This window comes from Mus caroli, unplaced genomic scaffold, assembly GCF_978045245.1.
Source record: "Mus caroli unplaced genomic scaffold, Mus_caroli_1 scaffold_2, whole genome shotgun sequence".
NCBI lineage: Eukaryota > Metazoa > Chordata > Mammalia > Rodentia > Muridae > Mus > Mus caroli.
In genome coordinates this window covers 15,119,931-15,190,576 of record NW_028227257.1, presented here as the reverse complement: position 1 = coordinate 15,190,576, position 70,646 = coordinate 15,119,931, and the positions used below count along the sequence as shown (strand labels likewise).

General features: G+C 48.3%; 3 protein-coding genes across 4 annotated transcripts in view; 1 reads left to right on the top strand and 2 right to left on the bottom strand.

Moving 5' to 3' along the window:
• Positions 1-24,286: 24,286 nt before the first annotated feature.
• On the bottom strand, positions 24,287-40,629 carry Matn4 (matrilin 4). 2 transcript variants are annotated; one of them, XM_021185306.3, is made up of 11 exons: positions 40,283-40,629; positions 37,537-37,657; positions 36,184-36,753; positions 35,413-35,535; positions 31,975-32,097; positions 31,752-31,874; positions 31,535-31,657; positions 27,846-28,259; positions 27,592-27,744; positions 24,546-24,653; positions 24,287-24,467 (listed from the first exon to the last, which is right to left on the bottom strand). In XM_021185306.3, exons 2-11 carry the CDS (start codon positions 37,613-37,615, stop codon positions 24,409-24,411), a joined length of 1,875 nt encoding a protein of 624 aa, XP_021040965.1. In that variant the 5' UTR covers positions 37,616-37,657; positions 40,283-40,629; the 3' UTR covers positions 24,287-24,408. The 2 variants fall into 2 exon arrangements, with proteins under 2 accessions (XP_021040965.1, XP_085685032.1); XM_085828906.1 differs by lacking the exon at positions 24,287-24,467 and having other exon boundaries at positions 24,468-24,653; positions 37,474-37,657.
• Positions 39,062-50,668, top strand: Rbpjl (recombination signal binding protein for immunoglobulin kappa J region like). The gene is made up of 12 exons (XM_021185373.1): positions 39,062-39,083; positions 40,251-40,353; positions 41,543-41,668; positions 43,696-43,766; positions 43,950-44,065; positions 44,338-44,512; positions 46,237-46,374; positions 46,941-47,050; positions 47,191-47,343; positions 49,902-50,057; positions 50,201-50,304; positions 50,395-50,668. The coding sequence occupies exons 1-12, from the start codon at positions 39,062-39,064 to the stop codon at positions 50,666-50,668; spliced, it is 1,548 nt and encodes a 515-aa protein (XP_021041032.1).
• Positions 50,669-60,826: 10,158 nt separating this feature from the next.
• Positions 60,827-70,646, bottom strand: part of Sdc4 (syndecan 4) — an 18,766-nt gene continuing 8,946 nt past the window's right edge. Inside the window, exons 2-5 of the mRNA XM_021185829.3 lie at positions 67,663-67,789; positions 66,166-66,212; positions 65,458-65,653; positions 60,827-62,784 (exon numbers count right to left, since the gene is read on the bottom strand). Of these exons, the coding sequence (XP_021041488.1) occupies positions 62,633-62,784; positions 65,458-65,653; positions 66,166-66,212; positions 67,663-67,789 (522 nt within the window). The 3' untranslated portion in view covers positions 60,827-62,632. The remainder of the gene's footprint in view (positions 62,785-65,457; positions 65,654-66,165; positions 66,213-67,662; positions 67,790-70,646) is intronic.

The following is a 70,646-nucleotide window of genomic DNA, read 5'->3' as shown; positions in this document are numbered from 1 at the left end:
GGGAGGAAAAATAGATTTATTTTTTTACATTAAACTAGGAGAAGGTAACCATCTCTCGGCCTCTCCAGTGCCAGGAGAGCAGAGCTGTCAGACTGGTGCTGCGAAGCCAAATGTAATTGTCCCAGACATAAAGGCCACTGGAGAGAAACACCTTGGGCTGTAGTAGACCAATAAGGAAAGGGTCCTAGGACCTTTATCCTATCTAGTCATGTGTTCTTGGCCCCAAGAACTTTGTCAAATATTGGTATCAAATTATGAGATGTCTTAGTCACTTTTCTATTGACATGATAAGATAACATGACCAAAGCATTATAAAAGGAAAACATTTACTGGGGCTCATGGTTCCAGAAAGTTAAGAGTCCATAATCATTGTGTCAGGGAGCATGGTGGCAGGCAAGCAGGCAGGCAGGTGTGGCACTGGAGCAGCAGGCAGGCAGGCAGGTGTGGCACCGGAGCAACAGCTGAGAGCTTCCATCTGATCCGAACACAGGAGTCAGAGAGAGACAGAGGGCTCACTGGGGATAGTGTGGGGTTTTGAAACCTCAAACCACCATCCTCAATGACCCAGCTTCTCCAACAAGGCCATACATACCTCCTAATCCTTTGGCTGGGGTAACCTACACATACAATATTGACTGGCTATGGAGGGGTGTCCTTCCATTCTCAATTGTTAATGGCTGTGCCTGTGGTGCCAGGCTAGCAGGATATGTAAATGTTTGTCACTTCCTCACCTTCCCCAAAAGAAAGACACATTACCATGGGGGGGTGGGGGGGAATCTCTCATTATGCTAATAGCTTTTTTTATATGAGAAAGAATATGATGTTTGAGCAATACAGCTGGGAGCTGGAGCTGGGGCAGAACAACGAGCACAAGCCACAAATGGGGACACCTCCACTCCCACCACACCCCCCCCCAAAAGCCCCATAATACCTTCCCAACAGCTCCACCAATTCTGTATCAAATATTTAAGATTATGAGCCTATGAGGGCCACTTTATTTAAACCCCCCCCATATGGAAGATGCTTTAAATCCAATGAAAAAGTCTTGGTACCCCCATGACATCCATGCCACTATTAGTAAACCTGTGGGCATGGCTTGCTAGGCCAGTTGTTGTGTAGCTCCCAGTCTAAACTTGGGCACAGCACCTTCTGGCACTATGGAAGCTAGCCCGTATGAATAAGACCATCAGGGGAGTAAAAATTCGTTTCTCCATGTTGAACTGATTCCTCATTGTTATGAAATATGACGGAGCAAGGGGGTACCTGGCCGGCCCATGCCAAGGTGTACCCCTGAGAAATTACACCAAACAACAGATCTGGTATAAAGGGGAGTTTATTGGGTGAAGGGAGAGGCATGAAGACCTGGGAAAGGATAGAGGTGGTAAGTGAACCAAGAGGGCAGAGAGAGAAGGGGCAGGAGAGAAAGGGTGAGGAAGAGAGAGAGAGAGAGAGAGAGAGAGAGAGAGAGAGAGAGAGAGAGAGAGAGAGAGGGAGGGAGGGAGGGAGGGAGGGAGGGAGGGAGGGAGGGAGGGAGGGAGGGAGGGAGGGAGAGAGAGAGAGAGAGAACTGGGATGGCGAGAAGTCCTTTTATAGGCAGTCTACACCTGGCTTCAGCAGCAGTGGTAGAAGATGGCATAAGCCATTGCTAGGGCCCTGGGGAGGAGCCAAAATCTCCTGTAAGCTAACATTCCTCCCGTTCTGTTTAATTAAAAGTTTAATTAAGAATGAGAAACGTGGAAGGCGTGATGGCAGGCAGGAGTTAGGTCACTGTGTTCTTTAGACTACTTCCTGCTGACTGGGGGTGATGTCTTTGGAGACCCTAAGAAAACTAGGATGCTGGCCAAGTCTCCCGAGAGCTGGCCACTTCAGTGCTTCCAGCTGAAACCGTCTGTGAGGCTGGACCAGAGTATATGTCTGCTTTGCAGCTGTCCTGGATGCAGAATTTGAGTCAGCAACTGGACTGGGCAGGATGCTGGAACAGGTATACATTTTGCAGCAGAGGATAAAGTTAAGTCGGTTAAAGAGAAAAAAAAAAAATGAGGGCACATTTGAAACTTGAGTCCCAGAACCAGGGACAGGGGAAGTAATTCTCCCTCTGGAATGGCATTAAGTGGGAAACGTGGGCTGTTGATTGGCAGGGGTACTTCTCTGGAGTCCATGTGACCCTTGAGAAGTGGGTTCAAGTGGATCCTCTGACTCTTACAAGTAAGCTTTTGAAGTTTACAGAAAGATGCCAGGCGTGGTGGCGCACGCCCTTAATCCCAGCACTTGGGAGGCAGAGGCAGGTGGATTTATGAGTTCGAGGCCAGCCTGGTCTACAGAGTGAGTTCCAGGACAGCCAGGGCTATATAGAGAAACCCTGTCTCGAAAAACCAAAAAAAAAAAAAAAAAAAAAAAAAAAGTTTACAGAAAGATAAATTTTAGACGTGTTAGCAGCACCACTGTTTGTAATCTATACTGAAATCCACATTGTAGAAAAAGGCAGTAGACACACATCTTTGTGTCATAGCAGAGGTCTGGGTAACAGTCTTGAGTGGAAAGCATGAATGCTCTCTGAGGTGAGCTCAGGCACAATAAGAACCTTCGACGGGGCAGGAGGGCAAAAAGCTTGCTTGATCAGGCTTGTCAGTGCGACTACAGACCACGAAAGAGGGGCTTCTTCCCTCTATCCAGAAGAATGGGTATATATAGATTTAGCACAGGAAGAAACACTTTTAAGTCTGTACTTAAAAGACAACCACACTTTGGTCTTCCTTCTACTTGAGTTTCATGTGTTTTGCAAATTGTATCTTGGGTATTCTAAGTTTCTGGGCTAATATTCACTTATCAGTGAGTGAATATCATGTGAGTCTTCATTCCTCTTTAGAATGGGGAACAAAATACCCATGGAAGGAGTTACAGAGACAAAGTTCAGAGCTGAGATGGAAGGAAGGACCATCCAGAGACTGCCCCACCTGGAGATCCATCCCATAATCAGCCATCAAACACAGACACTATTGCATATGCCAGCAAAATTTTGCTGACATGACCCTGATATAGCTGTCCCTTGTGAGGCTATGCCAGTGCCTGGCAAATACAGAAGTGCATGTTCACAGTCATCTATTGGATGGAACACAGGACCCCCAATAGAGGAGCTAGAGAAAGCACCCATGGAGCTGAAAGGGTCTGTAACCCTATAGGAGGAACAACAATATGAACTAACCAGTACCCCCAGAGCTCATGTCTCTAGCTGCATATGTAGCAGAGGATGGCCTAGTCAGCCATCATTGGGAGGAGAGGCCCTTGGTCTTGCAAAAATTATATGCCCCAGTACAGTGGAATGCCAGGGCCAGGAAGTGGGAGTGGGTGGGTTGGGGAGCAGGACGGGGGTTGGGGGTATAGGGGGCTTTCGGGATAGCATTTGAAATGTAAATGATGAAAATATCTAATAAAAAATTGTTTAAAGAAAAAAAAGACAACCAAAGGAAATTTAAAATATTGAACTTGAGACCATGATAGTGGTTCGAATAGTGGAAGGCTTTACCAGAATTAAATCAATAATTTATCAGCGCTCCATCGGTCAGTGTTAGGACTCTGAACTTAGAAGTCTTAATCCAAGAGAACAGTAGCACAGTGAGGGGAAGATACCGGATGCGTTTGTCACTTCTTTTATATAGGTTAATTCGACTTCTGACCACCATTTAAGTTTTTGCTTGCCTTTACCAACCTTAAAATACCTTCCTAGATCCTAAAACTCTCCCCTAAGTCCTCATAACTTAGGCTTCTGTATCCGCAGGCCTTACATAAGTTTTACATCTTTTTCCATTCAATTATTTACCACCAACGAGACACAGGTGTTTGATTACTGGAAACAGTCGCTTGTAAAGTGACTTCCTTTAGATAAAGGGATAGTAAAAATAAATAAATAAATATTTTTTAAAGATAAAGAAATAGTAAAAAGTTACATTGTTTAACATGAAGCCTATGAGTAAGGCAAACCTGTTTGCCTTTTTAAATAAAAGGTCTAGAAGTCCTTGAGTCAACCACTAGTTGAGTTGACTAATGAACTAACACAGTGGTGGACTTTGACTGCCTTGGGGTAAGTAAGGAGCTAGTTAACTGTCATTCTCTAGCTGTACGTACGGACTCAGAGTACATACGACAGCGTGTGTAAGACCTGCACAATATCAAGGCAGATAAATCCCAGAATGGTAACCGGAGATGGGACCAAAGTCTCACTCCCTAGGTAAGGAGCTACCGGCAACTAATAGCCCCTAGAAGAGAGAATCATTCTTCTTAAAGGATACGTCCCTGGTAAGTTGACCATACTCCAATGGAAAATAACACATCCAATCGTTTATGGGCGGCACAAACTGTACTTAAGGTTTCGCCGGGGGGGGGGGGGATGGTTTTTTTTTTAAGAAGAGAATGCAAAATTAGGTGAATGGGTAAGGATGATTCTGGGGAGAACTGGGGCAGGGCGGGGGGGGGGGGGGGAGTGCAAAGGATCAAATCCATTTTGCTTTAAATCCTCAACTAGTAAAAAAAAAATGAGGGGAGAAAAATGTGTCTCGAGAACAAACGTTCACCGTTTGGAGGCCCTAACCTTCAAAGCTCCAAATTGTTGGAAAGGAAAATAGCCTAAGGTGAGTAGCGTCTTGCTCCTCCAAAGCATCTGCCTAGGAAGGCGGTTCCCTAGACACAGCACACAGAAACTGATGCGAGGACGTCAGTCCACAATTCTTTTTTTTTTTTTTTTTTTTGGTTTTTCGAGACAGGGTTTCTCTGTGTAGCCCTGGCTGTCCTGGAACTCACTTTGTAGACCAGGCTGGCCTCGAACTCAGAAATCCACCTGCCTCTGCCTCCAAAGGCGTACGCCACCACACCCGGCCAGTCCACAATTCAAGCTGGGAGCAAAACCTGGCAGAATTGTCCACGAAGCATCGGTATGAAGACACTATGGACGCAAGACTGAGGAGTCTTGGTGGCCCCGCTCCATAGTTCAAGAGAAGGCCGGGCCAGGCAATGTGCTGCGGTGTCAGAGCCCCTGAAAAGAGGCCCTGTTTAGACAGGAAGTAGCAGAACACCGTGCTTGCTTTGTTCCAATTCCTCTTTGCCACGCCCAGATCTCTCCATTTTGGAGTGAGGATGTTTATTCCGTGCCATTAAATGTTGGGAGTCTGTAATTTATCTTTATTTTAGAGGTGCTCCCAGTTAAGAGACTTGGGACTTTTAAATTGTTGATGACTATAATCTCTCTGTATATTTGACTGAATGAATTTTTCACGAGCCTATGAAATCAAGAGATGGTGAATTACGGTTCAAAAGTGGCGTGTTCTGTTGTCAAATAGACAAGGACTCTGGCTGTGCTCGTGGTGACTATTTGACAAGATCTGGACTTGCCCCCTGCACGCCTTCAGGGGATTAGTTGACCTGTGGGCATAAATATCAGGGATTATCTTAATTACGTTAATTGACTTAAAAAAGACCCATCTTAAACGAGGGGGAACAATTCCCCTGGTGACACAGTATACAAGACGGAGAAAAAGAATGAACAATGCCCGTTCTTCCATTTCTTCACTATGGCTGCAATGTGATCAGCTGCTTCCTATTCTACTGCCTCGACTTCCCCAACAGGAAGGACTAACCCTTACCTGTGAGCCACAAGAAACCTTTTGTCTCTTTAGATGTTTTTGTAGGACGTTTTATCACAACAGGAAAAGTGACCAAAGCATCCCTCTACCCTCTCCTTCCAAGTGCTGAGGGAGGAAGGCCACAGAACCTGGTACCTTGCTCACACTTCTTCCCTCATCCCCCTGTCCTCCACATCCCACCCCAGATCATGGGCAACGAAGTTATGTACAACACGAATTTCACTTCATACCAATAAAGTCTTATGAAAGATTGGCCACTAGGAAAGAAAGAAATATAGACATCAGTGGGTATACAGAGCACTTTTTAGACAACCTCTAAAAAGACTTAAGAAGACTCATCTTGACTCTATGTAGAAATCTCACATCCATTGCCAATGTACTTGGTATGCTAGCAAGGCACTGGACCTGAGTTCATTGGCTCGCTATTTGAAAGCCAATGAATGCATCCTTAGGAGATGAGAACTGGTAGGAAAGAAATCACTTTGTTCAAGAACCAGAACCTAGGGAGATGGAGGAAGGATATCATCACCAGGGCAAGACCGTGTCAGAGAACTCCAAAACAAGAAAGAGTTTTCATGGCTAAGAAAAGGAGGCTCAGGACAATGAGAAAGGCTCCACGCTGGCTGGAGCTTTCATCATCTAGGTTTGAGATTTTCCTCTCTCTTCCCCTTAAAATACACTTGAAATGATTCATGCCCACAATTCTTTAGACAAACATATTATTTCCCTGAAAGATAAACATCAATCTAGTTTTATGTAAAGAGCAAGACTTGCAAATCTTTGCCCTGGGCCTTGATTATATCCAAAGATCATTAAATGTACTGGATAAAGAAAAGCTAAAAAGATGACAGGTTGCAGACATTTTAGGAGTAGTGTTTATTTAGATTTTTGCCATAGTCGACTCACAACTTTGGGCAAAGGGGGAATTAAAAGAATGAATTGATAACTTTACATGGGGCAATTTGTAGTGTAAAGCTGAAAATAGGACTGTGAATAATACTGTTTTACAATAAGTAAATGTTTTATGATATTATCATTATGATATTACCATTAATGCTGGCACAAAATCATAACTTCAATGAAAAGCAAAGATTGTGGCAGAATTCATGTATTAATTCACAAAACACCCATTTCAACCACATCTCTGTAGTAGAGATAAGAATGTTAAAAAATCATTATCCAGACCCCTTGAAGCTAGGGAGGGCTGCGAGTCAGGCAGAACTCTAAGTTATCCTCTCACAGTCTTGAGCCAAAACAAAGGTAATTCTAGTTTGCATAGCAATATTTTCTAGACAAGTTTATTGGTGATTTTTTTTTATAGCTTCAATTTTGATGCTTCAAGTTTCTCCTGCATCACTACCATGGGGCATGGGGTGAACCGAACCATGGAGGTGATGAGAGATGGCTCCGCAGTTAGGAGTTATTCATTACTCATGAAGCACGAAGGACTCTGCTTCAGCTCCCTGCACTCATATGGTGATTAACTATAACTTCAATCCCAGGGGATCTGATGCCTTCTTCTGACCTCTGAGGGCAAAACTCCCATACACATTTTTAAGAAGTGATAAATTTTGTTTAAGTTAAAGAGAGAGATGGATGGTGAACGAAACTGTTGAAAATAGAAGTGTCAGGCAGTTGCCTTCCCCTGTGTGACTAGGCAGGTGACTTCCCACTGATTCTCAGGCCACCAGAGGCTGGAGGGGGGTGGGGAACTCTTCACAGTTGAAATGCATGCCTTACCTCCAAGTACTGGAAGTGACCTCGGCAGTGGCCTTTCTTCTCTTCTTCCGGTTATGTAGGGGTTTGGCATCCCAAACTGGCCTCTGGTGCTCCCAGATCACCAATAACAAAAGGATAACAAACTGCCACAGGATGCTCTAAGCTCTTGCCTCACCACTTCCTCCAGTTGGGGCAACACAGCCAGAGAACTGCCCTCAGGAAAATGCAATCTCCCTGTTAGCCAACGCTCCACTTCCCCTGGCAATGCAACCAGTAAGTAACTGTGGTGGTCATCTTCTGGCTTCTTCAAAGCAGTGCCATGGGCGCATAACCAATGCCAAACATCTTCTTGTATAGATGGTAACAACCTTTTATTTTAAGTGTGTGTGTGTGTGTGTGTGTGTGTGTGTGTGTGTGTGTGTGTTCAAGTGTGTGCATGTGTGTCTGTAAGTTAGTCCTCCTAGCCCCTTAAGTGTTATAAAATTAGAATTAGGCTGTTAGCAACTAACTTATCTTGAGTCTCCTTGTTGTTAAAATTTATTGGCTGTCCTTTCAAGTGCTTACTCTAATTGTCTTTTGGAAGTCCGGACCCTCCTAACATTCATCAAAAAGAAAAAAGAAGAAAGTATTTGTCTCTGTTGACTTGAAAACTAGGAGAGTGTTAACAAGCAAGCAGGCTATGCTGAGATCAGCGTGCATTTTCAGAAACATAAATCTTACGTGTTACAACAAATAGAACATGAAGCGATTACAAATTACCATGGGAACCACTCATGCCAGCTGGCTGTTTGTTTAAACCTCCAAAGCAGAGAAGGGTGTGCCAGTAGGACCTGCCTCAGGGAGGACAGAGATATCAAAATAGGTTTCACCACAGCCAATCATGTCTGCACTAAGGGATTAGGAAGTGTTGCAAGCATTCCCTCCCTTCTTTAAGAACAAAGCTACTACGGAGAGACTGGAGAGATGGCTCAGTGGCTCAGAGCCCTGGCTGCTCTTCCAGAGGACCAAGGTTCAATTCCCCACACCCACATGCTTGTTTACAACCACCTATAATTCCAATCCTAGGGAACCCAACACCCTCCTTTAACTGGCATCCCAGAGATCTGAACATTAGGGACGCTGTTGTCTTACCTGGGTATTGCCCCATTGTGAGCCTCAACTTACCTATCTAAACAAAGACTTCTGTGAGGTTAGCTAAAATGAAGTCTGTCCCAGCAATGGTATCCCTGGGTACTCCTGGGAGTTCTGTCTGTACCCCCTTAGCCAATCAGGGCCACCAACCTGCCAATGAGAGTGAGCTCTTATGATCATTGGTCTATGCCCCCACCTCCAGCCCCAGGCATGCTTCTTAGAGGACAGGAAGTCCCCTTCTGAAACAGTGACATTATCACAATCTCTGGTCCTTCTCAGTTCTAAGGCTCTATTCCTTTGCCAGATCTTCTGTTTTAGGATATTTTTATTTTAAATATGTGTATACCTGTGTGAGATATGTGTGTACATGAGTGTGGTGCCCGTGGGGTTCAGAAAGAGGGTGTCAGCTCCCCTGGGGTGGGGTTGCAAGCAATTGTGGGTCACCCTGTGGGTCACCCAGTGTGAGTTCTGGAGACCAAGTGTTGGTCCTCTGCAAACACAGTTCTCACCCTTAAACGTTGAGCCATCTCTCCTGCCTCGGACAGAACCTTCTTTAGATGGGTTCCAGAGTTTCTCCCAGATCCCTAAATCTCAGGAACGAAGGATCAAGTGCTATGTGAGTTTTTCAGATGAGTCCATGAGAATTAGAAAGTGATTCAGACACAAAAAGGTTAAAGCCCATCCCTTGAAATCTAGTTTGTGTCTCTTGGCTTCTCATTTCCTTTTCTGTGCTGGGTGATTCTCTGGTCTTCCTCGAACTTTTGCTTGTGTTTTGCTCAGAGCTATACATTCCCCATTAACCTGCATTCCCCTGTACTAGACTAAGATGCCCTTAAAATCAGGAGTTTTACAAGCCTTCTTCACCTCTATATTCTCAGAAACCTAGTACACACCAGTATGCAGCACTTAGTCAATGACTGAGGATGGGAGTTCCCGAGAACACAAAGGTGTCGGGGTCCAGCCTCGACACAGGATCGGAGTTCTCAGCTGGAAGCAGGCATATCTGGAAGGTGCATAATAAACACACACAGACAACTTTTCAGGTACAAACTGACAGGCAATTTTCCAAGGCTTAAAGTTTCTCTCTCTCTCTCTCTCTTTCTCTCTCTCTCTCTCTCTCTCTCTCTCTCTCTCTCTCTCTCTCTCTCTCTCTCTCTCTCTCTCTCTCTCCTCTCTCTCTCTCTCAGCTTGAAGCTGCACATGCTTTTGCTCCCTCCTTGGGCTGGGGCTGTGTTCTCTCATTCGCTCCCTTTCTCACACTCTCACTCCAAATAATGTTGTTGTTGTTGTTGTTGTTCTTCTTCTTCTTCTTCTTCTTCTTCCTCTTCCTCTTCTTTCTTCTCTTCTTCCTCTCCCTCTACCTCTTCCTCTTCTCCTTCTTCTTCCACATACACACTCTGTCCTCACACACATTCTCTCTCCTCGCACTCTCCACACTCTCTCCACACTTTTTCTCTTCATTCATTGTCTCTCCTTTAACTTGCCCCAGTCTTTTAATGATACTCCAAAAGCAGGTAGGAAAAAAGACCTCGAATAATCATTGCCAAATCAAATTCCAAAGAATATCCACATCCCACAAAGAATCAAGAATATAGTCTATTCTTGCTTATCCAAGAACCACTTTCAAATGTGCAAAATTCATTTTATAATTTCAATTTACAATTGCTCCCCAAAGCTTCAAGCTTTCCCTATTCCCAGGCCTGTGGCCAAAATAATAATAATTGCAAACTTATCATTATTTACACTTTAATTTTTGACTTATTACACTTCAGAGCTCCGAGGTCAGCTATATGTGTTTTCCTGTGAAGCTCTAATGATAAATGACATGGGCAAAGCTGCCAGGCAGTGGCCAGAAAGAATCAAGTTAACCCTTAACTCAGCCGTTCTGCTGGCTTCTGCTTCTGCACATTGCACACAATGACTCTGCTAAGAGTCCCAGGGTTGTGACTTCATTTTACTAGTAGAAGATTTTGTATAGTCTATTCTTGCTTATCCAAGAACCACTCTCAAATGTGCAAAACTCACTTTATAATTTCAATAGTATTTTTCCTTTCTGAATTAAAGTATCCTGTGTTTGTGTTCCCTTATGTCATGATTGTGTCTCTTGTACTTATGCTTTTTCATAATTCCTATAAATTCCTTCACTCTCTGGTGATGGGCTCTATCCGACTCTAGCGGTACGTGATTCTGTTACATTTTCTAATATTTCTAAACATGATTTCTTCAAACTTTCCTTGCAAGTCAAACACTAACCTGGAACTACCATTGTGCAGTTATTGCATTGTTTCCAAGATGAGGACACACAACCTACACCTAGGACTGTGCCCCATGCCTCAATTTTTAATTGTTTAAGAATCATTACTCAAGGAACATCTAGATTCACAGCATTCACCAGAGCAGAAGAAAGAAGTAAGAAAGTCAGACATAATAGAATAATTATGCACACCAAGGCCAACTGAAAAGCAGTCACGCTCAAATAAAATCGATACAACTGTTGTCCGGGGCTAAGGTTAGGAGAAATGGGAACAACCTTTTTTTTTTTTTCTTTAACAAGGAGCTTGTGAGATGTGTCCATCCTGGCCTGCTGCAGGCAGTCTCTGTCATTGCTATGCTATCCCCAACACAAAGGTCCACTCCACTCATTTTTTTTCACTTTAGCTACAAGAGACAAGACTGACACCCAGTATTCAAAAAACTTAAAGGTAGAAATAAGAAGGCCACCTGCCCTAAGGCGCTGGTGGTGGAAGCTTGCAAGGCCACCCTGCCTCACAGTGCAGACAGTGGGCACCACTACAATGAATAAATATGTGGTGGAAAGACAAGAAAAAGAGAAAAACAGTGTGGTACGTGCAGAAAGATGTGGAACTGGAGACACAACAGCCATGGGGACCAGGCTGATGTGAGTGACCTGCCCTGCTCCTGAGTCATGGTGATGTCCACATCTGTGCTGCCTCCAGGGGCCATGTCTGGACCCTTGGTCTGTGTTGATGTCTAGGTTGCCACCGAAGGCCATTTGGATGTCCATGGTCAAGGGCCATATTGATGTGAGAAGCCAAGGGCTGTGTCTGTGGTCTGTGCTGTCACCAGAAACCATGTGGCAGCCCGTGACCATGCTCCTTTTGCAGAGATATCAATGATGGAAGACAGATAGTTGAATAAAAGGGACACGGAAGCTTCTGAGACAACCCCTACCCCCACTCCAACTCTGAGCCTCACCCCACCCCCAAAAAAGTAGCAGCCTGAACAGGAAGCCATCAAAGAGATCACTTTAAAAAGTGTGATTGGACCAGGCATGGTGACACACACCTTTAATCCCAGCATTTGGGAGGCAGAGGCAGGCAGATTTCTGAGTTCGAGGCCAGCCTGGTCTACAGAGTGAGTTCCAGGACATCCAGGGCTACACAGAGAAATCCTGTCTCAAAAACAAACAAACAAACAACAACAACAAAAAAAAAGTGATAGGAATGTTGAAGTCAGCTCTCCACACTCGATGGCTTCTGGCAGTGGTGCAGGAGGGGGAGGTCTCAGCTCTATTTAAGGGCCAAGCCGCTGAGAGTTTAACCATGCTCCAGAAGGATACGGATAACTCTAATTGGACTTGTCTTTTATTTCTCCTTTCTTTTCTTCTTTTTTGGGGGGGCGGGGGGCAGGTGAGGGGGATTCCACAAGAGTTAGGGGGCCAGCATGGGAGGACTTGGGTATGAATATGATAGGAGTACAAGATGTGAAATTCCCAAAGAATCAATAAAAATATTGTTCTTTAAAAATGGTAGAAAATATGTTGAATGAAGGAATGAATGGGAGATCACACCCATAGAATGTCATCTTCCCCTCCAGATCTGCTCATTCCCGCAGACACTGAGGTCAAAAGTTAGTGACCAGAGTCATTGGAAGGAAAGAACACATATACCACATACACGCATCACACACACACACCACACACACACACACACAAATCATACACACGTGTATGCACACATCATACCACACATGCATACACACACATCATACATGCTCACCAAGTGTGTACACACAGACACACCACACATATCACACACACATCATACATGCACACCAAGTATGCACACACATACCACACCCTCACGCTGGTGAAAACACTTCTGCTAAGCTGAGTGAGAAAGGCAATGGAGGAAGAGGCAAGAGGTTAAAACAGGAACAGTCATGTTTGTTCTAAGTCCTCACTGATAACCAAAGTCTCTTCCCACACAGAGGACTCTTCCAGGTCAGCCACGCCTTGTCCGGGGTTCCCACAATTGAGCCATTCCTGATTTACACTTTTGACTTTTTTCCAGAAGGCGAGCCTTTCCGGTCTATGATCTTTGTAGGTTGGGACAGGTGCGATTCTCTCCCAAAGCAGAGCATCCACAAGGGTGCTTGGGCTCAGGGGAGATGGGAACCAGAATCTTGGACAGAGACAGACAAGCTCTGCTTCTATGGGAGGAGATGGATGGGGCAGCCCACACTGGGGGAGCTCGAATGCCTTCCCACCCCCACTGAAAGCCACTCCAGACACAACCTACGATGAAATCTACCTGGGCCTTTCCAGAAGTCCCTCATGGACTTGGGAGAACATTTCATTTGAGTCTTTAGTAGAAGGAGCGCGAGCTTGTCATGGTGAGCTGATTTTTGGAAGCCCAGCAAGACCTAAAACAGCATTTCTCAACCTGTGAGTCATGACTCCCTTGAGAGCCAAACAATGTTTTCACAAGGGTCACCTAAGACCATGCATTGTAAAAACACAGATGTTTACTTTAGATCTTACATTACATTTATAACAGTAGCAAAATTACAGTTATGACACAGCAACAAAAATAATTGTATGGAGGCGTTCACTACACCATGAGATCCATATTAAGGAGTCGCAGCATTAGGAAGGTTGAGAACCACTGACCTAAAAGAAGTCTCACCGAAAATCAAGCATCTGCCAGTTAGAATCAAATGTTACCCCCAAGAAAGACTTGGGGCCAGGCAGGGACTTTCAGAAGCATTCACCATAAGTCGTGTTCAATGCTTTTGTAAGAATGAATGATTGACCTCAGCCAAATGCACAGAGTAGAGTGTACTATCTGATGAGCTTTGGCAAGCGAATGCACACTTAAGCCTCCTTTCCCAATAAGAAACTTAGTATTTCCATTGCCCTTACGTCATTTCCTGCTGTGTTCCATCATCACCAGTCCTATGACCCCAGTCCTAAAGACATCCTGCTTTCTCCCACTTCACCCCCATTTGGTCACTGCTAAAATTTCAGATCCATAGAATCACATTCTATATAAATGTTTATCCATAGTTCTTATACTTAACACATTGCTGAGGCTAATTCATGTTGCCTGGCTTGAAAGACTGCTACTTTTTTGTGGGGAGGGGGGTTGAGACAGGGTTTCTCTGTATAGCCCTGGCTGTCCTGGAACTCACTTTGTAGACCAGGCTGGCCTCGAACTCAGAAATCCGCCTGTCTCTGCCTCCCGAGTACTGGGATTAAAGGCATTCGCCACCATGCCTGGCAAGACTGCTACTTTTAATCCTACATAATATTCCACAGTATGTACATACAGTTCTCATTAGTGGACGCATGGATTCTTCCTGCCTCGGATATTCTGAGTTCAGGTTGAATAAAAGTCCATGTACGTCCTTGAACATACACACCTGAAATGAATTGCTGGCACACAATGAGAGTGGGCACATATTTAACCTTTATTGTAAACTACCAAATGTTTTCCAAAGTAACTGCACCACTCTGCAGCATATGCAAAGAATGGTGAGCCTAGTGTATCGTTAGCTGTGTGCAAGAGTTCCAGGAACTAGACATGGTGGCACACACTGGTAATCCCAGCACTGGAGAGGCTGAGGCAGGAGGATCAGGGCCCACTTGCAGGGCTCAGTGTGCTTGCCACACATGTGTAAGGCCCTGGATTTGATCCCCATAACTGCATAAAAAGGAAATTTTTCCACAGTCGTATGGACACTTCACAGTGTTACATCTAAAACTCTCCAGTGGGCATAAAGCGATATCTTATTGTGGATTGAATTTGTGTTTTCTGATGATCAATGATATTATCTCCTCCTGTATAGGCCCTTCCTATATAGTCCTTAGTCAGTCTTGAACTGTGTCTTATCTTCATATGATTGGCTTATAGCTGTTCTTTATATATTGTTAAAATACAAACATCTTCTCTGTTTTACATTTATTCATTAGCCCATAGTTCCCAGGGTAGATGTGTTCAGAAATGAAAAATGTAAAGATTTTTTTCTTATTTTTCTGTTTTGTTTTTCTTTTTTGGTTTTGGTATTTCAAGACAGGATTTCTCTGTGTATCCTTGGCTATCCTGGTACTCACTCTGTAGACCAGGCTGGCCTCGAACTCAGAAATCCGCCTGCCTCTGCCTCCCGAGTGCTGGGATTAAAGGCATGCACCACCACTGCCTGGCTAAGATGTAAGTTTCTTTCTCTTTTCTTAATTTATCTATTTATTTTGTGTACATGAGTACACTGTAGCTGTCTTCAAACACACCAGAAGAGGGACTTGGATCCCATCGCAGATGGTTGTGAGCCACCATGTGGTTGCTGGGAATTGAACTTAGAACCTCTGGAAGAGCAGTGTTCTTAACCACTGAGCCATCGCTGTAGCCCAAGATGTAAGTTTCTTAATGCTTATGGAAAAACCATTTTCCAAGAAAAATACAGTAATAAACACACTCTCATCCGTATGTCAGAAAGGGACTTAGCAGCGTTCTCAGTGACTAACTGGTTTGTCTGTGTGCATTAATAGCAGGAATGACAGAGAACAGACTCCAGGCTTCATACCTGAGGGCTGAGAACACTCACCAAGTAGATACTCCCTAGCACACACTAGTAAATATGTATGGCAGACTTGGGCATCTTTCCAGTGGTGGCAAGGACTCTAAGCTTGATTTACACTTGCCTCAAGTCTAGGTCTTACTTTGTCACTTGCCAGTTGTGTCCCCAGACAAGTCCCTTCCCCTTTTCCCACCTCCCTTTAATACATCTGCAGATCGGAGACCACGATGATACCTGAGGACACTCTGATCTTCTGTGAAGACAGACTACCCCAGCTTGATCTCACTGCTTTGAAACTGCACGCCCCTGCGTAAGTGTTGTGTTCTCTCTGTTCCATTGGTGACCTTGGTTCCTGGAATATAATAAACACCTCAAGAGGCCAATAAGACCAAAGTGGAAAAACAGAAAAAGTTGAAGACTCACCCCTGTACCCAGAGCTTGTGTCAGCAAAGGCTGGACACTGCTCTAAGAACAAGCCCATGAGAAGCCCAGCTTTACCTCTTCTTCCCTTTCCTTCCTTGGTTTGTGGAGATCAGTGCTCTTCCACGTCACTTGGATGCCCCTCAGGTAGAGTTAGTGTAGGTAGAGTGTTGTACGGGGCCTCAAACTTCTCCTAACACTTGTCCTTTAGCCCCAGTACCACCTAGCACAAAGTTTTCAAGCTACCTCTTGTAATAGTGCATTCACCGCCCCTGGTCTACCTCGCAAAAATTTATATCCCACTTTTAACCATGAAAAACACTATGTGGACTCCAGTTAACAAATAACCTAGAAAGTACCTACCTTACACTCTCCAAAATTATCAAAGTCAGGCCAGAGAGATAGCGCCGTGGATGAAGACACTTGCCAACAAGACTTGATGACCTAACCCAGCATGGTAGCACACATGGTAGCACTTGGGAGGCAGAGGCAGGCGGATCTCTGAGGTCGAAGCCAGCCTGGTCTACAGAGTGAGTGCCAGGACAGCCAGGGCTACACAGAGAAACCCTGTCTCAAACAAACAAACAAACAAACAAACAAACAAACTTGATAACCTGAGTTTAAGCCCTGGAGCTCACACAGTGGAAATGAAAGAGAGAATGGATTCCCACAAACTGTCCTCTGACCTCTACTTGTACACCCTAGAATACATGTACCCCCACAGACACACACAATAAATAAATAAATGTAAATTTTAAGTGACCAAGGCTATCAGGAAGAAAAGGAAGGTCATGGAAACGTTCTGGAAGAGTCTAAGGAGACACAGGAATAAGTCCTGGATAAACTCACATAATATTGGGGGAAAGGAGGAAAGATTTAAAAAAAGAAATGTACACTGGAGGTCTAACAATTCACCCACACGGGTGCATTTGCATTGAGAGAGACACTCATAAGAGGATGAAGACTGCATGCTGACTCCACGGCTCTTGATGTGTTCTATAGATTTAAAACGATTCTTTAACAAAAATATTGACTGTGAGTGTTTTGTCTGCACGTATGTCTGTGTGCCATAGTCATGCAGTCCTGGAGGTGGCCAGCAGAGAGCATCACATCACATCTGCTGGGACAGGAGTCCCAGCTGGCTGTGAGCCGCCTTGTGTGCACTGGGAACTGAACTCTGGGCTTCTGGAAGAACAGCCAGTGCACTTGGCTGCAGAGCCATCTCTTCACCTCCCTAACACATGTGTTAAGTTTATCTCTACAGTTAAACTTCCGAGCCAGGGACAGGTAGGGTATTGCTTATTTGCAGAAAAATGGATGCACGAAAGGTTTTGGCATGAGAAAAGGATAATGGGAGATGATGCAATTATACTATAAGCTCAACAAATACACAATTATTAAAAAAAACTCCACCCATACTCACCGAACCTGGTGATTAATCCCAGCATTCAGTTGGCAGAGATAGGTGGATCTCTTTAAGCCAAAATCTACAAAAGAGTTCTGGGCCAAGCAGAGCTATATATTGAGACTCTGTCTTAATTAACCAAAAAAAAAAAAAAATTCCCTCTCTATATAATATAGAACATGGTACTTAGCATATGCATATATATATCATATATAATCTCTCCGTGTATTACATATAATATATATCATATAACTATGCATATATTACACATAATATATATCATAGAAAATCTCTGTATATCATATATACTCTCCCTATATAAAATACATATATATCATATATAATCTGTCTATAATGTATATGATATATATAACAATGTCTTATATATTTACACACACATACGTGTGTGTGTGTGTGTGTGTGTGTGTGTGTGTGTGTATAAAATCTCTAATTCTTTCCCTCCCATTCTCTCTCTTTCTTATGCCTCCTAGGACGACCAACTTCACATCCCTCCATTGTGTCCCTGCCAAGTCACTACTGACTTCTGGGTTGCTAAACGCCGTGCTCAGTCACTGTCGCTAGTCCCCCAGTCTTCCTTCATTGGTTTCCTTCACAGTTGTTTCTAGGACACCATAACGTCACAGTTTGACCCCTTCCTCTCCAGTCTCCAGGTGCTCCTCAGGTTTTCCCGCTAATTGCTCCTCTCCTCCCCAGTCTCTGCATCCAGGGCAGCCAGGAGGGCAAGCATAGGTTTGGGTCTTCTGGATCCACACATTTGCTTCCCATCTGATCTCATCCGCTCTGCAGCCTCTGTATCAGCTACACACTGATGGCTTGTTTCCCCAGTCTCTCTCCTAACTTCCAGCTCACAAATCCAACTGACTTCTGATTTCTCAACATGAGTGCTTCCTACACGTCTCCCGTTTAATAGCTGTAACACTGAATCCCTGGGCTGCCTTACCTTTTCCTGTCTCTGACGATGACATCATCCTGAGTCACTCAGACCAAAACCCTTGATGTCCTTTGACTCATTTACTTTCAGATGCCCTGTGTAATCCACTGGGAAACCTGGCTTGTGCTACCCTTAGATGTGAGTGTGAAACTGAATTTGAAGCACCTGTAATTTCCTCAATTAAATGATTCCCAAGATGGAGGGGAGAAGGTTCTGCTTTCACATCCATTTCTTAATATGATGATCTAACACAGCTTGGCCTACAGTCCTTCCCAGGTGCATGACTGCCAACGCATTAGTCTCCAACCCACTGAACTAGTTCTTTGCCACCTAACTCCTATTCCCTATACTCTTCCTCATAAGAGCACTACAGTGGTCCATGCCTTCAGTCCCAGCACTGGGGCAAGCAGATCTCTGTGAGTTCAAGGTCAGCCTCATCTACAGAGTGAGCTCCGGGATAGCTGGAGCTATACAGAGAAACCCTGTCTTTGGGATTGGGATGGAGCGGGTGGTGGTGGTGAGGGGAAGAACAAAGCTTTCTTGCTGTGCTCTCCCCTGCCTCCGTGGTCTCCTACACCCACAAGATGCACACCTTCTAGTTTATCTCAGAAGCAGAGGTCTGCCCAGCTTCCTCCTTTGTCCCAGTTTACAAGCTAGAGCTGGTCATGCTTCCTTGACTCTTTTCCCGGGTCGCAGGAAATCTCTCTGTAAGGCTCTCCAAGGCTGGGGAAAGTGGTGTGTACCTGACTGCAATCCCAGCACTCAGGATACAGAGGCAAAAGGAGAACAAGCTCCAATGGAGCCTGAGCAAAACCTTGTCAGGGAGAGAGGGAGAGAGACAGAGACAGAGAGAGACAGACACAGAGAGACACAGACACAAAGAGACAGAGAGAGACACAGAGACGAAGAGATACAGAGACCCTGAGAGAGACCCCACAAGTTCCTGGCCTCTTTTCTACCCTGCTGCACAGCACCAAGGGATGAGCTGGTGCTAATTTTGCCCCTTCCCGGATGTGCAATGGGGAGTGTTACAACATCCACTCTGTGAGCCAATTCTGAGATTAACGACAATGATGGATGTCTAGGGCCTGGCACACAGCAAGCACGCAAATGACTGTTTGCTGTCATCCCTGTAATTACTGACGTCCTGTGAACCATGCCTCTCGTTCATGCTCGGGTTGAATCCCTGCACTCAGGCTTGGGATTTGCAATTGGGGATGTGCTGTCATTATCTCACAGAGAAGTTAAAGTTCAAAGGGTTACGAGAGTCCTTTTTTTTCCCCCTAACATCATACAGCTAAAAACAAAAGTGGCAGAGAAATAACTCAAGCTCATGTAGACCTGGCCTTAAAACTTTGTTCTTGCTATGAAAAACATGTCCTCCTTAAAATTACTTAAAACCCAAGTTGGGAAAAAAACACAGCTGTACTCCTAGAGAGTAATATGGAAGTGTACCAAAGTCTTATAAAATGTCCTCCAATGATTGGAATTATGAAGCTTGCGATAGTACTATTATCTTTGAACTATAGAGATGCAGGCAGTATTTCTGGTTAATTGTAGGTTTTATTTCTGGGGTCTGGAGGCCACCCCTCTCTAAGCTGCAGAGCATAAGAAAGTTCAATGGGTACATAGACCATCAGACGCCAGAGAGATCCAAGGACCCTTGAGTCCTCTTCTCCAGGAGACAACCAGGTCCTTTGGGACAGATGGGACACTTCCTGGAAGAGGAGGCTTGTGGCTGGCGTCTACCAGAGAATGTAACTAGGGTCTTGCTCTAGTTTTTATCCATCAGTATTGCCACCGAACTCACCTCGGATATTTTAAAGGTGGTATTTGTTTATTCTCTGTCCTTTCCTCTCTACTCTCTAGTCCACTGTGTATTTTCCACATATGAGATAATGTATAAGCAGGACAGAAGGATGGAACACAGTAGGGATTTTATTTTGCTTGGCACGGACACCCTGGGCCCAGACGCAGGCTCTTCAAGAGCAACACTAGCATATTCTATATAGTAGGATTTTTATTGTTAGTTGTTTTTTGTTTTTTTTAATATAAGAATGTCTGGTTAAAGACAGCAAAATTTCAGGGATAGCCACTGCCACCACCCTGCCATGACCGTCCTTGAAAGTCACAACACACTAATGAAATCTGGAAAGAAATATCCACCCTGAATCACAATCCATTTTGAACAGGGGACAGGAAGGTAACAGAGAAAATAAAATCCATCACAAAAGGGTGAAGGTGTGGTACCCATGGAGACCACAAAGAGAACTGAAAAGTTTGGGTCAACTTACTAAGTAAGGCAGGAGTGAAGGTCTTTGTTGAGAGAGGGGAGGGAGGAAGGGAATACAAAGGAAAGTCCAGGACAAAGCTGTGGACTCAGACTCCAAGTCAGGTTCGGCTAGCAGGAGGTGTGAAGGGCACCTGAAGAGCATACACAGCTCATTTGAGGATCAGCTCCCCAGTCTAACTAGAACCTTCTACGTCCCCCACCCCACCCCCATACCTCAAGCCTCCTCTCCTAACCATCTCCTTGGGCCTCAAGCCAAGGCTGCGGGAGGCTTGTGCCTGATCCTCAGCTCTGACAAAGACCCCATTCTTTCTGGCTGGCCACAGCTGGAGCCCATGTGGAGCATCCCATGTGTGGCTGGGAGCCAGGAGGTCTCGGTCCAGCCCAGCGCTGGCAGTAATTGGACATATAATCTTGAGCAAGGCACCCTCCCCTCTGTAGCCCGTGTCTCCCTTCAGTAAAATAGCAGCCACCGCACTGCCCTGTAATCCCCCTTGGGTGGCACGTGGCTCTGCTGAGCTGCAAAGTGATGGGAAACTTCCTTGTGAATCACCATAAACGCCAGTCACGGTGACTATTAGGACCATTTTCATCATCGTGGCTATTCTTTGATTCACACACCAACTGCCCTCCACTCCCCTCTCTCCTCCTGCCCTTCTGGAATGTGGCTTTAGAGAACACGAGGCTCCTGTCAGTCATACCCTTCCCCTCCCGGTTCCTCCTCTCCTCTAAGGTATCCAACCTTCTGTCACCAACCTTCTGTCACCTGGTATCGAGGCCAGGCCCCTCCCTTTCACCCCGTTCTGGCCACGCCCCATTTCTGACCATTCTGATGAGTTAGGAAGGGGCCAGGTCATTAAGAGCTTGGCGAGTGATTTGGGACATCTGTCTTCCCCTCTCTCACCAGTGGCTTCCTCTGATAGTGAAAGGATCTATGCTCCAAACCCCTCACAGTGTTGCCTTGAGAATCACCTGAGAGCCTGGAGAATCACGTGGTCACATAACTGCTCCTACCACCTTGGCTGTCTAAAACCTGTCTAAAGCCCTTTCATGTGTTCTCTTCGTATCAACCATTGCTTTCTCTCTCTCTCTCTCTCTCTCTCTCTCTCTCTCTCTCTCTCTCTCTCTCTCTCTCTCTCTTCCCTGTTGGCTCCTCATAAACTTTAAATGCTCGCAGGAAAGGGGAACACGTACCATCAGACCCGCAAGTTAGCAGAGGCTGAATCGATGGTGCCCTCCAGTCCAAAATAAAATGGTAAGCTCCAACCCTGAGAAAGTGTGTTTGATTCGGGGGAAATGGACCAAGTGTGAAGGATATCTTCCATCTTAGTTACCCGAGACTTCCTCCCTGGACCTCTTTGCAGTTCAAAACCCTTGGTGTTAAAAGGAAGGACCATCATTAGCCCAAGCTCCAGGGGGCAGGGGGTGGGGGGTCACCTGCAAAGGTGCAGAGATACAGCTCTAAAGCAGAGCTTCAGGCGCCATCCTGTGGCCACAAGGGAGAATGCAGACGTAAAGAAATGGTAGGGACAGGAAGCAGGTAGGTGTTGGCTGCATCCAGGAAAGAGGGATGCTCTAGCTTCCACCAGCCCTCACAGTTCCCCAACAGGAAATGCCCTATTCCAGTTCCGCATCCACGCAAGTCTTCTATCTGGCCCCTCTGCTTACTCACGGTGTGCTCTCAGACAAGAACCTGTGGCCCCTAGGAAGGACTTTCCTTAACTTTAAACTTGAGGGATTGGGCAAGGTGAGACGTACCCCGGCCTGCTTACTTGATCTGATCATGATATCTGAGTAAGGTCCAGATCATCTCAGCTCCTGTTCCCAGCCGCTCCTGACCCACATGACCAATCACAGAAGGTATTGCCATATCATTTAAGGTTTTGCTCAAAGCTCCCCAGCACCCCTTTTTCCTTGCCTGCCCTATCTCCTTCGTCTGACACTCCCCTTTTCTATACAGTTGTACACAGGTGGACATCACTCCCCATCCAACCTTAGCAGTCCAGACATCAGCCAGCCTAGCCTTGGCCCCGTTCCCTTCAACAACTTCCATGTCTGATTCGTGGGAACCTGTGAATAAATCTATGACTCTACATGGCAAAGGAGTCTTCTGTAAGTTTTTCTGAAGTAGAAGCATGTCTGTGATTGTCAAAGTCATTACAATATAATCACAGAGAAAGAGATAATCTCTCACACACACAAACACAGAGAGGGGGAGGGTGTTAAGATCAAAGGGCTCTGAGACCATGAGCCAAGGGACTTGGGAGGCCCCTAGAGCTACAAAGGAAAGCGGACCTCTCCAGAAAGAATGCAACCCTGCCAACCCATCTTGCACTTCTGACTCCGGGAACTGTGAGACAGGGAATTGATTTTGCCTTCGAGGCTCTCGTTTGTTACAGCAGCAATCAGAGACATAGCATGTCAGTTCAGCCTCTGACTAGGCGTGCCACTTTGGGAAACTACACGGCTCCATTTCCTCTTGCCTAAAATGGAAATGACGAAGGCAATAATTATTTTTAGCATTTATTTTTACATTATTAGGACCATTTTCATCATCGTGGGTATTCCTTGATTCGCAAGCAACTGCCCTCCACTCCCCTCTCTCCTCCTGCCCTTCTGGAATGTGGCTTTAGAGAACACGAGGCTCCTGTCAGTCATACCCTTCCCCTCCGGGTTCCTCCTCTCCTCTAAGGTATCCAACCTTCTGTCACCAACCTTCTGTCACCTGGTATCGAGGCCAGGCCCCTCCCTTTCACCCTGTTCTGGCCACGCCCCGTTTCTGGCCATTCTGATGAAGTAGGAACAGGTGGCAGGTGGAAGTCAGAGAGCATCCTACAGGAGTTCTCTGCTTTTACCATGAGGGCCCTGATGATTGAAAGCAGATTGTAAATCTTAATGTGTAAATGTGCTTGCCAGCTGAGCCATCTTGCCTTCTAAGATCCTAATTATCTCACGAGGTTATCTGGATAAAAACGGATACACTGGCAATATTAGGAAATCGCTTCAAACCAGGTCCAAAGCATATTACTATAAGAATAATTGCTAACTATCATTAACAAAGAACCTAAAATACATGTCGAGCACAAAGTCAGGTACCTTAGCATAAATTCCTCTAGCCACAGTCCTGCTTGTACCAGTTAAACCTTGTCCCAGCTTTAACAATGACAAAACAAACCCGGGATAATTTACCTGACGGCCATTCTGGAACCCAAAGTATTTTAAGCTTTAGTTTGCCGTGTGTACCCGGGAAGTTCGTGTTCCTTGCTGGTAGAGAGGGTTGTGTTCGCGCACACAGCTTTGTTTCTTGAAGGAGTGGCAGAGGGAGAGCCACAGGCTCAGGGGTGCCACCAAGTGTCAGAGGCAGATGATATATAATCCAGGTGGAGCATATCCCTCATCCCCTACTCTTTCTGGTCAGGGGCTCAACAGAGTTTCTCACATCCCCAGCCAGGTCCCAAGCGGCCTTTGAGCCACATTTTTTGGCTCCAGAAGACAGGAACAGCAAGAAAACGACGTGCTAGAAGATGGAGGACTCAGACTTCCTCGGACCCAGAGATTCTCGGGGCATCCCCTCCCTCCCCACGTCCTGCATAACGGGCCATCTGTTCTGGGGCTGAATAAACAAGAGACGGGAAGCAGCGGCCCCCTGCCCCCAAGTACGGCACAATGCGCCTTTCTCCAAGAGTACGCCGCCCGGGCGCCTATGAGCACGCTTCTCTGAACTCCCCTCCCTCTGCCAGCACAGCAATAGCCACAAACCGACCCCGTGAAAACCGATGTTTTGTTTTTTGTTTTTTTGTTTGTTTTTTTTTAAGAAAAAGAAAACAAAAAAGGAAATCCAACAAAGCTCGCGGAGAGTGTAGCAGTCCTTCCCCACCAGCACCTCCCCATCCCCTAGTCCCCATCCCCTAAATCTGCCTCCTGGTCCAGGTGAGGCCAGCTCCAAGGCAGCGCGTGGGGCCCGCCAGCGCCCCCTCCTGGACGGTCCAGGCTGCGGGGCTCGGCCTCGGCCTCGCGTGGCTGCTCAGACAGCGTGCGACCCTCACTTTCGGCTAGCCAGCTGGTTCTCCAGCTCCTCCAGGCGCTCTGTCAGCCGGGCCAGTGAGCGGCTAAGGAAGATTTGGTCTCAGAGTTCCCTTCACCCGCCCTGCAACCCGCACCTCCAACCCCAAAGGATATGGTTCTGCGTCAGGCTCTCGAGCGCCCCCAACGTGCGGCCCTGGAACTCCACGAGGCTTTCGCATTCGCAGGGACTCCGAAGCTCTGTCCCCGCGCCAATGCCCTCCTCTGCAAGGAGAGAGCCAAAAGTCAAGGGAATGAGAAGCCAAAAGGGAGCCGACCAGGCTGTGGCCTCGACCTTCTGATACACCTCTACCGAGTCGATGGTGTACATGCAGGCTTTAGATTTAGACCTAGCCTGAGTCCCAGCCAAACAGCACAGAAGTCCTGGGGGAAACTCAACCCTTCTAAGTCTCAATTCCCCTGCATCCGTAAACTGGATATAATGAAAGAAGCTACCCACTAGTGGTTATAAGATTAGACGATTTGCATATGTGGACCCACTTGCAAGAGAAATTCTCAAACCCTTATGCTTGCTGGGATAACCACAGAGCTCGCTAGAATCCAGATTTCGATTCAGAGTGAAAATCTGCACTTTCAATAAGCTCCTGAAACACATTAATTCTGAAGTCCACGGGTTTCACTTTGATTAGAAAAAGTCTAGATGAATGAGCTGGTCCAAATGAGACCACGACAAACAATGGACATGCTCTCTATCTGTCTGTCCTGCCCGATTCAATACCCAAAAGCCACCTGGAGCTTAAGACACTTGAAATGTGGCTGGTACAACTGAAGAACTCAGTTTTTATTTTGTGTTATTGTGACCAATTGTAATTCATCATACACACGTAGCAACTGAATACCGTACTGGCACAATATCTAGAGCAATGCCAGGCACAGGTCCACCCTGTACTGTGTATTTCTAGTAAACCAGCAATCCTCAAGCTGTGGTCTGTGGACAGGCAGTATTCGCATAACCTAGGAAGATGTCATAATGGCAAATTATCAAACCCTATCCCAGACCTAGTGAGTCAGGATGAAGGGCAACAATATGCGATTCCACTGATTCTGATGAAATTAACGTTTAAATTATAGATCCAAGTCAGGCGTGGTGGTACATGCCTTTGGTCCCAGCGCTCAAGAGGCATAGGCAGAAGGAAGGATCCCTGTGAGTTTGAGGCCAGTCTGATCTACAGAATGAGTTCCAGAAGGACAGCCAAAGCTACACAGAGAAACCTTGTCTCAAACGCAAAAACAAAAAATTATGGATCCAAGTTTATCTCCACATACACTTCAACATCTAAGAGTAGAGTACAGGTAGACTTGGCTGTCTATGTTTCCTTAACAGTACAGAAAATGGTGAGGAATATTACGGAGATGGCATCACTGCTGGTCCACACCATTTTCTACTTTAATGTTTTATTATGTGTGTGTATGATACATGTGTAAGGGCAGACCACAGCATTCATGTCAACATCAGAGAACATCTATTGTGAGTCAACTCTCTCCTCACACCTTTTTGAGGCAGCATCTCTCTTTGGTTTTTGCCTCTCTTTGTATCCAGGCAAGCTTCCAGGTGCTTCCGTCTGCACCACCCATCTCCCTGTAGGGATGCTGGGTACAGATGTGAGCCATCACATCGGGCTTTTTGGTAATGTGTTCCAGGATCGAGCTCAGGTCGCCGGGTTTGTATGGCAGCTGCTTTTACACGCTGTGCCATCTCACCAGCTCTCGTTTTTAATATTGCAGGCACTAAAATAGCAGCAAGATTCTTAGCCTCAGCCTCCATAGGAAGATTCTACTATCAGTCAAACCTTCATCCTTGGCAACCTTGTGTCATTTTATTGATGGCCTCATTAACACTCCCAAATGTTCACCTCTGACTTTAGAACTGTAGAACCAAGGGTCACGGAAAGAAGAGGATCTGCCTGGGCCTGTATGGTCAGTCAGTGAAGAGCCTTAGCAGAGAGTTCCAACTTGCCTCCGAAATCTAAAGCTGGCAGTAACTTTGCGCATCTTTCCTCTTACAGAAGAGGGTAAGGTAGGGCCAGGGTTAAGTGAGTTATCCAGGGTCCATTGTAAATAAGTCAGGACAGGAAGGGCCCTCAAGCCTGATGTGTCCAAAATACCTTAGTTAATTGTTAGAGTTGGTGGCAGGGCAGGAAACACATTTAACTACAGTTCTCTGCCCTGGACACAGCCTGCTAACCTATCTCTATCAGCAGTAGACAGTGGAAGAAGAGTCACGCCTTAGACATGTGTTAGAATCTAAAGACCCCGTGGTCAAAATCAAGCCCCCCACCAAGAAACTTTGCCCCCTATAAGGCCCAGCTGTTCCCCACAGGCATGTCTGGATCCTTCCCCTCCCCCCACCCCCAGCTGGAGACCAGATACATTACAATGATGGCATTTATGGTCTATGTCCCCAGAAAGCACAAGCCACTGTAAAAATAAATAAATAAAAATAAATTAAAAACAACCCTGTCCTGTCACTTTGCCAAGTCTATAAAGTTGAATCTCAACAAGCTGGAAGCGTATAGTCGGTTCCGCTTGTAAATGCTAAATTTGACTTGCTTTTTTAAAAGTTTTCTCTTGACCTGGAGAGATGGCTGAGTGGTTAAGAGCACTGGCTGATCTTCCAGAGGACCCAGGTTCAATGCCCAGCACCCACACGGCAGCTCACAACCATCTGTAGTCTCACAGGAACTGCCCCCCACTTCTGGCCTCCACATGAACCAGGCCCATACATACATGCAGGCAAAAGGTGTGCATGAAATGCAATTTTAAACATATTTTTAATAATACAGTTTTCTCAAGTTATTCCAGACACTACTAATTTGAGTGAAAAAAAAAAAAACAATGCTTCGTTGACTCTGAGGTGCACACAAAGCACGTAAGGGTCCGATTCACTGTCCGGGGCTGCGTTTTTGACAAGCTACGGTAAAGTGACAGACCTGCTCTGGGTTTTAAATAACAAGCTCTGTGTAGAGAGCTGAAGGGTAGTGAAGAGCTGAGGACCAGGGCATCTATCAGAGGCTAGGTAAAAAGACAACAGACCCCGCCCCCTCGTCCCCATCCCTACACATACACACACACACACACACACACACACACACACACACACGCATACGCATGCACCCCAGTCAGCTGGAAGAGATTCACTCACCTGGGCAAATGCTGCCTTTGAGATTCTCCAGCAGGTGCGTCATGGTGCTAAAGTCCGGAGAGTAGGACACGTGCAACTCCGATGGTTCCGATGCGATCTCACGCAGCTCTTCCTCCACAGCCTTACCCACACCCACGGCATACATGACGATGCCTGTAGGGCCCAGACACTCAAGAGAGAGCTCCAAGCCTGAAGAAAACTGCTTCCCAGCCCCAACTCCAACCCCACACCAGTCCATCCCTTGCCAAACCTACCTTCCTCTTTGGCACGAGCTGCCCACACTGAAATGTCATCCTGAGAGCGGCCATCAGTGAACACCAAGCCCACGCGAGGCACGTTGAGGTCGCGAGGCCGCGCGCCCTGTGCCTCTGAGAAGCTGTGCTCCACCATGTGACGCAGGGCCAGCCCTGTCATGGTGCCGCGCTCCATGTATTCCACGGCCAAAACTGCCTGCTTCACCTCAGCTGCGGTGCCATAGCGGCCCAGAGGGAACTCGGTGCGCACCCGGCTGGAGAACTGCACCAGCCCAACACGTGTGCCCTCGGGGGACACGTCGAGGAAATCCACAATCTGGTTCACGAAGCGCTTCACCAGCTCGAAGTTCTGTGGGCGCACGCTCTTGGAACCATCCACCAGGAGAACAAGATCCACGTGGCCCTCCCGGCACCCTGCCAAGGAGAAGGCTTGGATGGAGGGATCAGGTCCTTGCCCAGGAGAACCACACACTCATCTAGTTATTCATCGCCAGTATTTACTATATAACGCATTCCAGTTATGTGTCCTGACTGTGTGTGCCCAGCAATCAATACATAACCATTATCCTCTTTTGTATGACAACTTTTGATGTTAAGTGCTTGACACTAACCAAATGCTTTATTGAAATATCTCTCTCTCTCTCTCTCTCTCTCTCTCTCTCTCTCTCTCTCTCTCTCTCTCTCTCTCTCTCTCTCTCTCTCTCTCTCTCTCTTCTCTCTGGTTTTTCAAGACAGGGTTTCTCTGTATAGCCCTGACTGTCCTGGAACTCACTCTGTAGACCAGACTGGTCTCAAACTCAGAAATCTGCCTGCCTCTGCCTCCTGAGTGCTGGGATTAAAGGCATGCGCCACCACTGCCTAGCTTTTTTTTTTCCAAGACAGGGTTTCTCCATGTAGTCCTGGCTGACCTGGAATTCACTATGCAGACCAAGCTAGTTGCAAACTCAGAGATCTGCCTGCTTCTGCCTCCCAAGTGCAGAGATTAAAGGCAAACATCACTACCTCCCAGTTCGTTATTAAACAACCAAGAGCAAAAATATACCACAATAGCTAGCATTCCTCGACCACCTAGTATGTATCTGTCACCACTCTAAGCACCATATCAGTATTAATGACAATGGCAAGAACAACATTTTCTGGTGTTTGTCACGTGTCAGACGCTGAAACACGCACTTGACACACTTTCTCCTCGAGTGCTCTCCCCATTTCCCATAAACTAGGTTCTGAGGATAAAGTGATTGTGACTCGCTTCCATAGTTAACAATGGCAAAGCCAAGACTGGAAGGCAGTAGCATCTAAACCACAAACCACTGGACCTGCTCACTAAGACAGTGCCTCCTTTGTCCTGATCCAAGGGCTTCACGAGTACCAGAAGGGGATTCAACAACAAAGAAAACACAGTCCTGACCCACAAGATCAGGGCAGACTGTAGCAAGGCAGACATGCCATCTGCCACAGTTAAGGAAAGTGCACTATGAGGGGGCAGTAAGGGAGCCCAAGACAGGAATAAATCACTTCCCTGAGAGTGGTTGAGGAAGGCTGCGTGGAGGTGGTGGGGTTCAATTAGGAAGCCCAAGGTCATTATCAGTATATAGCTGTACACCGCCAGTCTGGGCTACATAAAACCCTGTCTCAATGTGATCATCTTTGGGAGGAAATTGGGATTAGACACAGACATGAGAGTCAGGCCTTCATGAATGCACTTAATTAATGTTCTGACAAGAGCTTCTACAGAGTCTGCTTCCTCCGTCCATCCGTCAAGGGAGAACATAGAGAAACCTATCTCGTATAAGCCAGGAAGCAGAGCATCATGGGACACCGTATCTGCCCCAATCTTGATCTTAGCCTTACCGGAACTGAGAAATAAACATTTAAGATATTGTTGTGGCTTAGATATGGTTTGTGCCCAAGAGACCATGTGCTAGAAACTTGGTCCCCAGGGTAACAGGACTGAGAAGTGATTGAGACCCAGGGGTCTTTCCATTGCAGTGATGGAAGGATTTGTTTTAGCTCGCGACTTGGGAAGTTCTCAGTCCACGGCTGTCTGGCTCCATTGCCTTTGACCTGGGGAGAGGTCAGCTATCATGACAGCAGGAAAATGATGGAGGAATGCAACATCCTTCATTACAGAAGGAAACACAGGCAGACAGATAGGCAGGCAGGCAGGCAGGCAGGGACAAGACACTCTTCAAACAGGACATGGAGGCACAAGCCTGTAATCTCAGCACTTGGGAGACAGGCAGGATCAAGACCAGCCTGGAATACACATCCACATCCCAGTGTTCAGGAACTGGAGATGAAGCTCATTTGGTAGAGCGGTTGCCTAGCTTGTACCAAGCCCTGAGTTAGAGCCCTAACACCACAGAAAAGGGGATATGGTAACATTCGGAGGCAGTGGGATTAGGAAGCCCAAGGTTTTATGGGCTACATAAAACCCTGTCTCAAAAAGAAAATAGCATTACCCGCCCCCCAGTGACCCACTTTCTCAATCTAGGGCCCATCCTCTACAGTTCCATCTCCCAACACCCTAAAAACCTATTCTTGTGTTTAATCTATCTTTGGGTTAATCAGTTAATAAGATCCCAGGCTCCGAACATGTTTGCATTAAGGACCAAGCCTTTGAGGCATGAGCTTGAGAGGGAGCACTTTCTCTCTGAATCATAACAGGCCTTCTGGGAGACGATTAGGTCATGGAGCACCACCCTAGGAAGAAATTAACGCCCACGTCACAGGATTGAGTAGGTCTCCAGAGACTAGAATGACCCTGTCAGTGAAAGGTTACAAAGGACGGCCACCTCCTGTATTCGAACCCTCACACACACACACACATACTCTTCGATCTCAAGGGCTCTCTCTTGTCATGTGGCCATCGCCAATACTGTGATGTTGATGCTATGCTCCAGACTGTGAGACACGTAAGCTCTACTCTTTAACCAATCACCCAGCTTTGAGCGTTTTCATTATAGCAACTCACATCGGTGTTGCACCATAACAACCGAAATGGGCTAATGCAGTCTTGAAGGATGACCGGGAATTTGCCAAGGCAATGGAGGCATTCTAGAAGGTTGGCACAGCACATACAAAGGCATGGGAGCTGGGAAGGGAATGACACACTCGGAGAGGGACAGGCCAGTATGACTAAAATGTTCAAGTGTGGCAAGAGATGGGCTAAAGAGCTGGCCAAAGCTACATGGTAATGAGATTAAGTGGTGATTTCAAAATTGACCACAGCCCACTATGAAAAAAGAGAATAATGATAGGCCATGGTGCATTTCACATAACTGAACAGTCCAACTCATGAAGCAATACTTACTCTCCTAAACTCAGGAAACTATTTTTCTCCTCTTTTCTTTAAATGCTGGTTGCAACCCACTAATTTGGTTTCATTATCCATTAATGTGGTTGTGCCCAGCACTGGAAAAATTCAAAGGGAAGGCACTTGCTCTTTATTTTGTAGACACTGGTGAACCACAAAAGGATTTTGAGTGAAGGAGGAATGTGATCAGATATGGATTTTGAAACCAGTCTTGACAGCAAGATAGAGGACTGGTTGGAACAGAAGCTGGGCATAATAAGCACATCTCCAAACACACACACATACACATCACCGTCTGTGGGGCTGTAACTGGGCATTGAAGAAGAGGCAGGCAATGGGGCCGGAGCAGACCCTCTGCCTATATATAACTCACGATCACAGCTCTTGCCATCAGCCTGAAGTCGCCTCCCCTCAGGGCACAGGCAGTGGAAGGAAAGACCCTCACTCACACACTGGAACTCACAGCCATGGTCCACACCATTGCAGAAATCCCTGACTTTAAAGGAGACACCAAGTAGGACCGGTCAGGTTAGATCCCAGCAGCTAGAATCCCTTTCTATTCCCTACAAATATGAGAGACACCTCCTCACCCCGACAGCTTCTCCCATCAGGTAGCAGGTCGTGGCCCTCTCTGCAGCGACACTGTGGCCCCGCCAAAGTGCTCACACACTCATGCTGGCAGCTGTGGTTTCCAAAGCTGCAGTAGTCAATGGCTGAGGGAAGGAAGAAACCGCAGGATGTCACTTCTGAATGTAGCCACCAGGGGACTGTTCAGAATGCTCAAAGAGAGGGGGTCCTGGGAGGCTCACTTACCTCTGCAGCTCCTCTGGTCCTGCTGGAGTGCAAAGCCAGCTCGGCAACGACAGAAATACGAGTCCACGGAGTTGACACAGAGGTGTTCACAGCCATGGGTTCCTTCGGCGCAGAGATCCAAGGCTGGAAAGAGGATGAAGTCAGTCTTTGCTCGGAGCTTCATTTCACAGCCTAGCCACGCAACCCTCGGAAGCCACGCAACCCGCGGAAGCCACACAACCCGCGGAAGCTACGCAACCCGCGGAAGCCAAGCAACCCGCGGAAGCCACACAACCCTCGGAAGCCACGCAACCTCCAGAAGCCACGCAACCCGCGGAAGCCACACAACTCTTGGAAGCCACGCAACCTCCAGAAGCTACGCAACCCGCGGAAGCCAAGCAACCCGCGGAAGCCACACAACCCTCGGAAGCCACACAACTCTTGGAAGCCACACAACCCTCGGAAGCCACGCAACCTCCAGAAGCCACGCAACCCCCAGATGCCACGCAACCCACAGAAGCCATGCAACCCTTGGAAGCCATGCAACCCCCAGAAGCCCTCTCTAACAAAACCCAGGTGAGAACCATGGAGTTGCTCAGTCTGTAAAGTGTCTGCTCCAGAAGCATGAGAACCTGAGTTTGGACCCCCAGCATCCCTATGAAAGCCAGGATGTAGCCCCAGCCCTGGGATGGGCAGAGACCTGCAGATCTCCAAAGACCACTGGCTAACCCCATTAGCCAACTGGTAAGCTCAGAATGCAGTGAGAGAACGTTGTTGTTGTGGTAGTGGTGGAGGAGGAGGAGGAGGAGGAGGAGGAGGAGGAGGAGGAGGAGGAAGGGGAAGAAGGGGAAGGGGAAGAAGGGGAAGGGGAAGGGGAAGGGGAGGAGGAGGAAGAAGAAGAAGAAGAAGAAGAAGAAGAAGAAGAAGAAGAAGAAGAAGAAGAAGAAGAAGAAGAAGAAGAAGAAGAAGAAGAAGAAGAAGAAGAAGAAGAAGAAGAAGAAGAAGAAGAAGAAAGAAGGTGTATTCCAGGAGATGGCTCTGTGGGTAACACAACACTTGCCTCACAAGCCTGTGACCTGAGTTCAATCTCCAAAACCCATTTAAAGGTAGATGAAGAGAATCGAGTCCTAGGATTGTCTTCTGACCTTTTCGTGCACCCTGTGACCCTTACCCTGTGAGTGAACCTGCACTCACAGATCACACATACACACTACTAATAAATAAAAATTGTTAAATAATAATAAGGTGGGGGTAGTGATAGGGGCAGATACCTGACATCCACCTCTGGCCTCCACAGATGCCCACATACATGCACAATTATTTCTTAATTTAAAAATGTTAACATCATGCCTTGCCCCTACCCCAAAGGTCATTAGTTAGTCTGGTGTGCTACGCAGACATTCGTGAGGGTGTTTTGTTTTGTTTTGTTTTGTTTTTTTGAGACAGGGTTTCTCTGTGTAGTCCTGGCTGTCCTGGAACTCACTTTGTAGACCAGGCTGGCCTCGAACTCGGAAATTCACCTGCCTCTGCCTCCCAAGTGCTGGGATTAAAGGCGTGCACCACCACCGCCCTGCATGACATTTTGTGAGTTTATGTCTTCTTTATACAGGGTCAATTCAAACCTTGGACACATCCCAGAGCCAAAGAGCCCGCTACTGAGTCTGGCATATAGTGGAGAACTACACAAGCTCATTGGCTCACGGGAAAGTATGAGGAGGGGCAGCTTCACCAACCTGTGTGCAGAATGGAGCGCAGGAGGAAAGGCATCGCCTTCACTACTTCCCTCTGACGAGGTGGAAGGAGACCTGCCACCACAGTGAGCACACTGGTCCTCTGCATATGTGAAGCTGGTCTAGACCTGCACTGAGCAAAGCTATGAAGATGTGGGATTCCTGCGAAAGGGGCTGCAGCGGAGCTGGGATGGGAGGGGATCCAGGAGCCAGTGGGCTAAAGATGGCTTCCAGGGACAGGGGCATCTAAGAGCAATTACAAGTAATGTTTTCTTTTCCTTTGTATGTTTGACTTTTACATTCATTAGATCCCTGCCCGCTTCCACCTTTAACAGAACGGACACGTGTGCTCATAGATATGAAAGCGTGGCCTTCTGGGTGCATGTGTGGAAACCAAAGACTGTAACAAGGTGGCCATGTGGGACTGACTGAAAAAATGAGGAAAGATCATGAGTAAAAAGAATGCAGCAGGGCCAGGTATGACTGACTGGGTGTGTGTCTGTGACCTCAGTGCTCTGAGGGCTGAGACAGGGGGATGGTGGATTTGAGGCACAAGAAAGTGGGGTCTGGAAGGAGAGGAGAGGAGAGGAGAGGAGAGGAGAGGAGAGGAGAGGAGAGGAGAGGAGAGGAGAGGAGAGGAGAGGGGGAAGGGGGAGGAGGAGGGCAGGGGAGGGGGAGGGCAGGGGAGGGGAGGGGAGGGGGAGGGAGGGGAGGGGAGAAGGTAAGACAAAGGAGGAAGGGGAAGAGGAAAGGAAAGAGAGGGAGAAGGAAAGTAAGCAGAAGCCCAGCTACCTGAATGCATTTCCCAAATACCTTAGGAAAAGACTTACTAAATCCATCATAATCTAATGGGGGTGCGCACTAAACCTTTGAAGCTGACCTTTGAATAGTTAGTTAGTTGGTTAATGTGTGCGTGTGCTGGTGTGCACAACTGCATGTGCACTCAGAAAAGGTGATGCGTGTCCTCCCCATCACTCTCTACCTATTCCTTTGAGACAGGGTCTCTCCCTGGACCGGGACCTCCTGTTTCTTAGCTATCGTGGGAACCACAAGCCCCAGTGATCTTCCTCTCTTCCCACCTCAGAGCTGGAGTTACAGGCCTTTGCCAGATGCTTGTCTGGTTCATGAGCGCTGAGATCCAAAGTCTTCGTGACTGTATAACAAGTGCCCTCCATCACGGAGCCATTTCTCCAGCCCACCCCTCAGCCTTTCAACGTTTCTAAACACAAGAAGACCCATGTGGCAACAGAGTGGTTGGGATCACATGACCCCCTTTTCCAGATCATGAAGCTAAAATTATGGAACCAGTTGCTGTGAAAGTATAGAGAAGGCTTTCCAACAACGGGCACTCTGCGTGTGGTAGAAAACATAGTCACAGGGATGGAAACATATAATCCCCCCCCCAAAAAAAACCAACTAATCATCTAAGCAAGGCTTCCTCACACACCACAGCTTTTCAGAAGATTAAAAAAAAAAGATTTGCAGAAAGGAGGCACCACAGAGAGAACTGAGGTGCAGAGGCAAGAATGGAGAACATTTAACTGTGGGAGGTCAAGACTCCAAGTTCCGGTCCACCAAAGAGTTGTGTGGCCCCAGATGATATTCCCTCCCTGTGTGGATCGTACAGCAAATGGGGTGGGCTTTGACTTCTGAAGAGCTTGTCAAAGAGTTGTTCTGATGCTGGGCAGCCAAAGAAGACAATGAGACGGCAGGGTGGGGTGGCACTCACCCAAACAATTCTTGTTATCTGGTGCTAGCTTGTAGCCAGAGTTGCAGGCGCAGTAGAATGTTCCTGGGGCGTTGACACACAGGTGTTGGCAGCCATGCCCCAACTCAGCACAGAGGTCCTTCCCTAAGGACACAGAAGGGGCAATCAACAGAGAAGAGATGGGCAGAAGCATCCAAGGGGAGGGCAGACAGCAGGACAGGGTAGGGTCTGAAGCAAATACCATTCCCAAGGATGGACTTAGGTTAGATATGGATTGGCATCTTGGAGAGGGTCAGTCCAGGTGACAAGATTAGAGGATGAACAGGATGCAAGTAGTTCCTTTGAAGGGTCTCAGAAGAGGGCACTGCACAGCTTGGAGTCGGGGGGATCGGGTGTTAAGGTCACCCTCAGCTGCAAATCGACTTCAAGGACAGTCTGAGTTACAAGAAAGCTTGTCGCGCGCACACAAGATTTAAAAGGGACTTAAAGTTGGAGGAACATACCCGGGTGGGCGGGGCATGACTCCTGACAGACAATACTATCAATTTTGAGTGATTCTTGATTAAAAGACATTTGGTGTGGGAGGCGGGGGGGGGGGGGGGAGGGCAGGTTGACAGCTTGTGGCAGGGCCAGTCTCTGACACAGCATGACTGGCTGCTGAGGATACCACTCTGCAGGAGGGACCAAGGCAACTGGTACCCAGAGGGCAGAGTAAAACTGAGGGATCGCCTTTAATGATGCGAACTAGAATGAGCATCTGCATTGCCTGAGCTCGGTGCCACTCTAACTCACCGCACAGGCGGCCCTGGAACTGCAGGCCAAACTCCTGGATGAGATCAAAGGACTCCACCAAGAAGACATGCTGATCCAGCGGCGGTGAAGCCATGGTGCGAAGAGAACCCACGTCGGCTCGCTGTACCCCTACTGCATAGATCTCAATGCCGCGGGCGCGCGCCTGAGCGGCCACTTCAGCCACTCGGTCTTGAGGTCGCCCGTCTGTCACGATGACCAAGACGCGCGGCACTCGCTCCTCCGATGGGCGCGCGCCTTCGGCCTCGCTGAAGGCCACGTTCATAGCGTACTGGATCGCCAGCCCGGTCATGGTTCCCTGCGCCAGCGGCACCACCGCGCGGATGGCGCGTTCCATGTCCTCGCGGCGCGAAAAGGCGCCCAGGGGAAAGACGCTCTGCACTTGGCTAGAATACTGGATAACCCCAACGCGCGTGGCGTTCAGACCCACGTCCAGGCTGCGGAGGAGGCCCACTAGGAACTGCCTCATGGTCTCAAACTCGAAGGGGCGCACGCTGCGGGAGCTATCAATCATGAACACCAAATCCAGGGGCCCAGTATAGCACCTAGGACCTGCGGGAAGATGGAGGAGGACTCTCACGGGTCAGCTAAAGCTGGTCTCTTAGAAAAAGCAGGAAGACCTGTTGTTATCTGAATGGAACAGCGCCCAGCATGTCTTTAACCTAACAAATTAGCCTTGGATACAGTTACTCATCCATCATTTGAGGAGACCTGAGGCAGGAAATCACACAAGTCCCCCGTCCCCCCTCCCCCCTCCCTCCCCACCCCTGCGCGCGTGCAGTTCTGGGAGCTGTTCTGAGTCTGTGTTATATATTGAGGAGTGAACAAAGGGATGTTGCAGCAGTCTCAAATGCCTACATAAGCCAGCCAGACATCATAAATGAATGAACTGGTTAGATTATGTCTAAGAACATCTCATCTCCTGTATCTCTGATAACTTGTATTGTCTCAGCAAGCAGGTCTCTGGTCTGTTTGTTTGTTTGTTTGTTTGTTTTGTTTTGTTCAAGAAAATTCTCAAATAGGGTTGTTTTTTAATGTGGAGTCTCCTGATTTTTCCATGGTTTCAATAAGCTTCAATAAAAGTCAACACCAAATGAACCCAAAACTATGCCACATACTGCAATCGAGGAAACAGCGCCTGAGGAATGAAGTGCGAGGGATAAAGCCCGAATCCCAAAATCCAGCCCAATGTGTTCTAAAACCCGGCCCCCATACACACACCCATCCGTCCAGCACCCAGCGCGTCAACCCCTCCTGGCAACACTGACTCACTGTAGATAGAGAACATTGCTGCTCCCTTCCTCCTCCCGTGGTGAGGGCTGGGATCCAGCTCACCTGCAGACTGGAGCTGAGTTTCCCAGGACTGCAGGAAGAGCAGCAACAGAGAGAGTGGCCAGCAGCAGGGGCCTCTCATGGTGCTTGGAAGGATGACGAACCACAGTGTCACAGCCTGCAGCTAGAAAGAAGGTCGTAAAGCGGCAGTTTTGATGGTGCGTTTATTTCAGGGCATGAACACTTTGGTCTTGCGTATGTTCAAAATGTCTTGCCAGGCATAGCTGCACAATCGGGAGGCAAAGGCGGGGAGAGCTCTGGGAGTTTGAGGACCAGTCTGGTCTTCAGAGTGAGTTTCAGGCCACCCAGGGCTACATAGTGAGATTCTTTCTCAAAACAAAACAAAAAGGCTCATGATAAGTTTTTTGATGTCACCACACTGGGATTGCTGAAATTCACAGAGGAGCCTTTGTAGAAAATGGCATTTTGCAGAACTACAGGGCACTAAGTTAATAAGTAGACAAAAACACATAAAACAAAAGGAGATAAACTCTTGTATTAAAAAATTATATACATATGTGTATATATACACACATACCATATATATGATATATATTACAGATCATACACATCATATATATTATATGGCATACACACCATATATATATATGTGTGTGTGTATATATATATATATATATATATATATATATATATATATATATATGTAAACATATATATATATATATATATATATATATATACACACACACATATATATATGGTGTGTGCTCACACACTATGGCACACACGTGTGGAAGTCAGGGGGCAATTCGCTGAAGTCAGTTTTCTCCTTCCTCTGTGTGTGTCCCAGGATTAAACAGGACTGAACTCCTGTGGTCAGTCCTGACAACAAGCACCTTTACTCACTGAGCCATCTTGCCAGTCCCCGAAAGAACCCCTTTCTAAATACCAGATATAGTGCTAAATGTGCTTCTCCATTGTGGCGTTGACCCTCTTTGTAGCTCCGACATTTAAGGCTGTTGTTGGTTCGGTTCTCCCTATTCAGAAATAGGCTTTAAAAAATTAAACGCTGCTACCCAGCACCTTATAGCAGGAAAGTGGCTGCGGCCGAGATAGAGTCCTGTCTATCTGGTGTGTGAGTCAGCTAAAGTGCTCTACACTCTCTTCTTCTGTGGACAGAAACCATTCCCCATATTCCACCAACCCAGTGCCACTCGCCAAAGAGCAGCTCTTGGGGTCTGGGTTCTTAGTGGTAGGCCAGAGAGTGGAGTCCTGCACAAGACACGCCTCGGTGTCTGTTTCTCGCCTGCTCTTAGGAGAGGCCGCCAGGGGGCGCCTGCTGGGTCTGGCTTCTACTGCCGTGGGAAGCCTACATCTGCCCAGCAGGTGTCCCTGCCCAGAGCAAACAGGCCGCTGGGAGTCCCAGGACCTTGAAGATAAGGCTTGGACAGGATAAATCCAGTGCGAGGATCGGATCAGGCTTAGATGTGTGAACCGTATCGAAGTCAGTGGCAGTAGATGTGCCCAGAGGGCAGCAAGAGAGCGGCCTGGGCCTCGATGAGCAGCCATGGACCCCAAGGAGACAACAGGTGAGCCTTCCCCTTCCTGTGTAGCCTAACTAGGTCCCTTGAGAACCACTAAGGGAACATACACACACACACACACACACACACACACACACACACACACACACACTGTATGGATGGAAAATGTGCTGCCCAATAAGACTACCAGCTGGGCTCCAGGCACAGAACTAAACCTAGCCCTCACCCCGCTACACCCCACCCCTGTCTCTTCCTCAGAGAAGCCTGGTCCCCTTGCACCTAAGAATCACTAAGCCTTTCTTCCGTTCCCTACCCCACCCCCACACGGCACACTGAGCCTGCTCTATCCATTTTTCTGTGGTTTCTTGGCAGAGCAGGCCAGCGCCCCTTAACCCACGGCTGCCCCTCCCCCAACCCCCCAGTTCCTTGAATGAGCCCATTCTGAGCAAGGCCGGTGCGTGGCTCTGACTCCAGACCAGCTTCCTATCCGAGATTCTTCTCCCTTCTGGCTTTCCAGCGAGGGTAGAAGAACAAAAATCCTTCTGGCAGGGTCTGTGGTGGTAAGGTGACAAGCTAGCTAGATGTGCCAGTGGCTTGCTTGATGGTGGAGGTAGGAGGAAAGGCAAGCCTTTTCTAGAGTGGGCCAGAGCAAAGCCAGCACCCCAGGGCAAACATCTGAGTAAAGGTCCACCGGACCTTTGAGACTCAGGGTTGGCTCTTGACTAAGGGCTCCCTTAAGCTCCTCTTGGCTTAAGTCAACACGCACTTGATGTCACTTCGCTTGCACCTCAGGACTCTTAGAAAGTCAAAACAGCTGCCCTCTCAATTTCAGCTTTCCAAACCCCGCTGTTCCACGGGAGGGGGGGGGGCGGTCTAGGGTGGGCAAAGAGAGTCATCATGGTTCAAAGGCTTGCTTTGAAGTAGTGGCCCATTAGAGTGAGCCCAGGTCTCCTGACAAGGATCCTTGCATTGAAGAGGAAATTTCTCGGACGCCCTTAGGATAGGGAAAGTGCATTCCCAAGGAAAGTGCGCTCCAAAGAGGTCTGAGTTCAAAAGCTAATCCGGAAAGGACACTTTGGGAAGGTGCCAGGCGTGGAGGGAGAAGACTAGAGAAGGAGGACCTACATTCTGTTGGCCTTACCAGAGGGGATCGGAAAAGGTACTGCAGGTTAGATGTGGACACTTAGGCTGTTAAGACCTGGCTTCTTGCAGACCCCTCGTTGCCCCCGGGCCCTTTGACTCACCTGAGCCTGCCGGACAGCTCAGAGGTGCGGCTACAGAGCGACGGGCCCAGCCTCCTGGGGAGTTGGACCAGGTAACGGCGGCGGCGTGGGCAAGTTGCCCTAAGTGGGGAATGCCAGACAGCCAGGGCGAGCCCAAGCGGCAGCTGCATTTAACCTGGAGCGGGAGGGTGGGGAGGGGGAGCGCGGGCTGCGACCCCTCCCACTGGCAGGGAGCGTTCTCCCCCTTCCTCTCAACACTCGGGCCCCAGCAAGCACGGCGCCCCTTTTTCCTGCTGCTCTGGGAGCTGCAGGCGCGAGCTGCGGGCCGGAATTGGGCTACAGCTGGAGTCGGGCGGCGACACTCCGGGCAGCCGGAATGCTCTGGAATCCTACACGAGACACTTCCCAGAGGAGAGCCCCAAGAGGCGGAGCGGTCCTGGCCGCCGCCTGCCTGGCCTGCCTGGGCTTCCAAGGACGCGCCCGCCTGACTCTTGCCCTCCTCTGTCCCTTCCTGGAGTGATGAAAGGCCAAGACTTGGTCCTGCCGTAAACGTAAAAGGACTCAAAAGGACAGCCTTGGAGTTCTCAGCTCTCTTCAGGGCCCAACTTGCTCATTTCTCAAATAATGTCTCACAACAGACTCTTTTTCATGTGCTCCGTTTAACTGTGCAGGCTTTGAGAGAACCCATCCTCATTTGTCAAACTCTCTGATAAGCAACAGACCCCAGAGAGCTGGCCGTGCTACACTCAGAGAAAAGAAAAACCCCGTAGCACTAAGCCAAGGGTGTTGTTTGGGCATCAGAAAGACTCAGATCCAACCCTCCCACCCCCATCCTGGTAATGCAGTTTGGAGCCTTGGTCACATTTTCACCGGTGCATGCGCCTGCTCAAATTGAGGTTGTGCTCTGGACCTGGAGCCGGCAAAGGCTGTTTCCCCTCATGAGTTGAAAGCTTAATTACTATTTCCACAAAGCCCACCTCCATCTGAGAACCAAATGCAGGGTTTTAAACACAGCTATTCCACTTGGCCCCAGACTACAACAACAGCCGGGAAGCCACCCACACAGTGTAGCACCTGGGTGATCCTGGCGAGGTCTGTGCAGGGTTCTTGGAACACAAATATTTAGCTCATTTCCCAAGCCTTTCTTCCCCCAGATCCTTTGGAGGACATAAATCAACCCCATCTCCAACTTCAGCTCACTCAGCTTCAGCGGTGGGCTTTGTGCCAACTCAACCCTTGACTCTCCTTCCTGCGGCCTGTGGGCCCAACCCCCATTCCTAGGTCACCCCCAGAGCATGCCATCATCCTAAGGGAAGGTGTGCGCACATGCCTGCAGCAAAGATGTGAGCAGACTGTGTGGATCCTGCATGCCAAGGTGGCTCAGAAATCCTATGGAAATGAGAAGCGGTAGGTGGCTCCCTACGCCGACCCAGGTCTCCACAGCCTTCAGCCCTATGCCTCCCTCCAAACCCACCACCATTGAGCTTCTTTAACATCTTGGAGGCCTCAAGGCTGACACTTCAGCCATTGTTCAGCCAGGGTCCTGTTCCCCAGCCAACAATAGCTGCCTACTGGGATCTAGAGCAGAACTTAACAGTGGCTGTCAGATCCCCACATCCCCAACTAGTATCCATTCATTCTGCTGCGTACTACATGTCACGCACCAGGGTCACTGCTGGGCACTAAGCCTCCAGCTGGACCAGACAGATACAGCCTCTACTTCCATGGCATCTCCATTCTGGTGGGGGACAGGCAGTGACCTCCCCACAAGCCAGCAAACAAGGTATTTCAGATTGTGATGAGAGCCAGAGAAAAACGGAGTGGAGTCACATAGTAGACCAAAGGGGGTACCTTAGCTTGAAAGGTCGAGGAGGTCAAAGGACTCTTTAAGAAGTAACATTGGAGCTGATGTACCAGTGCTGAGATAGAGCCAGGCATGGGGAAACTCCAGGAAGCATTAACAGAAAACGCAAGGACCTCAAGGCTATATACCCAGTACTGTAAGAGGATGAAAGGGAGAGACTGGTCAGAAGAGGGGGACGTTAGAGAAGATGACAGGAGAAGCAGTGTCCAGGTCATGTGAGGATTTGGGATTTTAAACCACAAGGGATGTTGATAAGAGGCCATCACAATTTGACTCGTTTTCATTATTATTAATAATATTGCTTATTTTGTTATATGGGGGGGGGGGAATGAGACAGACTCTAACTCTGTAGCTCAGGCGGAACCTATACCAATCCTCCTGCCTCAGAGGCCCCATCCCTTCCGTGCTGGGTTAGGATTACAAGCATGAGCCACCACACCCAACTTAATTTAACTGTTATTTCTTTCCAGATTATTTATGTATTTTATATATGTGTGTGTACTTTGTCTACATGCATGTCTGTACACTAGAAGAGGGCATTGGATCCCATTACAGATGATTGTGAGCCACCATGTGGTTGCTGGGAGTTGAACTCAGAACCTCTGGAAGAGCAGCCAGGGCTCTTAACTGCTGAGCCATCTCTCCTACCCCTTGACTGTTATTTTTGTTGTTGATGTTGGTGGTGGTGCTGTGTGGATGTATGGATGCCATGATTCCTGCGGAGGTAAGAGGATAACGTGTGCAGTTAGGTATACAGTTGGTTCTCTTCCTCCTTTTGATGGGTTCTGGGCATTGAAAGTCAAGTTATCCACGCTTGCCTCATCCACTGAGCCACCTATTACTTAAGAACTAATCTGGGGGGGGGGGCTGGAGAGATGGCTCAGCGGTTAAGAGCACTGGCTGCATGCTCTTCCAGAGGTCCTGAGTTCAATTCCCAGCAACCACATGGTGGCTCACAACCATCTGTAATGAGATCTGACGCCCTCTTCTGGTGTGTCTGAAGACAGCTACAGTGTACTCATATACATTAAATAAATACATCTTAAAAAAAAAAAAAGAAGAACGAATCTGGGGCTGGAGAGACTACTCAGGGTTAAGAGCACTGGTGGCTGCTCTTCCAGAGGACCTGAGTTCAATTCCTAGCAACCACTTGCTGGCTCACAACTATCTGTAATGGGATCTGATGGTCTCTTCTGTCAGATGGTCTCTTCTGCCATGCAGGCATACATGCAACTAGAGCTCTCATATCCATAAATAAATATTTTTTTTAAGTAATCTAGTTGCTGTGTGAAAAACAAACTAAAAGAGGCATCTGCAACAAGGGAGAGACAGATGGAAGGCTGAGTTGGGAAGGCAAGAGATAGTGGTTAAGACCAAGGTGAAGTTGGTAGGAATCTAACGGATTCCAGATGTGTTTTGAAGATGGAGTGGGCAGGACTTACTGATGAGGTCTAATAATGCATTAACGGGGTTCACTCTGGGAGAGGGGACACCAAATCATGCTTCTTTAAAAATTTATGCCACCTCGAGACACTTTTAAGACAGTGAAAATGATGTTATGTGTTCCCAGGTTCTTCTGTCCTCCACCCTGTGTCTACCTCGCGGGTCCTGGCTGGAGGGTGAAGCCAATGCAAGACCAAGGTGAGACTGCCCCAGGGGCTGTTGCTCCGTTCTCTGCAGGAAGGACCAACTGCCTCAGCAGGGCCCGGGAGCCCAGCGGGTCGCAGACGCAGTCTCGCTGCGCCCTCTGGCGGCAAGAACTAAGTTTGACCCGCATCTGAGTTTCCCCGGGACTTCCAGGGTTTAATTTCCGTCCTTTTCCAGCCCTCCAGTCTGCGGAGACCGGGCCCACCGTCTGCGGTTACATGGGACTGGACGGTGCGTCCGGCAGCGCTCCCGAGACCCAGAAGTTGAACTTTGAAGAGCAGCCGGACTCCAGGGTGAGGCTGCACTAGAGAGCATCCGATTCCTGCTCCTGACGTTGTCTCTTTTTTTTTTTTTTTCTTTTTGTAAAGGAGGCAAGACTGTAGACTCCCCAAGTCCCCTCCAGAAGCCAAGAGGCAACTGGGGAGGCCAGAGGGTGGGTTCTGACCTAGACCCTAGATTAGTACGGTTTCTTGTCCTAATGGTAAGGATGTCATAACTGCGGAAGGTTGGCTCTTCCGCTGGCAGAGTTGAGATAAGACCTACCGCATCCCCTTGAGCCCCGTAGGAATTTGGTTGTGCCAAGACCCTGTACATCTCCGATGCTGATAAGAGGAAGCACTTCCGGCTGGTGCTGAGACTGGTGCTGCGAGGGGGCCGGGAGCTGGGCACTTTCCACAGTCGCCTCATCAAAGTGATCTCCAAGCCCTCGCAGAAGAAGCAGTCACTGAAAAACACAGACCGTGAGAGGGGCGAGGTGGACGGGTGCAATTCGAACCCAGAGCTACAAAAATGGGCGGAGGGTGCAAATGTGGAGTGGGGGTGGCGGTGAGAGGTGGAGTCTGGGTAGAAAGAAGGGAGGAATCTGGGTGGAGTGGCTGGCCTAGACTAAGAGAAAAGACACACAGAGATTCCAGACAGGACACAGGTAAGAGGATAGATATCAGATTTGAAGATGACAGTGGGGGGACTCAGAACAGACAAAAGCTGCAGCCAGGTGCCAAATCCGGGGCAAATTAAAAATGACCTTAAGGAAGTTGCATCAGTCAAAGATGGTGGCTCCCATGTGCAATTCCAGTGCTTAGATAAAAGAACTCTGAACTCTATCTAGGCCAGCCTAGGAGGGAGTGAGAGAATGGGGAAAAGAAAGAAAAATGGATCGGGAGAGAGAAGGAAAGAGAGAGGGTGGGTTGATTGGTTGATTTCAGTATAGCATACCATGTGGCTTGCTTGAGACTGTCTGCCCAGAAAGTGTCCCCCAGTCTGGAGGTAACCACGACTCACTGTGATTCCAGAATCCAGCTCCTTGGTGTCATTGAAAAGTCCTGTGGAATATCCCAGTTCCAAACAGTGTTCTAGCTGGCACCTTGGTGCTCAGGGAAAGGGGGGGGGGGGCTAGAGTAATGGTTACACGTGCAGAGTCTGGCAGTCTGGCTTCGAATCCTGTCCTGGAGAGTGAACTGAGCTGGTATATGTATTTAGAAAAGCAAAGGATAGGGAGATGGCTTGGTAGGTAAAGTGCTTGCAAGGCAAACACACGAGCCTGGGTTCGAACACCAGTAAAAATTGAGTGTGGCTGCAGACGTCAGTGATCCCAGCTCTGAGCAAATAGACACTAGGATCCTCCTCCAACTCTCTGGCTAGAAAGCTGTAGCCAAAGAGCTTTCAATCCAGTGAGAGCCTTTGTTTCAGAGAATAAGGTAGAGCGTAATAGAATAAGGTGCCGGGAGTCTAGCTCTGGCCTCCACACCTACGCACACACAGCTGCGTGTGTCCAGCCACACACCTGCACACACACACATACAGAAAAAGGGAAGAGCAGAAGGATCTATTGTATAATAAATCAAATGGAAAGGGCTTGGGCTAGGTATAAATGGAAGGCCAGCAGTCTGTCCAGCACGGAGAGGACATGAACAGCACTTGGTCAGTGCCTGGTCCCCAGCTGGTGTTAAGTCCAGTAAGAAAATGAAGCTGTGACTGAGAGCATGCCATGGGCTGGAAGACACGCCAGGCTCTCAGAGAGTCCCTTGTTCTTTCAGACTCTAGCAGCCATCTATGCAACTCCCACCTGCTTCACACTTCCCACCCCCAAGAAGCCTTCCTTAGCTTAGCCTTTCCCACACGGAGTTAGCATTTTGTATTTATGCCCTCCAGACCATGAACTATTTCAGAGCAAAGCTGGACCCAGTTCACACATCAATACCCAGTACCCAGCGCCGTGCCTGCCACAAAGCAGCCCCGAGTGACTTGATGAACCCAGCTCACATCACTGAAGGATGTTCATTTGTACCAGGGAGCTGGCAAGCTCAAAAATCAAGACCCCAGGCAAAAGGCTATGAAATGCAGATAACCATTGTGTCTAGGCCAGTGGGCATATTAGCCAGGCTGTTACATGGGTCAGAAGATTAGCTGAGGCATCTGAGAGACCACATGAGGCCCGGATACTGATTCCACGTTCCCCTCGCAGTATGCATCTCCTCCGGATCAAAGGTCTCCCTTTTCAATCGCCTGCGCTCCCAGACAGTGTCCACGCGTTACCTCTCTGTGGAAGATGGGGCCTTTGTGGCCAGCGCAAGGCAGTGGGCTGCCTTCACCCTCCACCTGGGTAATCCCATAAGCAGGTGCGGGTTGGGTACTCCGTGTGTTAGCATATTTTTTTGTTGTTTTTGTTTTTTGTTTTTTGTTTTTCGAGACAGGGTTTCTCTGTATAGCCCTGGCTGTCCTGGAACTCACTTTGTAGACCAGGCTGGCCTTGAACTCAGAAATCCGCCTGCCTCTGCCTCCCGAGTGCTGGGATTAAAGGCGTGAGCGACCACGGCCCGGCTGTGTTAGCATATTTAATCAACCCTACAGGAAGATGAAACAGTGTAACTGACCCTTGGGGAGGAGGGGGAAGGCTTGCCCTTGGCCCTAGTGAGTCGGTCAGGAACCCGATGTCTTCTGATCCCAGTGGCTAGCTATGCCCTTTCTCCTTCAGCCAATCAGTGGCTGCCCCCAGGGAGCACACCTTAGTGTGGATGATCACAGACTAGCTCTCCAGGATTAGAACCTTGGTCTTAGCTTCCTTTCTCATGGCTAGCTGCGGTGTGCGTTAAAGCCAGAGGTGAAGAGACAGAGTTTGAGAAGTAATGAACCTTTGTTTCTTCCTTCCTTTCTTTCTTTCATCTCCAGCTGATGGGCACTGTTCCCAAGGGGACTTCCCACCCCGGGAAGGTTACATCCGCTACGGCTCCCTGGTGCAGCTTGTCTGCACTGTCACAGGCATTACACTGCCGCCTATGGTATGGAACTTCATGGCTATCAAAGAATAGAGCTGCCTGGCTGGGTGAGGAGCCTCTGGGGACCCCACACCTTGCTACCTCACACACACACACACACACACACACACACACTCGCCCGGCTCGTCACCCTTCTGCCGCAGATCATCCGAAAAGTGGCCAAGCAGTGTGCCCTCCTTGATGTGGACGAACCCATATCCCAGCTGCACAAGTGTGCCTTCCAGTTTCCAGGTGACACCCCAGGAGGGGCTGGCACCTACTTATGTCTTGCCACAGAGAAGGTGGTGCGATTCCAGGTGAGAAGCAGAGACCACCAAGCATCCCAGGCAGAACACAGCCATAGAACATAAGCTCTTCTCCACAAAGACTGCTTCTTAAGGGAACAGTGCTGCCCCCTGGAGGATCAAAAGTCATAGAATGCAGAAAAATGATGTAATTACTATTATTAAACAGTACTCCTGTCCAGGGGCTTTAAGACATTGGGAATGCAAAAATTGCAGAATATAGAGACTGGAGGTGGCTCGGTAGTTAAGAGCGTTTGTTGCTCTTCCAAGTTCCAAGTTTATTTCCTAGCACCCACATGGTAGCCCACAACTTCACAACTACCTATAGCTCCAGCTTTAGAGGATCTGACACCTCTTTCTGTCCTCTGAACGTCACACATGTATGACATAAACTCACATTTACATAAGTGAAAAGAAAACTGCAGGATATAAAGAAAATCATAGTAGGAAATAGTACTGGATAATGTTGAACACGGTTACAGGATGTCAAGGCACAGAATCAGTGTGGAAAACAATAATTATTAAGTAATATTCCAAGCCAGGCGTGGTGGCACATGCCTTTAATCCCAGCACTCGGGAGGCAGAGGCAGGCGGATTTCTGAGATCAAGCCCAGCCTGGTCTACAAAGTGAGTTCCAGGTCAGCCAGGGCTACACAGAGAAACCCTGTCTCAAAAAAAAAAAAAAAAAGTAATATTCCTCCCAAAATATTATTCTGGAATGTTAGTAAATAAAATAATGAAATAATATAGAAAACAATAAGTATAGCCAGGTGGCGCATGCTTATAATCCCAGCACTGGGGAGGCAGAGGCAGGAGGATCTCCAAGTTTGAGGCTAACCTGGTCTATAGAGCAAGGTCCAGGACAGCCAGAGCTATATAGAAAAATCCTGTCTTAAAAAAGAAAGATGAGGGGGTGAGGAAAGGAGAGAGAAGGAAAGAAAAATGATTATTGAACAATATTTCCTCACAGAAAGTATTATAATTATTTTTGGTTTTGTATATTTATTTGAGGCAGGTTTTATTCAAAGACTGACCTTGAGTTCATAATCCCCCTGCCTCCACCTATCAAATGCTGCCAAATGTACCACTAGTTCCAGCTAAAACTGTAGAATGTTAAGGCAGAGAAGTTCGCTTTGTTTTTTTGGAGTCAGTCAGGGCTTCTCTGTGTAACCCTAGCTGTTATGGAACTCCCTCTATAGACCAGGCTGGTCTCAAACTCACAGAGATCTGCCTGCCTCTGCCTCCGAAGTGCTGGGTTTGAAGGCGTGCTCCACCACCCCCTGCTTAGGGTACAGAATTGTACAATGTTAAAGGATAGAGGATGTGGCTGGAAAGAGAGCTCACTGGGGAAGGAGCATCTGCAGCTCTTTCAGACCTAAGTTTGGTCCCTAGCACCCATGTCAGGCAGCTCATAACTCTCTGTAATTCCAGTTCCAGGAAATCTGGCACTCCCCTGAGGCCTGTGCTAGCACCTGCACACATGGCGCATATGTTCACACACACACACACACACACACACACACACACAGAGAGAAAGAGAGAGAGAGTGTGTCATGTAAATAAAAATAATTTTTGCATAGAGGAGCCTGAGGATGTAGGTTGTAACCCTATTTGTGAGGCTGAGGTCGAAGGGCAGAGTACTCAAGGCCTGTTGTGCTACAGTGAGTTCAAGACCAGCCGGAGCAATTTCGTGAGACCTTATCTGAAAGAGAGGAGAAATGGAGATTCCGCTCACTGGCAAAGTGAGCATGTGCAGAATTCTAGGTGAAGTTCCCAATGCCAAGAAAGAACGACTTAAGAAAACTAGTTTATTAGAAAGTAAACTGGTTCAAAGATTTAGTTTACTCTAAGTGAAAGAATGTTAAAATCTTGGGACCGGGGAAATGCTAGTTGGTAAAGAACCTACTGCACCCGGCCTGTATTCGGGAGCCCGTCACTCCGGTGCCTCTCATTGGCACTCTGGAGGTGAATCTGCAGGGTGGTGTGCAGCCCTGCCTGCCTGCCTGCCTGCCTGCCTGCCTGCCTGCCTGCCTGCCTGCCTGCCTGCCTGCCTGCCTGCCTGCCTGCCTGCCTGCAGCATCTGAATCTAACACCCTAGAACTCACATCTTTTTTAAAAATTTGAGTATGATGGCCAGAGCTTGTAATCCTAGCACCTGGGAGGCAACGACAGGAGAATCCCAGGGCTTTCCTTAGTCACTCGGTATTGCCAGATAAGCCAACCTCTGGTTAAGTAAGAGACTCTGCCTCAAAAAATAAGGTAGAGAGCAACTGAAAAAGACACCTCAATTGATAGCCACCTCTGGCCTCCACACCTGTACACACACACACAGGCACACTACAAATAAAAAAAAATATTTTTTTTCTAAAAAAGACCTTTGGTTTTGTAGATGTACATATATGCATATACACATATACACCTATGTGTATACGCATACATACGTAGCCCATACAGTGTATGGGTCTCACACAAGCTCCCTGAGGCAGATAAACTGGGAAACTTAGAAGGAAAACTTGATAAGGTGGGACCACTAGACAAGCTTCAGTTCCATCCCTTGGACTTCCTGCCAGGCTTCCCTCTGCCCCAAGGAGGCCAACAGGGCGCTGCTCAACGACAGCTCTTGCTGGACCATCATTGGCACTGAGTCGGTGGAGTTCTCCTTCAGCACCAGCCTGGCCTGTACTCGGGAGCCCGTCACTCCGGTGCCTCTCATCAGCACTCTGGAGGTGAATCTGCAGGGTGGTGTGCAGCCTGCCTGCCTATCTGCTCTGGGAATGGGGAGGCTGTGGAGGAAGGGCAGGAGGCTCCTTCTAACCCACCACCATCACCACTCCCTCATCACCTACATCTGGTCCCATCCACCCCCCAGCTGAGCGGTGGAGGTGATGTGGCCACGCTGGAGCTGCACGGAGAAAATTTCCACGCTGGGCTCAAGGTGTGGTTCGGAGACGTGGAGGCAGAAACCATGTACAGGTACAGATAGGCGGTGGGATCAGCTTGGAACAAGGGATCCAGAGACTGGAATGTTTATGAATGGCTTCAACCTCCATGCCCCGCCCACAGGAGCCCTCGTTCCTTGGTGTGCGTGGTGCCAGACGTGGCGGCCTTCGGCAGCGACTGGCGTTGGCTCCGCACCCCCATCACCGTGCCCGTGAGCTTGCTGCGCGCGGATGCGCTCTTCTACCCCAGCCCCTTCTCCTTCACCTACACCCCGGAATACAGCGCGCGGCCGCGGCTGCCCAACGCTCAAGAGCCTGCCCCCGACGCGGACACGCTCCTGGAGAGCATCCACCACGAGTTCACACGTACCAACTTCCATCTCTTCTGCCCCACCTAGGCAGTGCCACGGAGGCTGACTCCAGGCCCGCAGCTGTCCCTCGGGGAAAAACCTCAGGCCACTCGCTGTCCTCAGACATTCAGTAACTGTCTTCAATCATGAGTGACGTTCTAATGTCTTCCCGGCGTGGCGTGCTTCCCGTTTTTGTAACCTTATAGATTTATTCTTCCGCCTTTGTCTCTTTCTGGCTCTTCCTGGGTCGGTGAGCAGTTCTGAGGATCCAAGCCTATGGGAATTTGCTCTCCAGACATCTGTGTCCCCACTTGAAAACAAGTTGCTTGGAGTAGGACTAGAATGTCTAGGGCCCTGATCCCATGAAGTCCCTCTTAGAACTAGGCGTCTATCTGTGGTGACACTCTCTATGGCACCCTCGCCTGGGTTTGGTCTACGATCACTATCCCATGACGTTAGTGTCAGGCAGAGGCCTAGGACGGCTCTCTTCAATGTCCCAAGGCCACTTCTCCTTCAGGACTGAGAAGAAGAGCCTAAGGCTAAAGATCTTCCTGTATCCAGGTTCAGGTGACTGGGAAACACTGTGCTGGGGACAGGGATAGCAAGGTGCAAGGCTGAGTGCTCCCTGGATTCCATTCAAGCCAGAGTCTGATGGAGCTGGCACCTTTATGTCTCTCTGTGGAGAAGAAATGGGGTTCTAAGTCAGCAGATGCCCTAAGCCTAGAGGCTACCTGGCCACCTTGGCAGTCAGCAACTAGCTATACCCCCATGCCAAGTATCTTAGTTAGTTAGGGTTTTACTGCTGTGAACAGACACCATGACCAAGGCAACTCTTATAACAATAACATTTAACTGGGGCTGGCTTACAAGTTCAGAGGTTCAGTCCATTGTCATCAAGGTGTGAGCATGGCAGCCTCCAGGCAGGCATGGTGCAGGTGGAGCTGAGAGTTCTACATCTTCATCTGAAGGCTGCTAGGAGAAGACTAGCTTCCAGGCAGCTAGGATGAGGGCCTTAAAGCCCACTCCCACGGTGACACACCTACTCCAACAAAAGCACACCTACTAGAACAAGGCCACACCTCCTCACAGTGCCACTCCCTTGGCCAAGCCTATTCAAACCACCACAGCAAACAAGAAAACACTGCAGAGTCAGAGACAAACATAGGGCCTCTTCAGACCATATCTTTCCCAGGTCAAGACAGAAGTCATGAGACAACAGGACAATGAGACAACTCAGAAATCAGACAACTGAGAAGTAAGCCTCTGAATGCGGGACCCATGCTGGAGCTACACCCAGCTCTGGTCAGCCTTACCCTGCTTACTCTGTGCTTCTAAGGAAAAGGAAACTGGCAGGATCCTGGCTCTGAAAACCAAAGACGTAGGTAGAATGGATGTCAGTCTCTGGTCTTGCCTGGTAGGAAGAACTGATTTGAAATATGAGGTTGGTCTACAGCCATAACACCCTGACCATGACAGATTTCATCTGAAATGTGGGTTCAAAGCTCTAATGAGCTGGAACTTTCCTTAGCCCGGGAGAAAGAGTTCATTTCCTGTAACCCCACCCCCACCCCCACCTGGCCCCAAGATGTAGAAAGTCCCCTCCCTATGAAACCAGCAATAAATTTGTTCATAAGACTTCATAGAGAGACAGGGCAGGGGTGGCGCACACCTTTGATCCCAGTGTTCAAGAGGCCAGTCTCTGAGTTTGAGGCCAGCCTAATCTACAGAGTGAGTTCCAGGACAGCCAGAGCTACACAGAGAAACCCTGCCTCACACAAACAAAGACTTCATAGAGTCGTCCCTGGTTTTTTTTTTTTTTTTTCCGGGTTGGTGTTGTTTTCTTCACTGATTTCTGTCGTCTGCTACTGACAAGCTGGAATTGACCACAAAAGGCCTGGAAGAAGCTTGTTTCTGTGGCCCTAGGCTATGAATCTTGGCTGAACAATGCAGGGCACATTTCTGATGAGCTGTGTCCCCGACATGAAGTACCCGCCTCACGTAGTTTGTGTCATCATTCCATGGTGACATTGACACAAGAAGGAAGCAAAGGAAGGGACCATGCTGTGCCTTGAGGGGTGCATCCCGTGCTCTTTGTTACCTCTCAGGACCTTATAACTAATGGCCCCACCTAAGAGTCTGAGCCCAAAACTCCAACTTTGCCCTATTTTAAGTTACAGCTGCAGGCATGATCTGTGAAGGATTTCTTGACCAGGGTCTGAGTCAGCTGGCGTCAAATCCTTCCCTCTCCATCTTCTTCCTGCCATTGACTCTTCTATCTGCCTCTCTAACTCGCAATCCCATCCCCGAGGCTTGGGGACCCTATCTCTTCTTCCACAGCAAAATAGTTCCCCCTCGTACCACACGACTACTCTGCCTTCCAGAGCCAGGAGCATGTCACAGGATTTCCCAGTTTTCCAATGTAAAGTGAAAATTCACCAGTCGCTTGTTTAAATCTCACCAGTAATTTCAGTCAGAGACAGGAGATGGTGAACTCAGGTCAGATCTATTCTAAAGGCTTTACAGATCCATGAAGCCAGCCCTGGCCACAGGTTTCCACCTTCTATTCCACCTCCACCATTAGGCCGTGAGGTTCATATGAAAGTAAGTTTACCATGTACTTTTTGTTTGTTTATCTCTCTGTAACTCCTTGTTTAAGGAATTCCATTGCTTTGCCAGATAATGGCTTGCAAGTGCAAAGGAAAACCACCAGGTGGCACTGTTCCCCCTCACAAACATAAAAGAGGCTGTTTTTTTAAAAAAAAAAAAAAAAAAAAAAAGAAAGAAAAAAAAAGCAATTGGAATCCTTCAAGATAATCTTTTCCGTGGCCTTGGGGTTCTCTGGAGGTTTACTTGCTCAGTTCCACATAGCTCCAAGAAATTTACAAAGCTCCTAAAGCCCTCCTGTGGATTTGCTCACTTCACTGGACTCAGCAAGGTAATTGTAAAAGTTAGCTATCTTTATAGTAGGTGTGGTGGCAAACACGTTTCGTCCCAGAGCTCTGAAGGCAGAGGCAGGCAGATCTCTCTGAGTCCAAGGCCAGCCTGGTTCATGTAATAAGTTCCAGGATAGTCAGAGTGACCTTGCCAAAAAGAAAAAGGAAAAGGAAATAGATTGAAATCTGTGTTAGAGAATCCTGGGCATCTGGTCTTCTGTCATATGCTCCTGTATGACGCCAACAAAAAGTCAAAAGCTGAGAGTCACCACCCTAGGACACACTCTGGGTAATCTGAGGCTCCAAGCCAGGAGAGGTGAAGCTCATAGCAGGTTGATGACACAACCTGTCCTTGCTTTGAGTCCTGCACTCCTGACTGATACACAGTCTGGGCTCTGAGGTTCTCCTAGCTACCACACCGCACTAGGCTACAGCGGGAACATGAGTCCTGCAGGAGGGACAGGATTATGGGGGACAAGGTGAGGACAAAACCAAAGATGCCAGTCTGTTCCCCTCTCTCACCAGTTAGAAATCTTGCCACCAAGAAAGGCTATGGTTTAAGCACGAACCTTGGGTCCTCTGACATCTATTTCTGTTAAGTGAGGTTTTCTACAAAGAGAAATTAGTTAAAATAACATGGTGCATTTTTAAGACATTTCTGTTCCTGGGAAAGGTACCGGTGGCTGGGAGCACAGAACATGAAGATGTCAAGAGAGAAAAGAAGGGGAAGTGAAATCTCTCTCTCTCTCTCTCTCTCTCTCTCTCTCTCTCTCTCTCTCTCTCTCTCTCTCTCTCTCTCTCTCTCTCCCTCCCTCCTTCCCCTCTTCCTTCCCTCCCTCCTCCCTGCCCCAACCCTAGTCAAGTTTGGCTCTGTTCCAGACCCCAAGGGACAAAGTAAGGTTAATGGTGGTACAATAATACTCTGAATGGGTGAAGTGGCAAACACCTGTTGCAGCTGGCTGCTTGCTGGGGTGGTTGGGGGATGGGGGTGCAAGCAAAGTTCTGGGCAAGGCAGAGCCTTGCGCCATTGAGTTCTTCATGGATTAACCCTAGCTAAAGCAAATTCTGACAGGGAGCTGGAGATGTCACCTAGCCTGCACACAGACAGGTGCAGGTCCCCATCTGCATCAAACAGGCATGACGGCATGTGCCTGTGATCCCAGCACTCAAGAGGTAGAATTAAGGGTATTAGAAATTCAAGGTCGGGGGCTGGAGAAATGGCTCAGTGGGTAAGAGCACCCGACTGCTCTTCCGAAGGTCCAGAGTTCTAATCCCAGCAACCACATGGTGGCTCACAACCATCCGTAACGAGATCTGGCGCCCTCTTCTGGTGTGTCTGAAGACAGCTACAGTGTACTTACATGTAATAAATAAATAAATCTTAAAAAAAAAAAAAAGAAAAGAAAAAGAAATTCAAGGTCGGACTGGAGAAATGGCTCAGTGGGTAAGAGCACTGATTGCTCTTCCAAAGATCCTGAGTTCAAATCCCAGCAACCACATGGTGGCTCATAACCTCCTGTAATGAGATCTGACGCCCTCTTCTGGTGTGTCTGAAGACAACTACAGTGTACTTCCTTTTAATAATAAATATTAAAAAAAAAAAAAAAAAAGAAAAGAAATTCAAGGTCGCCCGGCAGTGGCTGTGCATGACTTTAGTTCCAGCATTTAGGAGGCAGAAGCAAGTGGATCTCTGAGCTCCAGGCCGGCCTGGGCTACAGAGCTAGTTCCAGGACAGCTAGGGCTACACAAAGAAATTCTGTATCAATAAACAGCAACAACAAAAACAAAACCCCACAAATAGACAAAAATATTCAAGGTCATCTTGAGTTAAAGGCCAGGCGGAGGAGGAATCCTTGTCAAAACAAAGAGGTGACACCCATCCCACCCTGAGGTGACGCCCCTCCCACCAAGTTCATCCTTGAGCCCTTTCTCCCTGACTTTGGCTGGTAGTCCGACTGGGGGTTCTGCACACAGTTTTGCCCAGTTCGGAGAGTCTGTATGTGTTTCATACATACTCTTTCCACTCGCACCCACTTTTTCAGCGGTGCCTTAAGATGCAGGAAAGCTGTCCTAATCGTAGCTGGATCCAGGGTCAGAGCCATGTGTGTCTGCTAGGTGAGCTCGGTGGCCTCGGGTTACTTAAGATTTCTGCACCTTAGGTTCCGCTTCATAAAGAGGCATGAAGAATAAAATAATCAGTGTAGAAGACCTTTCCACACGACCTATGGGCTAGCTGCAGCCACTGCTCTTAGTTTTTGTTTGTTTATGGGTGGGGAGGTGGAGGCAGGATCTCACTACATAGCCCAGGCTGGCCAGGAACACTTAAGAGATACACACACACACACACACACACACACACACACCTCTGCCTTTCCAGTGCTAGGATCAAAGGCATGTACCACCATGGTTAGCCTAAGCAAACACCTTCTAAAGCAGAGAATATTCTCCTATTTGCCAGCTAGGAAAAACAATAGCCCACAGGAGGTAAGCGACCTGGTGCTGGTGTCTGTTACATAACAAATCACCACAAAGTATCAGGTTACAACAACACATATACATTGTCTGTTTCCAAGGAGTCCAAGTGCAGCCTAACTGGTCTGCTTAGGGTTTCCCAGGACTCATGCTCTAGGTTCACATGACTGTTTGCAAGTTTAATTTCTTGAAGCTACTGAACTCACAGCACCTTGCTTTGCTGAGGCCAACGACTTAGATCCACAAGGATTCTTTCTTTTTTTTTTTTTTTTTTTTGCTAACTCATGAATCAACTAATTGTGGCCATTAACACATCTGCATAATCCTGTACATGTGTTATGTAATGTAACCTATTATAAACCCAGTGGCACCCTACATAATATGTTAATCCTACCCACATCAAGAGAAGAGACTGAGGGGCCTGGAGAGATGGCTCAGGGGTTAGAGAGCAGCAGCTGCTCTTGCAGAGGACGCAGGTTCTGTTGCCAGTGTTTATCTCACATAGCTCAGGAACTCCAATTCTGGGGAATATAACGTTTCAGTCCTTCAGAGGTACTAATGCTCATGCGTACTCATTCACAGTCACACACACACACACACACACACACACACACTAAAATAGGGGCCTGGGGAGATAGATGGCTTAGCAGTCAAGAGCACTGGCTGCTATTCTAGAGCACCAAGGTTCAGTCCCTAGCACCCACCTGGCAGCTCACAAGTGTCTGTACCTCCAGTTCCTGGGATCTGACACCCGAACGCACACATACATGTAGGCAAAACACCAATGCATGACATTAAAAAAAAAATGTTTTAGGGCTGGAGAGATGGCTCAGTGGTTAAAAGCACTGACTGCTCTTCTAGAGATCCTGAGTTCAATTCCCAGCAACCACATGGTGACTCACAACCATCTGTAATGGGATCTGATGCCGTCTTCTGATGTGTCTGAATAAATCTTAAAAATTTTTTAAAAAGATTTATTTATATATTATATGTAAGTACACTGTAGCTGTCTTCAGACACTCCAGAAGAGGGCATCAGATTTCATTACAAATGGCTGTGAGCCACCATGTGGTTGCTGGGATTTGAACTCAGGACCTTAGGAAGAGCAGTTGGTGCTCTTAACCACTGAGCCATCTTGCCAGCCCCCCCCCCAAAAAAATGTTTTAATCATAAAATAATAAATATCTAAGAGAGTGAGAGCCGGGCGTGGTGGCACACGCCTTTAATCCCAGCACTCGGGAAGCAGAGGCAGGCAGATTTCTGAGTTCGAGGCCAGCCTGGTCTACAAAGTGAGTTCCAGGACAGCCAGGGCTATACAGAGAAACCCTGTCTCAAAAAACAAAAACAAAAAAACAACAACAAAAAAAGAGAGAGTGAGAAAGATGGGGGAGGTATAAAAGGTGTGTATGTCACAGAGGAGGGAAGAACTCTTACGGCCATCTTCCTCGATACATCATAGCAAACACTGACAGTAGATTCTGGGTTGGTTCATAAGCTTTTCCACATCTCTGTAATAAACAGTCCGGTGGAGGAGTGCACTGGCTAGTTTTGTGTCAACTTGACACAAGCTGGAGTTATCACAGAGAAAGGAGCCTCCCTTAAGGAAATGCCTCCATGAGATCCAGCTGTAAGGCATTTTCTCAATTAGTCAAGGGTGGGAGGGCCCGTTGTGGGTGGTGCCATCCCTGGGCTGGTAGTCTTGGGTTCTATAAGAAAACAAGCTGAGCAAGCCAGGGGAAACAAGCCAGTAAGTAACATCCCTCCATGGCCTCTGCATCAGCTCCTGCTTCCTGACCTGCTTGAGTTCCAGTGACTTCCTTTGGTGATCAACAGCAATGTGGAAAGTGTAAGCTGAATAAACCCCAACCTGCCTCCCCAACGGCTTCTTGGTCACAATGTTTGTGCAGGAATAGAAGCCCTAAGACAAGGGGTCAGTGCTCCAAAGGTTTCTGGAGTTTGGCAGATCATGGGGTAAGAGTGGATCAATACTATAATCCTGTTCACTTCTCAGAAATGACATCAGTGTTCGACTGCCAGACAACCCCAGTGTCCGACTGACAGGTGACAAAGTGTACAGTCACAACCTGTGGGATGGTTTCTATTTTGATTTGGATATGAAGTGCCCACCTCACCAAGGCTTAGAAGTAAAAGGCTTGCTTGCCAAGGGTTCGGGGAAAATGATTGGATTAATGCCTTTGTTGATGGGAGGTGGTGCACAGGAGAGGTGCGGCCTAGTTTGAGGAAGGAGGTTACTACAGGTGTGCCCTAAAAATTAGTTACGCTTGTCCTGGATTCCTTGTCTCTCCCTGCTTACTGCATACCATGAGGTGAGTAACTTTGCCCCAACACGCCTTTGTGCCGTGTTTTTGTTTCATCCAGGGCCCAGAAACAGAGTCAGATAAGGACAGATTGCCTCAAGTCAAAATATATCCCCATGCCTTTCTCTCAGATGTTTGGTCAGTCAGGAAATATGACTAGCAAAGCTTCCAGTCAGCCTTGCCTCTCCTAACATTCCTGCCTTTGTGCTGTTTGCTGTGGTAGTCAGCAGGACAGACCTGTATGCCTGACTGACTGACTGACTGACTGACATTATGCAAGGGAAAGTGTGTGGCTTGCAAAGCTAAGACTTAAAAGGCCCTGTAGCTTCTACCTGGCTCTCTCGGATCACTGACTCTGGGAAGCCAGCTGCCACGTCACGTCACGAGGACACACATTTCTACGTTAATCTGTGAGGTGAGCAACTGAGACCTCCTGCCAGACAGTTAGAGCCAAGTTTCCAGACCTGTGAATGCACTCTCTCTGTTGGAAATAGAGCCTCCTGCCCAGTCAGCCAGCCCTCCAGATGTCTGTAACGTAGCCCTTATCTGGATGACGACTGCGTGAGACTGCGTAAGACACCTCTGCTGCTCCTGAGTTTCTGACTCATGGGAACCATGAGAGATGTTTGTCATTGTCATTATAAGGCCCTAAATTTAAGGACAATGTTCCCATAGGAAGAGTTAACCAACATTTTTGACGCTAATATCTTACCCAAAGAAGTGCCACTTGGCACACAGTCAACCTCTGGTCTTCCCCACTGCAGACTACAGAAAGGAAGGTAACAGCCGATGGCGTCTGAAGTCTAGATGCAGGCATCAACAGCCACATTAAAGTCCTTACACGGTGGACATCCTGTGCCCACTCCATCCCAGAGCCATGAGCTACACGTAGCTGTTGCGCTACTCCATTTTTACATGTTAAAGAGCCACGATGACTGGTGGCTACTGTGTAAACTGTGCAGTTCTAACCCATTCAGAGTGCATGCTACACAGGAAAAGCGGTGAACTATGAGAGCCAGAAACTCACCCAAGGGACTCGAGGAAACAGAACTTAGGGTCCCTAGAGAGATATGAGACCAGGTGCTGTGAGGGCCAACCACCCCCACAGCGAAGGGACTGTGAGCAATGGAAACCCTCTGATACGCGCTGTGGTTACCAGTAGAATCCAGAGGCTAAGTGGATTCAAATCCTACCTCCGCCACTGCTGAACTATCGATTTGGACACGTTCTTTAACCTTTCAGATGAAGTTTGTTCCATTTCTAACGACTGTTTCCTGCAGCTGTGCTAAGAGGCCCAACCGTGAAACACCAAGTTCCTGGCTCGTGTAGTAAGTCCTCTGGGTGCTTCTTCCCATGGGGCAACATGGTGCCAAACCCAAGTCACCAAGGTCAACGGGAATCGAGGCTCCACTCTGCAGAGATAAGCTGAGGACAGGTGGGATCCTTGGCGACAGGCACTTTACTGCTTATGAGACTCTCAGGTGTGACAACTATAGCACAGCCCACAGAGACCAGGCAGGTGACACGGAAATATGCAGGAACTGTGTCACGAAAGAGCCAGTCTGGGGCCTTGTTTCCTCTCAGCCACGTCGGGTTATAGTACAGATTTGACAGTCTTTGTCTTCCAACTCTTAAGGCTTTTATGAGAAGTACGATTTCTACACGCAGGGACTCCACTGAGGGTTATTTTTTTTCCTATTTTGATTTATTAAGTAGCATGTGTGTCCATGTGTGTCCAAGTGTGTGTGTCCCCCACAGTTCACTTGTGGCGGTCAGAGTGTGACATCAGCAGCTGCTTCTCTCCCGCTGTGTCCAGGACACTCACACTGGAGGCCTCAGGCTGACGTGACAAGTGCTCTTAAGACTCTGAGCCACCCCAAAGGCCCGAGGGACTCTGTGGCCTGTGTTTGTTTTTAAACCTAGTGTTGCTTAATTAAAACGGGGAGAGACAGGATGTGCTGTCCAGAGATCGGGCACATTTCCTGGCATCTTTCCCACCTCCAAAGCCCTACTGCTGTCTCGTGTCTGTGCCCGTGTCTGGCACCCCAAAAGGTCTCCCTCTGGCTTCACTGAGTTCAAGGGATACAGAATGAATGGCTTGTAAAAACCTTTAAAATGGGCTGGAGGGAAGGCTCAGTGGTTAAGAGCACTGGCTACTCTTACAGAGGACCTGCATTCAATTCCCAGCAACCACATGGCGGCTCATAACCATCAGTAATGGGGTCTGACGCCCTCTTCTGGCACGCAGGTGTACATGCAGGTAGATACTCATACACATAAAATAAAAATAAAGCTTAAAAAGAAACCCAACATTTTATAATGGCATTGGGTGTGATGGCACACCTCTTTAATCGAGGCAGAGGCAGGTCAGCCTCTTGAGTTCTAGGTTCACCTGATCTACAGAATGAGTTTCAGCACAGCCAGGGCTACACAGAGAAACCCTGTTTTGAGAAACCAAAAATAAAACTGACAGGCTGACAATCTAGAAAGTACCAGGTTTTATTATCTTTTTATCAAAAAAAAAAAAAATCAGTAACAGACAACAGTGTGAATGGTGCAGAAAAGGAGCAGGCACCAAGGCTAGAAGAGGACCCAGCCAGCTAGGACCCTGCACGGAGGTGGTGATGGGGGCCTCACAGGAACAGAATATGTTTGAGAGTGGTGTGATCTCCCCACCACCCCAGGCCTTTTAAGCCACTAGGTCTCTCCTCTGTAAGAGGGAGAGTACCAGATGACAGGAGTCCCTGGGGCCTCACCACCTTTCTCCTGGTCCCCTTCCCTTGCCCAGGGAGACAAGCAAAGCTGAGCAATGACCTGCTAAACCAGCTTAACCCTCGGTGCCCGGGGGATGGTGACTGAGCATTTTGTGTGGCTAGTGCAACCGAGGAATGACTTCCAATCACTTAGTCTGAAGTGAACCGAGTTATACAGCCACACACGGCCACTGTATTGGATCGTGCATCTAGAGCCCAGGAGCCCCTCCTCCCCGGCAGAAGGCACAGTGAGGGTTCGAGTCAGGGACCCTCAACTACTCTAGCTCATTCGCAATAAGGCACAGGGCAAGGGAAGAGGGCAGCAGCCTCTTCAGCCACACGAAAACTCACGCAACCATCCAGCCAACATGGGACCTGTAATATCATTCTATAGCCTAAAAAAATATATTTATCTATTCTTCTAGAACCAAGGAAGGATAATATATTACAAGAACACAAACACAAATATCCCGCTATCCCCCTACATTATATTCTGGAAACTGCTAGAACCCTGTAGCTACTTCTCAAGATAAAGCAACTTCAGGAAGGGCCAAGGTCAAAAACAAGGGCACAGAGCATTAAAAACAAAAACAAAAACGTGGGGGACAATAGAAAGATGAAAAGCAGCCCTGTCTGAAGCTATAAATAGTAAAAAACAAAAAAAAAATCATAAAAATCATATCTCCAACTCTTCTCTCATTTTCAAAAGACAAACAAAACATAAAAAAACCACGAAACACAAACTTAGCTGTTGCAATGGAAATGTTCTAGATAGAACATCTGTGTATCCCCCACACTCAGCCCAGGCGCAGACGCTCGCATAAAGGAATGAACCATTAAAAAACTTAGTTTTTATGAATCGCCTACAAACACACTTCAGTGTGAGCTTTCAGCACTTCACCCCGCCCTCCCTAGATATTTTTTTTTAAAAAAAGGTTGAATTTTAAGTCACTGGACTTAAGAATGCCCCCAGGTACGCCACAGAGACTCTGTAGCATGAGAAAGCTCTCATGGCAGACTTATCTCAAGGTGCAGAGGGTTCTGGCTCCTTGCCCCAGCTCCTGACAGATGGATAGGGTGTACAGCATGTGGAAGGGAGCCGGGATTCACACAGTAACCCCTTGCCTCTATAATCAAGGCAGTCATAGATGGGACATGTTTACTATAGGATCTAAACTGGTCCTATATTCTATTCTGGAAACTTTGAACAATGACAACAAAAGACCCAATTCCAGGCTTGCCTTCAGAAAGGGCAAGTTTAACCCCATTTTTCTGCCAGAGCAACTGAGACACAGACAGTCTCTCTCTCTCTCTCTCTCTCTCTCTCTCTCTCTCTCTCTCTCTCTCTCCCTCCCTCCCTCTCTGAGGCAGCACAGTAGAAGATCACATCTCTTCTGACACCAGAAAGGTGACTAGAGACGGAGATACTGACAAGTCAGTATTAAGGTGCCTGCTGCTCTCTGCCAACTCCCGCCATCCACAACCCTCCACTCCTCTCCCCAGTAAGTCCAAGCAGCGCTCTCTGGAGGAAGCTTATCATGCGTAGAACTCGTTGGTGGGGGCTTTTTTGTAGATGGGTTTCTTGCCCAAGTCGTAACTGCCTTCATCCTTCTTCTTCATGCGGTACACCAGCAGCAGGATCAGGAAAACGGCAAAGAGGATGCCTACCACGCCGCCCACGATCAGAGCTGAAGTAGGAGAGAGCAAGGGGTGAGCTGGTTCCAGGTCCATGTGCTCCTCAGCCCCGCCCACCGCCAATCAATCTCACCATAACCACACCCCCTAGACCAAGCAAGAGGACACCTCATTAGCATCGACCTTCACGATTTCCGTCTGAGAGAGACAGAAATTATAAGATCACAGCTAGAGTGGACCAACACCACTATTTCATCCCACATCTGCTGCCCTAGCCCAAAAGCTCAGGCTCATTCCATGCATCACGCGGTCTCTCTAGCAACAGCTTAGCATTAAGCCCTGACCAAGAACAGCAGGCTGCAGCAATCAATATGAAGACACTTTCTTCTCACCATGGCATACACCGTCTATCCCCGTGTGCATATGTCCCACCTAGACCCATACATCCATCCACTGACAGGTTATCATATTCTACAAACATGCAGAACACACTAATGTCTACACCGTCAGAGCACAAACGATTGCCGGTTATCATGGCAACTGCGTTCCCGTGTCTTCAACAGTGGTTCCCGCTGATTTTCTCCTTGAACCTCGCACCTTTCCCAGCTACTGTATCTGATGAGGCAAGCAAGCTTCTTCACCTCTCTTAAGACAACACAGAACAAAAACACCTTCTCCTACCTTTCCCTTCAAACCAAAATAAATCTACTTCAACTGCACAACGCAATGCCTACACTCAAGACCCCCTGAGCTGTAAACCTCTGGCTTTCTCGTGTTCCGCACCATCCTCACGTGGGCCAGAGCACCACAAAGTGCTTAGTAGATGACCCTCACTGTCCAGCTCAGTGAGGAGCTAGCTCCTAGCTGGGGCCAGGCAGTGGTACCTTCTCCACTTGGGCGAGCATCTGTCACCACACCAAGTGGCCTGAATGAGTCACGGCTGTTTGTTAGGGGCAGGGACAGAATCCTTCCTGTGGCAGATTGAATCTCCTAATTCGGTTTTACCCAGGCTAAGAAGATTAATTTCTGTGCACACACTATATACATCTACACAGAGAACGGAGCAGGAGAGGCAGAAGAACTAACAAGAGTTTTTCTACCAACAAACAAACCAACCCAAAACAAAAGTGCTGCGGGTTCCAGAAAAAAAAAAAAAAAAAAAAAAAAAGTTAAGCTGCCTCCTGCCTGTCTCCCACACCTTTCCCTCTCATTAACTCCACTCCTCCTTCAGGCCCTTGATCTGTACTGGGAGACCCTGCAGGGGCAAGAACCAGCCACAGGTTCAGAAGCCATCTGTGTTCCAGTTCCAAACATGGAGGTCACCATGTCCCGGCTCTGTGACCTGGTTCCACTTCAGGATACTGGAGGGTCTCCAAGAGTACACAGGAGTCACAGGACACACACGTCACAGAACTTCTAGGGGCTGTTTCAAAGCTACTGAAGGGGATGTTTCCAGCTGGACTCCACTGTCCCTTCAATGGTGAGGCCACAGGAGCCTAGAGAAATGGCATTTCTAGGAAAGATCTTACACCGGTGTGACCACGGGGTGGAAGAATGAGGGGATATCCTCGTGTGAGTTCTCTTGTTCTCTAAGCCAGAGCGGGAGCTCGGTTTCCCCCACGAATAAGAAGAATGACTGGTTTCCAGTTTTCTTGAGAAGCAAACAAGACTAACGAACCGATCTAAAACTCCACACGTATGAATAAGACCTGTAGCCGGCAGGTCTAAACTACGATGAGAATGGAACTCTGAGGTTGAAGCACGACAAAACAATTTTTTTTTCCACAAAGTTTGAAACATGGCCTAACGGTCTCTAGGGCCTTTGCACAAAGGCTTTGCCACCAACACAAAGACTGGTGAAGGAAAAAAAAGAGGATGTATGTTGACAGACCAGAGGCAGGACCACACTGTGGCACCGGGTCTTCAAGACAGGGCCAGTGAGATCCTGAAGGAAGGAGACAGGGCAGCGATATATAGGCACAGGGCTCCATATGTATACCTCAGCCTCCTCAGGCCCAGCTGCTTCCCAGGAGACAAGAAAGACCTAGCAAGGGCCTGCAGCACCACCACCTCTGCACCAGCCAGTCCTCCCAGACTGCCTGCCTAACTGGGAAGTTCGCTCCAACCAGCTATGGAGATGCTCTTGCCTCTTCTCTTGAGCTACCAGAAGAGGACCCCCAACTCAAGTCCCTCATCCAGAACTGACCCAGCCCCTCCTAAAGCCTCTGTAACACAAAAGCATCCAGTGTCCTAACTAGGGGACACACTAACCCTAACCCTGAGAGCTCTGGGGATAACACGGACAGAACAGCCCTTTATAGAAGGAGGGGCCAACCTTCCCATTTCACAGAGCCGTAAATGGAGGCAGGCTACTCAAAAGGCACCAGGCCAAGGTCATAAGCCTATCGAAAGATAGGAGGGTGAGTGGAGGAGTCAATCTAATTCCACCAGGGGCCTCCTAGCTTGCAAGGGAAATTAACCCTTAGATAATTAACTCCGGATATGGGATGCAAGCTCAGTCAGGGAAAGGGCTTTGGAAAACACCCCAGGGGCTTAAGGAAACAATTCCTTTTCTATTCTTTGCAAGTCTTTGATATGCATTTGATTATGCTTCCCAGCCACCCCTTAAAGGAGATAAAGCCCTTAGCTGCCCCAATGCAAACCAGAAGACTAAAGACCTGCCTGTCTGCTTCTCTCTGAAACCAGAGAGAAGGAAGCAGCCTTACCTGCCAAGACCTCAGTTCTCTCAAAGATGTTGCTGCCCTGGGCAGTGCTGGACATGGATACTTTGTTGGACATGTCATCCCCCACGTCGGAGGGGGCCCTTTTAGGAATGACCTCATTCTCTTCCAGTTCCTTGGGCTCTGAGGGGACACGGATGCCAGGCTGTGCATTCTCGGGGATGTGGTTATCCAGTGGCACCTGAGAGAGAAAGGAGACGAGAGGACACTGAACACACCTCGAAGAGGAAGCTAGGTGGAAGGGGACCCTAGAAGATGACAGACAGGAGGAGTCACAAGGGAACGAACACATAGGCGGGGTGTGGGGGGGGGAGCAGCCTTCACGCCTGCCTCAGCAGGTATATGCTGGAGCAACCAGTATAGGTCATGTGGTGATGCCCCTCAGGAGGCCAACTCTGCACCAGCAACACTCTGAGGCAGAGTGTGTGCGGCAAGCATGTTGGAGTGTTACTCTTAGGCCACCAAAATGCAGAAGGAAAAAGGCTGGGCTCAGAGGTGACCATCTTCTCCAAGGAGAAGGCTCGCCCTGTCCATGCTGGTCCCAAATGAGCCTAGCATCCCAATAAAAGGCCTTCTTAGAAAACGGGAGTTAGATCCCATTATGCATTCAAGGGGTTGTATTTTCTGTCGCTCTCAGGAGAGCAAGAGCAAAGAGGGAGAAAAGGGTGGAGAAGCGGGGAGGGCAGCACTCACCAAGGGCTCAATCACTTCAGGGAAGGGCCTGGGCTCCTCCGTGTCATCTGCAAAGTTAGAAGAGCAGCTGTGTGAACAGTCATGTTCTGAAACCGACCCCTTCAGCTGTAGCTAGTGGTGTCCCACCTCACGAGCAATTTTAGTCACCTATACTGAAACATGACACTCTTGGGGCATCTGGTCCGTTCACAGCAGTGTACACCCTGGTAATATACAAAGCTGTCCAGTGTCTCGTGAACTTTCTAAACCCTTACTAGCTAAAGTATGGGGTAAAGACAGCAGTATCTGGAAGCTGGTTAGAAAAGGCAAAATGTTCCTGGACGAAGTGCACAGAACACCAGAAGGAAGTTCAAGACCAGCTTAAGCCACACCGGAAGAACTGGTCTCAAACATGAAAGTTAAGAGAGCAAGGTTGTGGCGCACGCCTTTAATCCCAGCACTCGGGAGGCAGAAGCAGGCGGATTTGAGTTCAAGACCAGCCTGGTCTACAGAATGAGTTCCAGGACAGCCAGGGCTACACAGAGAAGACCTGTCTTGAAGAAGAAAAAAAAAAGGGGGGGAGGAGGTGAGTGGCAGAGCCAAGCCCTAGGCTCAATCTCTATCAGGGAAGATAGAGCCACCTTAACTAAAATTTACATCTGAACAAGCTCCCCAGGGAATTAACTTTTGGGAAGGAAGCAGTTAACTGTAATGATAAACACAGGAGGCAAAGAGTTTAGCTTGTCTCCTGGCTGCAACCCTTTGTAGAGGCTGTCCTAGTACACACCACGGTATACTCAGGATACACGGTATACAAAATTTACTTCTAAAAATACCGAGTGTATGGTAACTGCTAAGAGCTGGAACTCGCTTCAGTCCACAACTGACTCCACAGTCCTCCAGACCCTCGTTTTACATAGTAAGAACCAAGGCTCTAAGTAGAAGGCAGCGCTGGGATTCTGGACTCTGCAAAGGCCCTGAAGACAGCGGAACCCTTAGCAGCTGCCTGTTCCAGAGGCCACAAAGTCAAGCCCATGAAAGCCCTGATACCTACCTGGTCACACTACAAGAAACCTCCCTCCCTCCCGGTCTCATCTGAAACAGGGGCTTGCTTCCGGCTCCCCTCTCCATATTTCAGCCCACACATAACGCCTCCCACTCCACCCCCACTTTGGAACCAGTACTTTTCCTTTCAACGGTTGGGGGTTGGGGGAGCGGAACACACTCTGGGCCCTTCCCCACGCTCCCTCTACCCTCCACCAGAGGGAGGAGCCTAGTGGACAGGTTCAGGCTAGCGCCTGCAAACTCAAAGTGGAATGAATTCAAAGTTGTTTACAACTCACCCCAGAGACCCTGGGGGTGGGAAAATGTTACGTTTGTTTCCCCTTTTGAAGTGGGGGGGGGTAGTGGGGGGAGCACTGTAGGAAAACATCGACTCAAATCCACCTCTCCCACTGTTGCCGCCAGGAGTCCCTGCAGCCCAGGGTCCCCCCAGCCTTCCCAAGCACACCCCCATACCCAGATCTCCGGAACCCGAGATCTCAAAGTCATCCGAGCCGCCAGCATCTTCGTCGTCGGGGAGGGCTCCAGAGAAGTATCTGCCTTCCAGGAGGTCCTGGGGGTCGATGACCTCTGTCTCTCGAATCTAATAAGAGAGATGGTTTCAAACAGGATCGACCCAAAAGGCCCATCTTCCTCCTCCTCCCTCCGGAGGCTCTGGGAGACAAGAGTGCCCCAGAACCAAAGTGAATCAGGATTATAGGACCAGATGAGAAGAAGTTTTGGGTCCTGTGCCCCATCTACTGTGCAACCCTATACAAGTCTCTTCACCATTCTGGGTTAGTAAAAATATAAGTGGTAACAAGTTATTAATATTTCTAGGTATTTACTGAGCTACCTATGATCTCTAAGGCTGCTTATAATAGCACTTGTTAATTAACTTTACAACTAAGCCCCCCCGCACAAATGGCTGTTAAGTCATTCTCTTCTGGTGGTACAAGTGGCAATTGGCAGGCAGAATTGCATGAAGGACCACCTGATTTCAGAGCCAGAGGTTCCCATGGACACAGACAGGCCCAGGCTGGGGTCCTATGACAGCAGCTGATTTCCAGATGGAAGGCAGTAGGCTACTGGCTCTGGGCCTGCCCTGTTGGGAACATGTTCCCAACTGAGTCAGACTGGGCTGAAACAGGCTGGGCAGGTTCACTCACACCCCAAGACAGCCACAGAACTCAGACCGGGTGGTGACTCAAAGGTACAATCCTGAATTCACGGACTTCTCTCAATGTCTAGTCTTCTGCCAGGGCAGGGCACACAGATCCTTGCTCCCACAGTCCACGTCACTCAGCTCCCATCCCAAGGAGACCCAGCTAGCCAACCCAGAGCTTGTGGTCAATTCCCACCAAACAGCATTTAAAAGGAAACTATCCCACTTATTTTTGCCCCCTCCCACACACACCCCGTGTCTCCTTATCCCAGCTTCCTTAGGGCCCTAGGGTGCACTGGGGTGCCCACAGCCCTTCCCCCCTAGTCTTTGGACTCAGGCTCATTCTTGTAAACAACCAGGTGCAAGGGTCACTAGTCTACTATTTCCAGGCCTTCCCTCCTCTAGTCCCCGAGAGTACAAGGGATGAAGCCCTGCTTAGAAATTCAGAATAGGAACTAGCCATTCAGACCCGGGGAGGCCCTGTTCTTTCAAAGAATTTCGTAAAGAGAATTCAAACCAGAAACAAGGTAGTAACTACCCTAACACCGTATAAAACTTAGGTAGAGAGTGGGTCAGGTCTTGTGTCCGCCAGCCCCAGGCTGTCCTTCACCCAACCACAGAGACACGCGGTGGAGACAGTAAGAAGGAATGTCCGTTTAACCCTAAGGCGTGAGATTGAGTGGCAGGAGAGGTCAGGAGAGGCGCTTAGGGATCAGGCTTCCTGCTCCACTCTTCCTCCTCCTCTCTCTCCCACAGGCTTCCGGGGAGAGGAGGCTGTGCCCTCTGTCCACCCACTTTGCTCAGGAAACTAGATTCTGGGAAAGTAGCTGGGAGGAAGTCAGGCAGGCATTTCCCCCCCCCCGGGGGGGGGGCAGGGAAATCGATCAGAGTGCTTGGTACGCGTGGGAGTGGGGAGCCAGCAGGGGTTAAGTCTTGCTTACAGATGACTTCACGACTCCGGAATTGGGAGCTGTGGGGTTGCTGGTACTGGAATTCCAGCCCCCGCACAGGGCCCGTGCCTGTGGCTTTGGCTTGGCAGCACAGCAAGAAGGCTTCTCCGTGGTTGTACCAAGTGCCCTAGACGGCAGGCATGGTCCCAACGCCCAACGCCTCACTACAAATTCCCTAAGGTTCAAAATCTGCAACGGCAAGGCCTCCATGGCTTACAGTGTGCCAGGCCTTAACATGCACGCACTCGGGATGACGCAGACCCTTTTGGCGAGGGTGGAAACCACAGCTCAGAAAGGCAACTCACTTCTCCTAAGGTCACACAAGCAGAAGTGACCAACAAGACCGGCGGCCGGGCATGAGATCACCTGGGCTGCTAGCCACAGACACAACATAGGAACACGTTTTATGCTTAGAGCTCCCAGCCCAGCCCACCCTGGACTAGACAGGAACCCTAACTGGGCGTGTCTAATCCAGCTAGGGGTGAGGGCATGGGGAGATGGAGGAAAGGAGAGGCAGGTAGAGATACTCAGACCACCAAAGCCTGAAAGACTGGTCACACGCTGTTAAAATTCAAACTCTTCAGGGCAGGCGCTGAGGTTTTAAGCCTGGGGGCTTGGATTCCAGCTCAGGTCTGACCTACCCCACACCTCGCCCCTAGGAAGGAGCCTTGGAATGTCAGCCACACACCAAACCTCCGTAATATGTGAAAGTGTTCCGGGTGTTTCAAAACAGCCCAGGAGATTGGAGATAAGCATATTCGATGCCTATCACGTGGGCTAGTAGTGATTACTTCAATCTTCCATTAGAGAAACTCAAGGTGTGTGTGTGTGTGTGTGTGTGTATGTGTGTGTGTTTGAAGCTGTCAAGATCTGACTGGTAAACTGAGGCTGAAACCAAGATGCATTCCTGTTTCAGCTCCCTTTGGGACACATGGTCCCCCTCCCATTCCTTTTTTAGGGGGAAGGTCTCTCTCTAGGTAGCCTTGGCTGGCCTGGCTAGACTAAGAAACTGGTCTTTGCCTCTTCTGTACTGGGATTTAAGGAGTTGTACCACCACGCCCCTCCCCCCCTCCATCATCTTTATATTAAAATTCCAGAGGAAAGGAGTATCACACCAGGACCCACCGCTCAGCCAGGCTTGGAGCCTTCCTTTCAGAGGTTGGAAAATTCTTCAGAGGTGTGGAGAGGATGCAAAAATTAACCTCTTCAGTGAGTCAGAGGCTTCTGAGACAAGACATGAGAAATTCAGGCTCCTGGAGCTCGGAAGGCATCTTCTCTTAGCCCCTTTCTGGTCCCTCCTATGCTCACAAACTCTAACAAGCAAAAACCTCCCAAGTGGACAGGAG

Bases quoted from the DNA above. Each gene is read 5' to 3' on its own strand.
- Rbpjl (XM_021185373.1), top strand. From the start codon at position 39,062: ATGGACCCCAAGGAGACAACAG. The intron at 39,084-40,250 runs GTGAGCCTTCCC...GGCTTCTTGCAG, and splicing joins GGACCCCAAGGAGACAACAG to ACCCCTCGTTGCCCCCGGGC. The intron at 50,058-50,200 runs GTGAATCTGCAG...TCCACCCCCCAG, and splicing joins CTCTCATCAGCACTCTGGAG to CTGAGCGGTGGAGGTGATGT.
- Matn4 (XM_085828906.1), bottom strand. From the start codon at position 37,615: ATGAGAGGCCCCTGCTGCTGGCCACTCTCTCTGTTGCTGCTCTTCCTG. The intron at 36,754-37,473 runs GTGAGTCAGTGT...ATCTTCCCGCAG, and splicing joins AGCAATGTTCTCTATCTACA to GTCCTAGGTGCTATACTGGG. The intron at 35,536-36,183 runs GTGAGTTAGAGT...CTGTGTCCTTAG, and splicing joins GTTCCAGGGCCGCCTGTGCG to GGAAGGACCTCTGTGCTGAG.